This window comes from Silene latifolia, chromosome X (genome assembly GCF_048544455.1).
Source record: "Silene latifolia isolate original U9 population chromosome X, ASM4854445v1, whole genome shotgun sequence".
Lineage (NCBI taxonomy): Eukaryota > Viridiplantae > Streptophyta > Magnoliopsida > Caryophyllales > Caryophyllaceae > Silene > Silene latifolia.
In genome coordinates this window covers 11046812-11118900 of record NC_133537.1, presented here as the reverse complement: position 1 = coordinate 11118900, position 72089 = coordinate 11046812, and the positions used below count along the sequence as shown (strand labels likewise).

General features: G+C 42.3%; 3 protein-coding genes across 3 annotated transcripts; all 3 read left to right on the top strand.

Moving 5' to 3' along the window:
- The first annotated feature begins 26152 nt into the window (after positions 1 to 26152).
- Positions 26153 to 27349, top strand: LOC141622843 (uncharacterized protein At1g08160-like). The gene has a single exon (XM_074438861.1). The coding sequence runs from the start codon at positions 26354 to 26356 to the stop codon at positions 27107 to 27109; it is 756 nt and encodes a 251-aa protein (XP_074294962.1). The 5' UTR covers positions 26153 to 26353; the 3' UTR covers positions 27110 to 27349.
- A 4122-nt stretch (positions 27350 to 31471) lies between these two features.
- Positions 31472 to 37754, top strand: LOC141622842 (5'-3' exoribonuclease 3-like). Its single transcript, XM_074438860.1, has 22 exons — positions 31472 to 31773; positions 32061 to 32166; positions 32619 to 32695; positions 32787 to 32978; positions 33079 to 33198; positions 33330 to 33392; positions 33540 to 33713; positions 33806 to 33976; positions 34172 to 34249; positions 34397 to 34543; positions 34651 to 34782; positions 34856 to 34951; positions 35042 to 35137; positions 35230 to 35300; positions 35394 to 35522; positions 35707 to 35783; positions 35867 to 35982; positions 36055 to 36116; positions 36209 to 36298; positions 36383 to 36458; positions 36546 to 36616; positions 36739 to 37754. The coding sequence occupies exons 1-22, from the start codon at positions 31624 to 31626 to the stop codon at positions 37556 to 37558; spliced, it is 3114 nt and encodes a 1037-aa protein (XP_074294961.1). The 5' UTR covers positions 31472 to 31623; the 3' UTR covers positions 37559 to 37754.
- Positions 37755 to 40429: 2675 nt separating this feature from the next.
- LOC141616867 (uncharacterized) lies at positions 40430 to 50345 on the top strand. The gene is made up of 6 exons (XM_074434027.1): positions 40430 to 40560; positions 40620 to 41439; positions 44559 to 44705; positions 45128 to 45574; positions 45800 to 46442; positions 50038 to 50345. Exons 1-6 carry the CDS (start codon positions 40430 to 40432, stop codon positions 50343 to 50345), a joined length of 2496 nt encoding a protein of 831 aa, XP_074290128.1.
- Positions 50346 to 72089: the final 21744 nt, after the last annotated feature.

Genomic DNA, 72089 nt, shown 5'->3' with positions numbered 1-72089 from the left:
ATTACGAGGACAATGTGATCTAGGATTACCTTCTCAAAGCCTTGTTGTCCTCCATAATAAGGACCTGGGACTTCCTTTTCCTCGTGTCTCTTACAATACGAACAGATTAGCTTAACCTGAATGACAGACAACGTAGCTCCATCACATGACATGTTTAAATACAGAATATTCAATCAACAAATTTAACTCTTACTAACAAACTCGAATGAGAACGAAATTTCGACCTTTTTATCAGCATCAGGAGGTAAGGTTCCCTCTTTTCTTCCAATTTTCATCAGTTTAACTACCAAAGCAAACTGTAAATTCACTGATATCAGTATTGTTGGAGTTTTTGGTACAAATAACATAAAATGTAAATACACGATATTTTGTTATGGACTTAACCACAACCCAACCTTGTATTATTATTCTTCAACCTTAACAATAATATAATCAATCCTCGAACACTTAGCTACTAGCTAAGATTTCCAACTATGCTTAACTCGGGATATTAGGCATACACTCTCTTACTTATCCAACATGACTTATGACCTTTATTTATATAAGCTCCTAAGTCCTAACTCATCTAGTAACATTAAGAGTCATTACACCATATAAAAGCTAACTCCTAAAATTTACATCTTATAACATCTAGCATTTAACTATTACATAAATATTAGACATATAACATAAACTAACTTATGATTCTTAATACTAAATAGAATAACTTAAGTGCATCAATGTTGGGGTTACTTTCCCAACAAGTATAGTATAACATTCGGTCAGTGCCTCAATGGCTCCGAATGTGGCACAGCAAGGGGTGATCATATGTAAGCAACTTCAAAAAGAGACAGTTTCCAAATAACCCGTGATGAAAATCTACATTGCATTCAAATACTACTGGTTAAAAATAGACACCTTTATTGGAATTATACATGGCAAGAATAAGATCAAATTCTGTGAAATCGAAAGGATGAATTGGTCTTGATATCGAAGTAATCTCGATTCCACGTCTTTTTGCAGTAGACCTCATCCTTGAGTCTGTCGAATTACCCTTCAAAATCAACCAAAAAAACGAGAATGATAACGCTAAAGGTTAAAACTTACAATGCCTGTGTCACTCGTTCTATGAGAACATAGATTATTCGATTTATCTAAATCAAGCATAAAAACGACTGGCACAATATGTATTTGAGTGACATTATCATCATCCACAAAAAATCAATACAACATAATCAATTACTCCCTCCGTCCCATTAATTGTTCGCGAAAGTGGTAATTAAACCCCTTAACTTTGTTCAATTGTGAAATTAGGCCCCATAAGTTTTATTTGGAACAATTAAACCCCTTAACTTTCACAAAAAGTGAAATTCAACCCAATTTTTAAAATTTTCACAAAAATTCTAATTAAAATATTTTATACTACAATTAAAAAATTTATTAAATACTAAAATTTTACTAATTTGTCGATTTCTTTGCATCTTTTGTGGGTAATCAATCAAGTAAGTCTTCTTCTCCTCTTCCTTGTTTAATTGCAACTTTACAAAATTCTACATAATTTATTAATCATTGAAGAACACTTTTACATACATATTTAGTAAATTGTTTATAATTTATATAGTATTCTGATGGGGCATATTCTGCACCCGCTGACCGAGTCAACATATTGAGCAAGGTCAAAGACATCCACAGCAAGTCAACGTATTAGACAAATTTAACCGACGCAAAAGCGCCGTCGGCTGTCATTTGGTCCCTACTGGGCAACTAGCCACCGAGGCATATCCGCGTACTCACATCCAAGACCCCTCGGCATGGAGTCAACCAGCCACCCGGCTGCCATGGGTCCCTCGGCCGAGGGTAGAACAGTCTTTCCACCTGCTCTGCCACTTGGCCACTACGTGACAAAAGGTGAAAGTCTATAAATACTCCACTTCTCTCATTGAGAAAAGGATCCGAAAATAATCAATTAAACATACTAATCTGGTATAAACTCCCTTATCTCTCTACAATATACTTTGTGCCAAGTAACATACAACTTAATCCCTTTTAAGTTTATCGACTTGAGCGTCTGGAGTGAGTTCGCTCGGTACCAAGCCGAGCCCTCGCTTTTGTTCATTGTTTCAGGAGAGGCCGAAAGGAAGAGTCAAGCAAAGTCATCATTCTACAAGCTTACGTGGTAACAAACCCTGCTCCGGAATAACACCCGGAACAATTGGCGCCGTCTGTGGGAAAGGATACTAGAAGCTAGTCAAATCCCTTACAAAAAAAACAAAAACAAAACAAAACCCACCCAGCAAGCTAAGAACATGTCAAAACAACAAGAAGTAGTTGTGAGTGACGAAACCGCATTCTACCAAGATGACACATTCCCTAATTCTCGAGATCGGGCGGTCCCAACCTACGAGTGATCCAACCGCGTACGGATGCCAATACTACCGAAACACCGCCGTCACGCCACGCCACCACATGGGACATGTGGTCGATGCAAACAAATCCGAAGCTATTCCCGACCTGATGGGTAATACGCCGATCACCCCGCCGCAACAACGGTGATTTTAAAGACACCCGCAGGTGACCAGGGCCCATAAAGTGACCCCGAACAACTTGTCCGGGGCAATACAAGGAGCCATGCATACTAGGACGCCGGCGGAGCACGTGCTGCCAGTGGCAGACCAAAGTCCTTCTCCCACTCGCGGGAGGACAGCGTCGCCGCGGCAACAACGAGGCCCGCCCCGAAGAAATGAAGAAAGAAGTTCGACTACCCAAAGTCAGACAACGAGAAGCCCTTCCCGCCACGGGGAGAGAAGCCGGATAAGGATTGCGAGGAGCCGATCACCGCGTGTCATTCGACACATGGTCAGACAGCCCCTCAGTGCCTATGTCCTCGGAGTCTCCGTGCCGACCAAACTGAAGCTACCGTCCCTATCATACAAAGGGGAAAGTGACCCAACCGACCACGCCGAGGCTTTCGAGTCCTACATGTCGGTATGGGAGCAGCCTGATGAGGTATGGTGCCGAGTCTTCCCAACAACCCTGCATGAGATGGCCCAGAGTTGGTACAAGGGGCTGCCTAATGGTTCGGTATATCGCTACGCCGACCTAAGGGATAACTTCATAGCCCAAAGACGCCCGCAACAGAGAAGGGCCGGGAGACATCTGGATCTCCTCACTATCCGACAGGGGGAGGACGAGTCTCTACGGCTATGTGAAGAGGTTCGACGCAAAGCTCGCATCCGTGAGTCGAACACCGAATCGGCGGGCCGACACATTTACTCGCGTGCACTGTCAAAAATAACCAACTGGCCAACTAACTAATATAGCTAGGAAGTCGGGTCGAATCCACAGAGAGGTAGGAAATTGGGTCGCTAAAACTAGGCTCGTCTAAGTAACCAAAATTGGGGGTTATAAAATTGTGATTTCTAAACTAACAGAGTGAGGAAAAGAGAAATAAAAGGAGGAGTTGACAGATAAAAGAGGATAGCTAAGACGAGCGGTTCACCATAATTATCTGGTCGAGTAATCTAGGTCCCAAGTCAATACAACACGGTCCAAGGGGTAGCGAACGTCACCTTTCGGTCCTTAATTCACCCTAAAACGTAAACAACTTAACTCTCGCCCTCGCTGCAATATTCTATTGTTCGCTACTAGTCTCCCTCTTCCAACCTTTCGGTCCAGGTCAAGGTCCACCAAGGATAAAGGTCTAATTGCGTCGACTCAATTAGGCAATTACAGTTATTTGTAGCATTTAAACAACAAAGACGATGTCGGTATCAACCTAGTGGATCGATTACTCTCCCTTCAAATCATGGGTCCCCTATAGTCTTAGCATAGGGAATTAGCTACTCATAATTGTCAGATTAACAATAACAATAACCAAACAATTAAAACTAAACATGGTGAATAATCTAATTGATTGAACGATTATAAGGTAAAGAGAGAAAAGGAATTAAAAACAATAAATACGACAAAGAGATAATTAAACTGATAATACCGATTCCGAGTAGCAAGGTAGAGAGTAGAATTCCAAGAGAACAGTGATAAAGTAACCAAAGAAATGTACGTCGTAAAGGAGATAGGAGTAACGTAGTGTACTCCTCGCTTATACTTTGTAAAAACAAGACATCTTAAACCTAATCTATGGACTGATTACAAAAGCCCATAAAAGATTAGGCGGAAATAAACCAAAAACACACGAAATCCCCTCGATCGAGTAAGATGAATACTCGATCGACGTCCAAGTCACTCGCTCGAGCTAGACATCCCCTCGATCGAGCACCGCCGCCGAACCTCCTCGATCGACTCCATGAATTGGTCGATCGACCAATAGTGAGTGTAATAAGCATTCGATCGAGCACTAAAGGACTCGATCGAGCTACATAAGCGCGTCAGGACTTGAGCTTCTCCCTTTGCTCAGCTCATGCGTACTCCAGGTGTGAATCTCCTAAGCTCCGGCTCCATATTTCCCATGAATGCATACAATTGGGACAATTAAGGCTCGATTTAGCTCCTCCTTGGTCAATTCCTGCATATTACAATAAACGGGCCAAAGTAGAATATTCGGGGGTATTTGTAGCCAGATGCTATGTAAAAAGCACAGAAATGCGTGTAAAAATGAGGTGAAAACCTTATATAAAAGACACGCATCAAATCTCCCCAAACCAAACCTTTGCTTGTCCCCAAGCAAATATGAATGCAACTAAGGGTGAACAATAGAACGGGACCAACGCATCGCTACAATAATCCACCGAAACCAATTTAATGCAACAAAATGACAAAGTGGCAAATCAAAAGTGCAAACGAGTTAAATTAATGTTTCAAGCTTATCAACCGTCGACCTTGCAAGATTCAGAAGATGTCGGACTCTCACGGTCGCTCGTCACTCAAAATCGTGTACAAGGTGAGTATATATGCGAAAGATAGGAAGAGACAAGACACTCACCTAACTCGACCTATAAGAACATGCATGCAGTTAACATGAATAGAGTCTCTACAACCGTACATACGCATTCCAACCATACTAGTGACCAAGACACGTGCCGAGGACTTACATTTGGGTTAGTGAGGTAATGGGTAAGAAAGGGCCAAAATGAATTTGGATATGTGGGGTTAAAAGCTAGGCTAGTAACAACGGATCCAAATATAGATCGCATCCCACTTCGTACTCATAACAAAGAAGATAAAACGGTGCAAAATTATGCACTAAACTCACAAGACCAAAAGTCGTCAACTCCCCAGGGATATAAATAAGGCATGGGAGTGTGAAACAATGCAATTCTCATTCTTTTCTTCTTTCATTCTCTTTTTTTTCATTTGAATTTTTTCTGTCTCTTTTTTTTTTCGCTTTCCTTCCTTTTTTCTTTTTTTTTTCTTTTTTTTTTTTTTTTTTTTCAATTCAACACATTTTCTTTTCTTTCCTTCAATTCTTCCACCATCTTCTCAAATCGATGAAATAACCATATTGCAATAACACATTCCAAAAAAACTACTCGTTACTAGCTCAGCTAGGGTAGGAAATATTATAGGAAGTAGTTGTTAGGACAAAAAGGCAATTTGGCTATGTGAGGTTCATGGGTAGAATGAAACAAGGGGAACCGCCTCTCTAACACGTGTCACCATCCACGAGACCGAATGCATACAGTATTAAGAAGACTAGACTCATGCTTATGCAAATTGATGTTACATGTCTTAAAGAGAGTACTACTCACATCCTAAATGAAACCGGTCATGAATGTCACCAGTTGATAAGCTCTAACCTCGTAATGTAATGTAGCTTGCCGACAAAAAGAATCAAGTCTATTTGTTCAGGTAAGAGAGAAGCAAAAACTCGTAGATTATGCACATAGTCACGCCAACTGAATGTCAAGGGTATGCAGGGCTCAAGTAAGGGTTCAAAGTAGCGTCAGTGTTCAAACGTTCCGACTCAATTTAAACATGAAAATTTTGAAAATTTTTTGAATTTTATGATTGTTTGGCATTAATTAAAACAACAATGCATGCGGAAATAAATAAACGTGCAAAAAATGCAAGAAACATGCGGAGACACGATATGGATGCATACCTCCCCAAACCAAACCGTATAATGCCCTCATTGTACCAAAAATAGGGAAAGAAATGCAAACTGAAAGGAACAGGAGAAGTGGAGTTGGGAACTTACAAAACGTCATATAGCGGGACCTCCCAAACCGACCATGAACATGGGAGGTCAAAGAAAGTCAACAGATGGCCTTGTAGACGTAACAACAAATGGGCTGGAAGTCATAGCTACTCGATCGAGTACATAATCACTCGATCGAGTGTTTTGCAAGAAAATGAACTCGATCGAGTACATAATCACTCGATCGAGTAAGCACGGATAGGGATATGGTCGATCGAGGACATCACCCCTCGATCGAGTAGCAAAATCGATCGAAAAATGCTCGATCGAACACGTAACTCTTCGATCGAGCACTTTAGCCTGCAAAGAACGCAAAAACGCAAGGAAGGCACAAAAATTGTTCATAAAGCGTCGACGTTTAACGTAAAGCGAAAGAAAAACAAATAGTTCAACAAAAAGTACAAAAAGACTGTCCGGCCGCCTCCCGAGAGCGCTGGTTTAAGAAGTCCCGCACGACCTTTCGGTATCAAGTAACTGGCGCGTCGAGCTCGTCGAAGCGCAAGACTTCAACACGGTTGTCTGCTTCACTTGCCTCATAGTAATGCTTCACATATTGGCCATTCACCTTGAATCTATGACCCTCGGAATCTTCAAGCTCCACGGATCCAAATTTGGTAACGCCCGTCACCGTGTATGGACCACCCACTGGACTTCACTTGCCAGAAACTTGATCTCAATCGGGCATTAAACAAAGAACACCTTCCGCCCCACATGAAACTCCCGAGGTAGGATTCTCTTGTCATGCCATCTCTTCGTCTTTTCCTTGTAAATGCGCGAGTTATCATAGGCATTAAGCCTAAACTCCTCTAATTCATCTAGTTGCAAAAGACGATTCTGACCACACAACTTAGGATCATAATTAAGCTCACGAATTGCCCACCGTGCCTTACATTCCACCAACAATGTAAGTGACACGATTTCCCATAAACTAACCTATAAGGTGATGCACCAATTGGTGTCTTAAAGGCGGTTCTATAAGCCCATAATGTGTCATATAGCTTAAGACTCCTGTCTTTCCGTGATTTAGAAACTACCTTAGACAAGATCTCCTTCAGCTCGCGATTAGAGACCTCTACCTGACCACTAGTTTGGGGATGATACCCCAAACCACGCCGGTGTTGGACACCAACTCTAGACAGTATGGAAGTGAGTTTCTTTTCCTTAAAATGCATCCCCCCATCACTAATGACGACCCTAGGGACACCAAAGCGGGGGAATATGATCTTTTTGAACATTTTTATCACGGTCTTACCATCACAATGAGGTGAAGCAATTGCCTCAACCCATTTTGACACATAGTCTACAGCTACTAAAATGTACTCCGTTACCTTTATCGGACGGAACGGTCCTTGGAAATCAATGCCCCAGACATCGAAGACCTCAACCTCTAGGATGCCGTTTTGTGGCATCTCGTGTCTCTTCGAAATATTCCCCGATCGTTGGCATGCATCACAAGTCGAAACAAAAGACTTGGCGTCGCAAACAAAGAAGGCCAGAAAAAACCAGATCAAGTACCTTAGCCACGGTGCGCGATGGGCCGTGGTGACCACCATATGAAGAGGAGTGAGTGACCTTCCGAACTATTTTGGTCTCCCATTGCGGAATACACCGTCTGTAGAGACCGTCTGCACATTCCTTAAACAAGTAGGGTCATCCTGTATATCGCTTAGCGTTATACGAAAACGCTTCTTCCGCCGAGAAGAAAGGTCGGGCGGCGACTTGCCACCGACAACGGTTAGCTATATCCGCATACCAGGGTTCCTGGTCAACAATAGACGATATGTGAGCAATTAAAGAATCGTCGGAAAAGAATCATCAATAGGAGAGAATCTTCCCCTTCTTGTCGCATCGATCGCGACAAGTGGTCGCCTACAACGTTCTCGGCTCCTTTCTTATCCTTGATCTCGCAAATCAAACTCCCGGAGGAGGAGTATCCACCTCGAGTCGTGGTTTTGCCTCCTTCTTAGCGAGGAGGTGCCTCAAAGCCGCATGGTCAAAAAACAAGAACCCGACCCAACTAAATAAGTACGGAACTTCTCTAAGGCATAAACAACAGCTAAAAGCTCCTTCTCGGTGGTAGTGTACTTCACTTGAGCCTCGTCCGCAGTTCGGCTCGCATAGTAAATGGCATTCAAGGCTTTGTCTTTCCTCTGGCCTAGCACCGCTCCTAGTGCATAGTCACTCGCGTCGCACATGATCTCGAACGCAAGTCCCGGTTGGGAGGTCGTATGATCGGCGCGGAGACTAAGGCCCGCTTTAACTCGTTAAAAGCGAAAGACAAGCATCGATAAACACAAAAGGGGCATCTTTAAGCAACAAATGTGTAAGTGGTTTAGCAATTTTGGAGAAATCCTTGATGAACCTAGCGATAAAAGCCAGCGTGACCAAGGAAGCTCCTCACCCCCTTGACATTAACAGGAGGTGGTAATTGTTGAATCACTTCCACCTTTGCTTTGTCAACTTCTATTCCCCTATCAGAAACCAAGTGCCCTAAGACAACTCCCTCGTTGACCATAAAGTGGCACTTCTCCCGATTCAAAGACAAGATTAACCTCAATACAAACGAACACTTTCTCCAGTGTTAGACAGACGATTAGAAAAATCACTTCCATATACACTAAAGTCATCCATAAAAACTTCCATGATAGACTCAATATACTCTAAAAATATCCCCATCATACACCTTTGGAAGGTGGCAGGGGCATTGCATAAACCAAAAGGCATTCTACGATACGCAAAAACACCCTTAGGACAGGTAAATGTAGTCTTGGCCGATCGTGCTGGTGGATAGGGATCCGGAAGAACCACGAATACCCATCTAAATAGCAGAAAAATTTATGAGAGGCTAACCTTTCTACCATTTGATCAATAAAAGGAAGGGGGAAGTGGTCTTTCTTAGTGGCGGCATTCACTATTGCTGTAGTCTATGCACATCCGCCAACCCGTCACTACTCGGGTAGGTATTAATTGTTCTTCTCATTCTTAACTACATCGTCCCTCCTTTCTTCGGGACTACCCGACCGGGCTCACCCATCCGGAATTACCTACGAGAATAAATAATACCGCATCCAAAATGCCTTCATTACCTCGGCCATCACAACATCCTCGCATCTTCCTGGTTCACCGACGCCGACCCCGTCTGCGCAAGGTTTGTGATCATCCTCCAGCTCTATCCTCGTGCATACAAATATCAGGACTAATCCCCGTGATATCATCCAGTGAATAGCCCATTGCTTTCCTGTTTTTCTTAAGTACAACTAACAAAGAAGTCACCGATCATCACTAAGCTTAGCACTAACAATGACCGGATATCGCTTCTCGTATCGTCTAGAAAAGCATATTTAAGATGAGAAAGGAGAGGCTTACGTTCCGGTACCTTTACCTCAATGGAGCAAAGAGTGCTGATCATTTGTTCCACCTGCTCTCCTTCATGCTCATCCAAGTCATCAACAAGCAAATCCAATGCGTCGTCATCGTCCTCCTGGGCTATCTCGCACACTCATCAAAAGCATGAGAGCTTCCAGTGGGTCCTTCATAAAAGAACCCGACCGGAAGTCATAAATAGACTCATCAATGATATCGACCGAATAACAAGTGTCCTCTATCATTGGGTGGGCTAAAGTAGTGGGCAAACCGAATGTGATAGCGTCATCTCCTATCGCAAGGGTCGACGCCCTGTCGACATCAATCACGGCCCACTGTACGGAGAGAACGGTCTTCCTAAAATGATCCGGGTCCGGTGTCCTCGCTATATCCAAAACAATGAAATCTACCGGATGTAAAGCTTGCCTATTTTCACGGCACATCCTCCAAGACACCTAAAGGTCTCCTAACGATCTATCGGCCATCCTGTAGGGTAATGTTAGTCACTTTGAAGTGACTCGCTTTCAATTTCTTGCAGACGAGGAAGGGCATGACACTAACACTGGCACCTAAATCGCAAAGGGCCTTATCAATAATCAAATCACCTATGACACGTAATGGAAAAGTCGCCGGGTCTTTCATTTTTGGAGGGGCCTTATTTAACAACAGGTTACTAGACTCTTCCATAAATGAAATCGTCTCAAATTCGCTCAAATTCCTCTTACGCGTCACAATATCCTTCATAAACTTAGCGTAAGTGGGAACTTGAGTGATAAGTTCGAAAAAGGGACAGATTACAGGTTCTTCACGATGTCCACGAACTTACCATACTTGTTGCTCAATCCTCGCGTCCTTCAGACGACTTGGGAAGGGTACCCTGGTAGCGATAAGTGGTCCCGCGACCTTTTCTTTGCCCTTATCGATTCGTGACGTCTCCACAAAGGGAAGATGACACGGTGGCGGTATTAGGTAATAAACTAGGATTCTCGCCACTTACAAAGATCGGATCGAACATCTTTACCGGTCGATCGACCGCTTTCTTCTTGAATTCCATTCGATCGACCAACGACACTCGATCGAGTATCTTCCTCAGCATAATTACTCGATCGACCAACTAGGGGTCCTGTACTTCTCGATCGACCGTCATTGTTACTCGATCGAGTGATCGGATGGTTAGAACCGCTCGATCGAGCGATTGTGTTGCTCGATCGAGTGGTTACTTACATCAACAAACATCTCCTGCGAGAAACTCGTCTAGATCGTCATCCGAGTCATCATCACCGCCAAGACCTCACCCTCTCCATGAATAATGTCATTTTGAGAATTCATGGCATTGACGGATCGCAAATTGGAGGAGTCTTGGTTTGGTCTGCATCAGAGTGTTAACTGCGCGACTTGTTCTCTCAACTCCGATATAACAAAGATCGATTGCTCACGACTCGCTCAACATGATGGATTTCAATTCGGCAATTGCTTCTCTTGAAGAAGGGGAGACCGGTTGTGGTACGGGTTCGGAAGGGGCGAAATGCTCTTTATCTCGTCGTATAGGCGGGAGAAAGGAACTCCGCTTGAACTTCTTATATGCAAGGGCACGCTCTACACCTGCCGTGCATTCGTAAAGGTCATGTCCTTCTTCACCGCATCTTCCACATGGCTCTGTATGCTCTATAATCGTAGGCATCTTGACGAATAGACTATTAACCTGCAAAACTAATCAAAGCTTCGCGAAAATGAGATCAGTCTCAAGGAATGAATTCCTTGAGACGAGAGACAAACTTAATTAAAGCAACAAATATGCGCCACCTCCCCAAGAATGCGCCAAAATTTGACACTACTCACGTACTGTCAAAAATAACCAACTGGCCAACTAACTAATATAGCTAGGGAAGTCGGGTCGAATCCACAGAGAGGTAGGAAATTGGCTGCTAAAACTAGGCTCGTCTAAGTAACCAAAATTGGGGGTTATAAAATTGTGATTTCTAAACTAACAGAGTGAGGAAAAGAGAAATAAAAGGAGGAGTTGACAGATAAAAGAGGATAGCTAAGACGAGCGGTTCACCATAATTATCTGGTCGAGTAATCTAGGTCCCAGGTCAATACAACACGGTCCAAGGGGTAGCGAACGTCACCTTTCGGTCCTTAGTTCACCCTAAAACGTAAACAGCTTAACTCTCGCCCTCGCTGCAATATTCTATTGTTCGCTACTAGTCTCCCTCTTCCAACCTTTCGGTCCAGGTCAAGGTCCACCAAGGATAAAGGTCTAATTGCGTCGACTCAATTAGGCAATTACAGTTATTTGTAGCATTTAAACAACAAAGACGATGTCGGTATCAACCTAGTGGATCGATTACTCTCCCTTCAAATCATGGGTCCCCTATAGTCTTAGCATAGGGAATTAGCTACTCATAATTGTCAGATTAACAATAACAATAACCAAACAATTAAAACTAAACATGGTGAATAATCTAATTGATTGAACGATTATAAGGTAAAGAGAGAAAAGGAATTAAAAACAATAAATACGACAAAGAGATAATTAAACTGATAATACTGATTCCGAGTAGCAAGGTAGAGAGTAGAATTCCAAGAGAACAGTGATAAAGTAACCAAAGAAATGTACGTCGTAAAGGAGATAGGAGTAACGTAGTGTACTCCTCAGTCTTATACTGTAAAAACAAGACATCTTAAACCTAATCTATGGACTGATTACAAAAGCCCATAAAAGATTAGGCGGAAATAAACCAAAAACACACGAAATCCCCTCGATCGAGTAAGATGAATACTCGATCGACGTCCAAGTCACTCGCTCGAGCTAGGACATCCCCTCGATCGAGCACTGCCTGCTGAACCTCCTCGATCGACTCCATGAACTGGTCGATCGACCAATAGTGAGTGTAATAAGCATTCGATCGAGCACTAAAGGACTCGATCGAGCTACATAAGCGCGTCAGGACTTGAGCTTCTCCCTTTGCTCAGCTCATGCGTACTCCAGGTGTGAATCTCCTAAGCTCCGGCTCCATATTTCCCATGAATGCATACAATTGGGACAATTAAGGCTCGATTTAGCTCCTCCTTGGTCAATTCCTGCATATTACAATAAACGGGCCAAAGTAGAATATTCGGGGGTATTTGTAGCCAGATGCTATGTAAAAAGCACAGAAATGCGTGTAAAAATGAGGTGAAAACCTTATATAAAAGACACGCATCAGCGGCCTTCGCACTGATGAAAGGCCTCCCGAAAGGCGAGCTCAAAAATGAGCTGATCAAGTGCGAGGTCCTCAACCTGGACTCCGCCAGAAAGATGGCGGACCAAGCCGTAAAGGTGGAGGATTACCACAAGACCTGGGTAGGCCACGGTGAAGTGGGCACCGGGAAAGGAGGAGCCCGGAGAATATCGATGAAGGTCACCGTGACATGAATAGGTCACGGCTGAAAGATCTAACAGAAATGAGCTCGGCGGGCGCCGGGGGGAGTTTGGGACCATACACCCAGAAGAGGTATCACGGTCTCACCCCCCTGGTCAAATCACCGGCCGAGGTCTATGCCCTGAGCAAGAATGAAGGGCAGAAGTGGGCAAGACCCCCCAAGACGAGGGCGGAAGGCGACGCAAACCAATTTTGCGATTACCACGCCAACCCGCCATAAGACCGACGATTTATCGGATCGAAGAACGCCATCGAGGAGCCGATCCTAAGGGGGCCTCGGCAAGTACGTAGTCGGGGCCCCGAAACGAGCTCCGACGGGGCGAACAGAAATCGTATTCCATAGGATGGGAGTGATCCAGGTGGTTATCGGAGGAAACGAGAACGGAGGATCGGCTAATGGGCACAAACGGTACCTAAATGAGCTTTACCAAGCCATCAACTTTGTGCCCACCACAAAGAATCCCCGCTTCCACCGTCCCCGATATAACCATCGGAAAGAAAGACTACGAAGGAGTCGTAGCCCCGCACAAATGACCCGCCGGTAGTCCACCTGGACATATCCAACCACTTGGTTAAGAGGTGCCTAATTGATACAGGCGCCTACACGAACATCATGTTCAAGGAATGCTTCCTCAACCTCGGTCTAAAGATTGAGGACCCGAGTCCCCGCACCAACCCACCGTACGGACTTCTCGGGGGGCCGTACCCCCAGGGTCAATCAGTTGCACGGTGATGTTCGGCGAGGCGGATGCGGCCAAGAACGTTTTATCCGAGTTCGTGGTCATTGATGGTTCGTCCGCCTACAATGTTCGATAGGTCGGGTTACTTTGAGCGAGGCCGATCTTTGTAATGTCCATCCTGGCCCGACATTGATGTATGTCTCGGACCGGGAGGCAAAAACCTCGTCTCAAAGGACGAGAGAGACGAAATTATCAATGTCCAAATATCCGCCAGGGGTGTAACATGCAATCCCTCAAAGTGGCGAAGAAATCAGAGAAGGGGAAGAACCCATCCTTACGACAGGAGGGTGATCCGATGAGCACTAACAACGTCAGCATGGTCGAGGGAGCCGAGACCGAGCAAGTGGAGATTGACCCAGGACGCACCGAATCGCTTGTCGGTGTCGGCCGGAGCCAAAGTTCGAGCCGACCTCCTGACCTGCCGAGAAAGAACAAAGACGTCTTCGCGTACTCGGCGCCGAGATGTCGGCGTGAGCCGAGAGGTGATCGTTCACAAGCCGAACGTACTCGCAACGCCGCCCGTCAAGCGAGAAGATGAGGAACTCCTCGGCCGAAAAGGATGACGCCATCAAGGCCGAGGTAGATAAACTATTAGAGGCGGGCTTTATCATGCCTTTTACTTACCCTGAGTAGCTAGCAAATGTTGTAATGGTGAAGAAGTCATCAGGGGGGTGGAGGATATGTGTTGATTTTACAAATCTTAATAAAACATGCCCTAAAGATTGCTATCCCTTGCCTCGAATAGATAGCTTAATTGACGCAACGGCAGGCTACACCATGCTGAGCCTACTAGACGCCTTCTCAGGATACCATCAGGTATTCATGGCCGAAGAGGACATCCCTAAGTGCGCATCATCACCATACACGGCACATACATGTATAAAATGATGCCGTTCGGTTTGAAAAACGCTGGCGCAACTTACACTAGGCTGGTGGACAAAGTGTTTCAAGATCAAAAAGGGCGAAACATCGAGGCTTACGTCGACGATGCTATTGTAAAAAGCAAGTCTGACAGCGAGCACTTGGCCGACTTGAGCGAAACATTTTGTTCACTAAGGAAATACAAGATGAAACTTAACCCAATGAAATGCAACTTCGGTGTCCCGGGCGGGTAAGTTCCTCGGCGTGCTTGTCGGCGCCGGGGGAATTGATGCCAATCCGGAAAAGTCCAAGCAATCGGACCCACGGAGCCGAGGAATCGAAAAGAGGTTATGATGTTGACCGGGAGGATGGCGGCTCTCGCCCGTTTTATCTCTCGGTCATCCGACAAAAGCACCCCATTCTTCAAAGTGTTGAAGGGGAATAAAGACTTCACTGGGGAGGAACAGAGCACAACTTTCGTGCAAACCGAAAGCTCATCTTCAAACTCTCCCGACCCCTGTCCGGCCGATCTTTGGGGAGACGCTATACCTATACATAGCAATTACCTCGGCCACGGTCGATCCGTAATCATCGAGAGAAGAAGACAAGCAAAGAACACCCAATCTATTTTGTCATTCACACACTGTTGCCCGCCGAAAGAAATTACCCACCGATTGAAAAAGCGACCTTTGCCTTTCTTTGCGTCGTTGCCGCAAGGAAATCAAACCTTACTTCGACGCGCATTCTGTGACGGTCTTAACCGACCAACCATTGGAGAAAACATTGGAAAAATTTGAACAATCCGGAGCTCATCAAATGGGCGAGAGCTATCCGGCCGGATTCAATACAAAGCCGAGGCCCTCGATAAAGGGGCGAGCACTTGCGGACTTCCCCGGCCGAGTGCATATACCAAGAAGAATCCCACCGGCGTATGGGAAGTATATACCGACGGGTCATCTACTACAAAAAATGAAATTTCAGAGCCGGATCCTTATCATCGGCCCAAACGGGGACGAGTTTGAGTATGCCTTGAAATTTACCTTCTCGGCCTCAAACAACGAATCCTAATACGAGGCGGTGATAATCGGAGTCGAGCTAGCTAGAGTCGCAAGGGCGGAACACATTGTGTTGAAGACAGACTCACTATTGGTGACTAACCAAATCAGAGGAGAGTATGAGGCTCGAGACGATGGGATGGTAAGATACCTAGAAAGAGTAAAAGCCGACACGCAAAATTAAAATCTTTCCAAATCCAATGCATCCCCGTGTCCGAGAACAACCGAGCCGACGCTCTCTCAAAATCGCCGATTCAACCATCAAGAATGTCACCAACTGTCTTTGTGGATATCGTGAATGCTAAAATCATCACCGAGACCGTCGGCATGGTGGGCGACATAGAAGCCGAGACGACGTGGATGACTCCGATAATGAAATACAAACTAACAAAAGAGTTACTGGAGGACCACAAAGATCTCTCGGAAGATAAAGAGGATCGCCGCAAGATACTTGGTGTTCGAAGGAGAACTATACGAAAGGTCCGTGATAAGACCACTTTTGAAATGTGCCGGCCGAGCCGACGCGGAGCTCATACTGACGGAGATTCACGAAGGCATCTGTCAACATCACATGGGGGCAAGAACGCTAGCCCACAAAGCTCTCCGAGCCGGCTACTTCTGGCCTACCATGCTTGAAGATTCCAGAACTAAGACCAAGAAGTGCAAGAATTGTCAGATGCATGCTCCGGTGATACATGCACCTTCCCGAGACTTGCAGCCCGATTTAGCCCCTACCATTTGCACAGTGGGGGATGGATTTATTAGGGCCATTTCCGACGGCCTCCGGAGGAAGGAAGTACCTGATCGTCGTCGTTGACTACTTCACCAAATGGGTCGAAGCTGTCGCAGTACCTGCCAAGACCACGGCGGCCGTAAGAAAGGTGATTTGGGAGAACGTCATAACTCGTTTTGGGTTACCCCAAGTCATGGTATTTGACCACGGCCGAGAGTTTTGGAGTAACATGGTGATGAATTGGCTGGAAAAGCTCGGTATCAAATTCGCATACTCCTCCGTCTGCCACCCTCAGAGCAACGGGCAAGCGGAGGCAGCTAATAAAACAATCCTAAACGGGCTGAAAAAGAAGGTTGAAGATCTAAAGGGAAGGTGGGCTGATGAACTACCTAGCGTCCTGTGGTCCCTTAGAACCACGGAGAAACAAACAACGGGATACAGTCCATTCCACCTTGTCTATGGGTCTGAAGCCGTCCTACCAATTGAAGCATCGGTGCCGACATTCAGAACGCAAACCTTTAACCCAGTCGAAAATGAGGAAGGCCTGAAAGCCTCCCTAGACCTGGTCGAAGAAAGTCGAGACACGGCACGGTTTAACTTAGCCGTTTACCAAAACAGAATGAGAAGAGCCTACAACCGAAGGGTCCACAAAAGGGACTTAAGAGTAGGAGATCTAGTCCTAAGAAAGTCGGCCGCCACCAACAAAGGAAACATCCATGGTAAAATGACGGCCAACCGGGAAGGACCCTACAAAGTGGTTGAAGAAATGAGGCCGGTACATACCGGGCCGACAGACATGGAGGGTGTGCCTCTAATGAGCCACTGGAACACCGACAACCTTAGAAAATACTTCGTATAGCGGCGGAGGTGTCCGAGACCGTTGTGGGCATCCCAACGCATGATTATATCTAATGAAAAGTGTTCGAAGTTTTCCATCAAAATGAAGAATCCCCCTCCATAGTCCTACCAAAGTGGACGCCGCGGCCAAAGCCAGGCAGTCACTCCCGAAGTATAAAAGCGTATAAGCACTGTTGAGACGCAAAATCGATCGCCCCGCCAATCCGGGGTGGCGGAGGAAGCGATCAATATGTCTATAGATACGGAAAGCAGTCAAAACGTAAACTCGGTTGCCTCGGCCAAAGCCGGGAGTGACGAGGGAAACGCGACTTGCCCACAGCAGTTTTTACTCACCACAACGACCAACATGCTTAGGAACGTATAAGTACGGTTGAGAAACGCAAATCGGACGCCTCGGCCAGGCCGAGAGTGAAAGAGGAAGCGATCAACACGTCTACAGATACTGAACGCTTTGTCGCGCCAGAATTCCCGATTGCCTCGGCCAGACCGAGAGTGACGGGGACACAACGACCGATACGCTAACATGTTCACAACGGCGGTTGGGAAGCGCAAATATGACGCCTCGGCTAGGGCCGAGAGTGAAGGAGGAAGCGACCGACACGCCAACATGTTTAAAGACGTTTAAGTACAATTGAGATGTGCATCTTAACTGCCTCGGCCAGGCCGAAGGTAAAAACAAAAAGCACTCAATATGTTAAAAACGCAAGGAGACAACTCAGACGAAAATGAGATAAAGACCTCGGCCAAGCCAAAGGCAAAATAAACAAACTCTTATTAAAAATATTCACCGGTAATACAAGAAAGAAGTCGACGGCCGTCCCCATAAGGATAGCCTAAACACTACCTACCAAAGTTCAACAACAAAAAAAGGAAAGGTACAAAGAAAAGGTTACGTACATGAGAATTGAAAGCGCCAAAAAGATGGCGGGAGGAAAGGCTCAATAGTTGGCCCCCGAACAAACGAAACCGTCCGAAGGGCCGGTGAATCGGTGACGACCGCCCCTCTCCCTATGCCTGTTTACGCTCGCCATCGGCCAGAAGAATGCGCATCACCATCGATGGGCGACCCGTGGCCGACTTGGCGCCTTCACCGCCTTTGCCCTCTCGCCTTCCTCCCCGCCGCCTTCACCTTTTCAAAGATGGGCCGCCTTCTTCGCACCTCCTCGGCGGCTTTCTTCGCCTCGCCTCCTCCGCACCTTTTCCTCCGCAGCAGCCCGCCTTATCATCAAGCGCTAGTCAAATTTTTGCCACGGAAGGAGCCGTCGGAAAGAGCTCTCTGATTACTTCCCGGTAGCTTCTTCGACCGGTCCCGTGTATTGGGCGCACATGTTAGGGATGACATCGCTTTGGAGCGTCTCAATGTCCATCTCCCTGGGGCGAGGGTAGCCCTTGTATTCTGTGCGCCTTCGACCGAGCCAAATACGAGACTTCCATTCTTCCCTCTTCTCAACAAAGAAAAGTCGAAAGCGACTGAAGCTTGTCCCGCTCCTCTCGCAGCTTAGCGGCGTCAGCCTCCGCAGCCTCAACCTTGGCCTGTCGGCTAAGACCGCCTTCTCAAGATCCTCCCGAGCTTTCGCTCGGCGAGGAAATCATTTTCGGCGGCCTGGAAGTCCTTCTTCGCCTTCTCGGCCTCTTGCTTAGAAGCATCAAGCTCAAGCCTAAGCCGTTCAAGCACGAAGGCGACTTGACCATGACCTTTTCTTGCTCCATAATGTGAGCACCGCCACGTCGCCACTTCGCCAAAGATCTTCCTAATCGGGCGGGGAAGGCTTCGGGGAGGAGGAGAGACGACGGCGGCATTCTTATCACCCATCCGCACAGCCGCTTCTCTAATCGCCATTCGTAGGGACCGGAGACGCGGCGGTTGATCTACAAAAAATTCGGACAAAGCATCCATGTCAACATTCATTGACATGCCGAGAGCCCGTCATCGAACGCCTAATGAACCGGCTAACTGAGCCACGGGTTAGATCCGCACCGGCTTGGCCTTCTTGGTTGGAGGACCCATTTCTTTACCTGGTCTCATTAGCGATGGCAATGCGGCGCAAGCAGACGCCTCTTTTTTCTCTTACGTAAAAGAGGAGATTCCTCTCGCAACGACCTCCTCTTTGACATCAACAACGACCACCACCTTCTTCTTTTGGACCGCAGGGATTGAAGGTTGAATCAAGTTGACGCCGCGCCGCCGTAGACGTTGCTCTTGGTTTTCGGCGCGGACGTTACGGCGATCTTCCTCGAGCGCCCCGCATCCAAAACCTTCAACTGCGATCCATGAGTTCGTTTGGGGCGGCCTCGCGATCACGTGTCGCGGCCTTAGGATGCAACTCAACAACTCTCCCGTTCTTGTCAAGTCCCAACCTCTCGAGGACGTCACCGACGATTCCCGGCCAAAGCGGTCTGCAAAGGAAACGAAGCAAGAGTTAAGTAAAAGAAATAAATCAAAGTTCAAAAACATAAACATTAAAAGCAGAGATGGGCCTCACACCGACCCCACTCACCCTGTTCGAGGGCCGGTATGAGGCGACGCGTGCGAGCGGCTCATCCTCGAAGAATGATCTCGCGTCGGGGCATCCATCCCTTCGGCGTCCCATCCTTCTCAGCCTCAAACAGCTTCATTGCCCGCCTTTCGTCCTCATTGAGATAGACCTTCAAGGCGTCCATCTTAAGCTTATTCCGGAGACATATTTCTCACGCCTCCCCCAACTCTCACAACGCAAATTGACACGGTCTTTGGAAGGACCGGGGCGATGGATAATCCTCCCAACCTCGACGTATACCCACCGCCCCTTCCAAATCCTTGCAAGAAGTAAGCTTGAGACGGTGATATAACCCGGCTCGATACTATACTATACCACCCCGTGCCACCCACGACATTCAGAAGGTGGTGAAGCCAGCGAAAGAGGTTCACCGTTGGGACCTCCCCTTTGAAAAGACACAACCATACAAAACCAACAATCGTCCTGATGGCCAACGGATGCAGTTGGGCCACGGCGACGTTCATGGCTTTAATAATGGCAACAACGTATTCATTCGGAGAGAAAACCGAGCCCATACTCCGGTGTCTGATGTATACGCCGATACAACCCGGGGGAGGGCAACAGACGGCCTGGCCCTCCTTAGGAATAACAATCTTATACTCCCTGCCGAAGGAGAAATGATGTTAAAAAAGTTCAGAACCAGAGCAACTGGCGAACTTGTTCGTCCAAGCACGATCAGGACCGATCTTACAGGCGTCGCCGTGATCCAAAAGATGCGGCCTCTCCTCATCAGAATGAACCCTTTCCTCATCATCACCATCATCATCAACATCATCACCATCATCCTCGAAATCCTCCAAATATTTTGGATCAATCTCAGGAGAAAGCGGCCTGGGACCCCCAACGGTTAACGGGGTGACAACCAGTGCCTCCTCCTCATCAGGGCGCGACGGGGAGCCCCCCGGCGCAGAAGCACTAGGTCCAGCATCAGCAGAAGACATGACAACAAATACTTAACAAATAAAAGTTGAAAAAATTTGGTTGTTTACCTTGGAAAAGTGTTACGCCGAGTAACGCTTTGAAGACTAGAGAGAAGTTTCGTCAAAGAAGGCTAGAAAGAAGAAATTTTTTTTTTTTTTGAGAAAGTGAATTTTTGGCGGCCAAAATCAGGGGCTAACTGCTCTATTTATAGGGCAAAGCCCATGAAGCGTCAACCAATCAACGCCGAGCCACGTGTCAAGCATGCAGCCATGGAATGTCAATCGACAAACAGTTACAAAACTTCTTCAACACGCTTCTTGACAGAATGCCAATCGACGTATCTTCTTCAACACGATCCTTGGTATCTACTTGCCAAACGGCCCATTGTTTAGCCAAGCTTGCAAAGACTACTGGGGCAATCAAAAGCACACGGCACTCACAACCTCGGTCTCGGCCAGCGACATTTTCTTTTCCACATTTGATGCCCTTTACACATCCATGTGGAGGGGGATACTGATGCGGCCCGAGCGGAACCAAGCCGAGGAAGAAGAAGCCGGGAAGAGATTTCAACTTGCGCATAATACGCTCAACACTCATCGAAGGTCCATACCACGGCATAGACTACACTGGGGCAAATTGATGGGGCATATTCGCACCCGCCGACCGAGTCAACATATTGAGCAAGGTCAAAGACATCCACAAAGAAGTCAACGTATTAGATGCCCTTAACCGACGCAGACACTGTCGGCTGTCATTGGGTCCCTACTGGCAACTAGCCACCGGGAGGCATATCCGCGTACTCACATCCAAGACCCCTCGGCATGGAGTCAACCAGCCAGGCGGCCGCCATGGGTCCCTCGGCCGAGGGTAGAACGTCTTTCCACCGCTTCGCACTTGGCTACTACGTGACAAAAGGTGAAAGTCTATAAATACTCCACTTCTCTCGTTGAGAAAAGGATCCGAAAATAATCAATTAAACATACTAATCTGGTATAAACTCTCTTATCTCTCTACAATATACTTTGTGCCAAGTAACATACAACTTAATCCTTTTTAAGTTTAATGACTTGAGCGTCGGAGTGAGTTCGCTCGGTACCAAGCCGAGCCCTCAGTTTGTTCATTGTTTCAGGAGAGGCCGAAAGGAAGAGTCAAGCAAAGTCATCATTCTACAAGCTTACGTGGTAACAAACCCTGCTCCGGAATAACACCCGGAACATATTCATACATATATAATAAATTATCTATATACTATAAAATTCAAATAAAACAATTCTCAATATTTAATACAAATATAAAAGTTTTAAAATCATAAAACAAAATATTTTATATTTGATGAATTGTATTAAAAGTGATTTTAATATAGGAATTTGGTGAAATTTAGAAAATGAGGTTGAATTTCACTTTTGGTGAAACTTAAGGGGCTTAATTGCTCCAATTGAAACTTATGGGGCCTAATTTCACAATTGAACAAAATTAAGGGGCTTAATTAACACTTTGCCGAAAGCGGTAATTAAGCCCCTTAACTTTGTTCAATTGTGAAATTAGGCCCCATAAGTTTCATTTGTTTACCTTTGATTAAAATACTACTCCCTCCAATTTCATTTATTGTTCCTCTTTCCTTTTCCATCCATTTTTCTTATTGTTCCCTCTTTCCTTTTTTGGACAACTTTGTGTGGTCCAAAATCAATTGATGTGGGGTCAAGTGTATTTTGTGGTCCAAATTGATTCCTTTATTTCTTATGCAAAAAAGAAAGGGAACAATAAATGAAATTGAAGGGAGTATTAGAAATAGAGAGGGGAGAATTCATAAAGAGGATTGTTATTGATAATTCGTTCGTGTTCTAACCATTACAATAACTCCGTATTGATAGTACTCCTAAAGATCTAAACATAATAATAATATCTCTTAATAATAGTAAACATGATAATATCGATATTATTCTGATTACGGTATATCACAATATACCGTAATCTCCTAACATCCCCCCTCAAACCCATGGTAATTTATTGAAATTTCTATGGGTTTGCCAAATATAAAAAAGAAGATTAATTCAAATTCTTCCGTCTTCGATCTTCGATCTTCGATCTTCAATCTTCAATCTTCTATCTTCAATCTTCAAGAGTAACGCCACTCTTTTCGAACTTGCTAAAAGAAAAAATATTATCGGTCGGGAACGCCATCATTTTTCGAACCCGTCGAATCGTCGATCAATATTGTCAAGAACGTCGCAATATTTCGAACTTGACCAAAGTTTCGTCAAATGGAAGAGAGAACGTCATTTTTTTTCGAACTCTTCAAAAAAAAATTCAAACAGGAAAATAACTCGTCGAATTCGGTAGAGATCGAAAACCGATCACACTCAAATGTCTTGACCTTCTGATCTCAAAAAACAAGAAAGTAGTCCAGAGACTACAACACACACAAATCAAGTGCACAATATCACACGTGCCATGAATTTCGAAGGATTTTTTTTTTAACATAAACGCAATTGTATATTATTGATAATTCGTAATTCATTGACAATCCCGCCGCTGAGCTTCCTAACTCATTAGCCCACCGGCAGGCAGCGGAATTTTGATTTTAGGCCTCAAGAGCGTGAGGCTCTGATACCATATTAGAAATAGAGAGGGGAAAATTCATAAAGAGTATTGTTATTGATAATTCGTTCGTGTTCCAACCATTACAATAACTCCGTATTGATAGTACTCCTAAAATCTAAACATAATAATAATATCTCTTAATAATAGTAAACATGATAATATCGATATTATTCTGATTACGGTATATCATAATATACCGTAATCTCCTAAAATAGGGTTGAATTTCACTTTTGGTGAAACTTAAGGGGCTTAATTGCTCCAATTGAAACTTATGGAGCCTAATTTCACAATTGAACAAAGTTAAGGAGCTTAATTAACACTTTCGCGATTATTTGTTTACCTTTGTTAAAATACTCGTACAAATAAATAAGAATAAAAAGGTAAACAAATGGCGAAAACGGAAGGAGCCATAACTAATAAAGATTCAATCTTTTCAATCACCCAAAAACAATTAAACAAGATTAGCAACACACTCCTTCATCTTAGTCATTTGTTTAACTATATTAAAATACCCGTCACACAAAACATAAACTGTAAACAAATGATTGTGATGAAGGGAGTATAGACACATGTTAAGAAAACCAAAATGGAAATAGTTAATGCTATTTTTATGGGTAAAAGGTAAAAGTGGTTATTTATTTCAATTTTCCATGACAATAGCATTAATTATTTCCATTTTTGGTTTTCTTAAGCTACCACATGATAGAAAAACTCATATAAAAAAACATAAACTTGAGTAAAAAAACCTCATGATAATTAATGATGCCAGCAGAATCAATAATGAAGTCAGAATCAAGTCCTCTTTTTTTGACTAAATCTGTGAAAACTCCTTCTGCAGCAGGACTTCTACATATGTTTCCTAAACAAACAAATAGAACAGAAAATGGTTTTGTTTCTGTTGATGAAGGTCTTGAGGAAGCCATTGATGATGAAGAAGAAATTGATGAAGGTTTAGGTATGGAATGTGATTTAATTGGGTAATTAAAAGATGGGAATGTAATTTGAGGAAAAGGGTTGTTTTGTGGAGGAATATAAAAGCGAAAGTTGGTTGAAGAATAGTACAGTGGAATGTTTACAGTTGACTTCATATTGAGTGCTCGTTTAGTCGTTTGTGGTAAATGGTCCGTCGGGGGAGTTTGGGTCGGTTATTTCGAGTCTGTTCACATTTTGTTTCTAATCAGGCTGGTCATTTTCGATTTTGGGTCAGACTCGAACAAGTCCTCAGGTCATTTAGGATTTGAGTGATTTTGGGTCCGGTCTTTCTTATGTATGGGTCCCATTTTCGGTAGGGTCAACGTTGGGTCAATCAACGTTCGAGTCGGATCATGTTGTATTTCAAGTCACTTTCGGTTCTCGGGTTAGCCTTATTAGGTAGGATCAGCTTAACCCGATCTTGTCAATTCACACTTAGTGTGATATACGTCAATTACAGATTTTTGGACTATTGGGGAGATCGTCTCAAAAGATAATCAATATTAAAGGTATGGGTTATTGGATTCAAGTGGAGTGGTCTATCACAATTAAGAAGTTCATAATCTTTGTTGGAGTGTTTGTTTTCCTTGTGTGGATAGTGCAGACTTTGTTGCTGGTAGTGGGTAAAGTAGGTAATCGGGTGTATTGGCACATGCTTCGTGTTGGCCCGTCCTGCCCAAGCCCGCCTCAGGCACGTATTGGTGGGCCTTCATGCTTGGCCCGACTAAGCTCCTCCTGTCATGGCTCGGCCCATGGCCAAGTTGGAGTCGTCCCGTGCCACTGTCGTGCTTGGGGTGTTTTTATGTGTTTTTGTTTTAATTATTTATTCCTAATTCATCGTGTCTGGCTCATCGTGCCAAAGCACTAATTCCCTCAATGTGGCGCTACCTAAGACTCGTCGTGTCGTGTCGGCTCGTATTGTTCACCGTACCCTAGAGCTGATCAAAAGCGGGCTTGGGCCGGACACGGGCAAGATCCAACAGCTAAAAGAGTGTCCAACGGGCCTTATTTTATAGCCTGAGCTCGCTAAGTGGGCCAGTTCCCACTGTCCGTACCCACACACTTCAAGATAGCGGGCCGGCCCGCGGGTTTGACTAAAATCAAATATAGAAATTAGTGTTTCTATTAAAACACGAGTTTGCTATCACTACATGCCATTAAAACTTAACAATTGCTTTTAAAAGCTTACCTTTATAAAGTATACTAATCTTCAAAAGATAAGTTTACTAGATTTTGGAAAAAAACACAAGTTTGACAATGTTCTCCTACAAACATCAAAAGTTCATTTTTGCCTTGGTCTTTGTGCGGCATTATTGGCGGTTACATACGCTCCCGTGTAAATACTTGAAAGGTACTATCTTTATACGACAATCCCGTTAGCATGTCCATTCTCGGCGAATCTTTATATATACGACAAGTGTAAATACCTACAATCTCCCACGGTCCCACCTATACGTAAGGCATAGGTATTCATTTGAGCTACCTAATTGGTTTAGACTTTAGAGTGTACAAATTGTAAATGAAACGAGCAAAGAACGGCGGAGGATTGAGGGTTTGAGGACTTTTATGAGGTTACTTTTAATAGTGGGCCTAGCGGGCCGTCCATGGACAATTTTGTTTAGTCCAAGCCCTGCTGGTTTATTCTAACCGGCCTAGTTTTGCTTACATTGTAACTGGTAGAACATTGTAAGTTATTCTCCTTCCGTTGTCCAAAAAAAAATAAAAAAAATCTTTCTTGTCCAAGCCAGCTATTTTAGCGGGTCGAACGGGCTGAACCAAACAGGTCAACCCGCACTTAATCAGCTCTACCGTACCGTGCCACGCTCGGGTCGCCATCGTGGCCAGGTCTGATTTGCCTGCTCTACTAGTTGGCCTCATCTGAAGATGTTCCAGCTCAATAATAAACTTGATCCTCGTTAGTCGTTATTCTCCCCCGGAACCACCTCGAAAGAAGAAAAGCAATCGTTGGCTTCTATATAAGAATGCAATTAAATAGAAATTGTCAATCAAATTACACCTGGTTTCCTTATACCCAAAGAAACGCGAAGTATATTCTTTCTCCTTACAAAAGTCGGTTACTTTGCACACGGTTTGCGTCTCCTTTTTAACTCATTTCTCTCCTCCCCCCTCCAACTCCCCCACAAACAACCACCCATGACAGATCCAACCCGACCCGAACCCGTGTCCGGCTACCCAGCCCAACCCACAAACGGCTATCCCCAACACCCACCACCACCACAACAACCCCAACAACCCAATTATTATTACCCAAACCCGAACCCGAATCAATACAACCAACAATACTACCCACCACCGCCGCCGCCGCCGCCGCGAACAATCTTCTACCGCCGAGTGATGTCAGCCCTAATTCTCACCTTCATCATCCTCGCCATCATCCTCTTCATCATCTACCTTATCCTCCGTCCACGTGTCCCTATCTTCACTATCACCTCCCTCTCTCTCTCCTCCCTCAACCTCACCACGTCACCCACCCCACCCTCTCTCTCCGCCACATGGACAGCAATCTTCCAGGTCACCAACCCAAACACAAAGCTCCACGTGTACTATGAAGCAATCGAGGCGCGTGTCTTCTACGACAGGTCTCTTCTTGCTCTTAATCAGCTTCCGCCTTTCGATCAACCGGTTCGCGATCAGACCGCTATTACTGCTCGCCTTACGGCCGCGTCGGCATATATTGAACCGGATTTGGGTCGGGATTTTAGTGATGACCGGTCTAAGGGAAATATTAAGTTTGATGTTCAGGTTTTTGCTTTAGTTCGGTTTAAGGCTGGTGGATGGAGAGCGAGGCGGCGTGGGCTTAGGGCGTTTTGTGATGGTTTGATTGTGAATGTTAATGGTTCGAGTGGCGGGTTGAGTGGCGGTCCGAGACGGTGTGCGGTTGGGATTTAGATGAGCTGATTTGATTGAGAATTTAGTATCGGAGGAGGTAATTATTACGGGAGTAACAGAGCTAGTTATTGGTTGAATTTGCGATGTTTGATTTATAATTCAGTATTTTTTTTATTTTTTTTTTTGTAAATGGAGACTGATTTTGTGTTTAATTGTGTATAGTTTATCGGCTAATTGTATGCGTTTACGTGTTTTTAATTGATTGTTAGTAGTTTTGAATTTGCAATTATTATTGTGTGCGACTGTCTTACAATGTTTAATCAATGAAATGACGGTTTCATACAGTAAGACGGTATTGTTATTCTGTAATTTGTGTTCAATTTGTTGATTTTGATTTTACTGATGGAGTAGAATCTAGCATGTTGAGATAAAATGCGCGGTTAATGGAATTCATTGCTTGGCAAGTATGCTTACTTTGTATGTATGTAAAATTTGTGATCCGGATTTTGGAAAATAGTCATAGAACCTAATTGAACAGTAGGAATATCAGGGGAGACGGTATATTGTTTAGGGGTTGGAACTCGTAAGGATAATGGAAATGTTGTCGTTGTTTTATGGAGGCGTAAGGCGTTCTTAAATCCTGATTGAGGCTCAATAGAGTTGGATATTATGTATTCGGCTAATTTGTTGATTTTCTTTTGATTGATATAGTAGAGAATGTAGCATGTTGAGATAGAATGTGTGGTTAATTGAACTACATTGCCCGGTAATCATGCTTAGTTGCTTACTAATAAGTTCAATAAGATTTGTGAGCGGGATTTTGTAAAAGGTTTGTAGTGTAGAATCTAATTGATCAGAGGGAATAATGTTGTTCAGGTATTGTTCAATGAAATTTGTGAGCGAGATTTTGATAAAACAGTCCTTAGTATAGAGCCTAGTTGTACAGAGGGAAAATATTAAGGGCGATGTTATCGTGAATAGGGTTGTTACTTGGAGATGTGGATAATGTCGTCATTGTTGTTGTATGGAGGAGAAGGAAGGCGAGTTCCAGGTTGTTTCGGACGGCTGATAGTGATGCTTGTTTGCTGATAAGTAAACTGCATTTAGAATTAGATAATGGCATTTTGCTTTCTCATTCTTTATGACGGGAATTAGCATTGTTGTATATTCAAGTCGTTCTCAACTTTCCAAAATCATTGTCATTCTTTCCCTTGCACAATCTGTTTTATCTAATTGTGTGTGAGCCGTGAGGGTGGCGGAGATGAATACGGTTAGTTTAAAGGCAAAGCCATTAAGCCATAGTCGTCTTCATATTAGATTGTAGATACGGAAGTGGAGAAACCAATAGTTGGCCTTGTGGGTGGTGAAGAATAGTGCAATAGGGCCAGTTTGTTTCGGACGGCTGATAATGATATTTGTTTACTATTTTTAGAGAGTTTGTGGAAAGGATGACGAACTAGGAAGTGAGTGTTTACTGATAATTGAACTGCATTCAGAATTAGCTAGTGCCATTTTCTTTCTCATTCTTTATGACAGTGGAATTAGCATTGTTGTATTCTCGAGTCATTCTCAACTTTTCGACATCATTGTCGTGCTTTTCTTTATACTCCGTTGTTTTATCTAATTGTGTGTGGGGTTGGAGATGATATACATAGTTAGCGATTAGTTTAGCCAAAAGCCGTTGAGCCATAGTTGTTTTCATATTACATTGTAGAAAGTAGAAACGGTAGTGGGAAATCAGTAGTTGTGGGTTCAGTTGTGGCCTTGTGGGCGAGGATGGGGATATTCCTTATTAATTATTATAATACTGTATGTTAGTTGTATGGTTTCTGATAAATTACAATTCTTCCTTATTTTCTACTATTATTATGTTTGAAGTCGATAGTTCATCCCGCCTACCAAGGTTTGAAGTTGATGAGAGTATTTTGTACTGACTGGCGACTACCTAGGTTACAGGAAGTTGGCGGATTTTTAAAGTACGCCTTTGCATATATGGCTACCTTGGTTTGCAACAAAAGTTTTCATGGAATGTAAGTCATCTTCCCTACCGTTAAACTGGTCATGGTTATGGAAAATTATGAGCTTAATTCATGTGTGAATGGCTTGTTGCCTGTAGCGTCTCTATTATTATCGGTTTTGTTTCCCTAAAAAAGACGTTTCTGTAAATTGGAAGTATATATACTGTATACTCTGTTCTGGTTGGCATATTGTGGGTGCTGAAGCTTGTTATTATTACTGCACTATAATTTGGTAAATTTCCGTGACGTAATTACTGAACATGGAGGTAGAAAGATGTTTGCTGTGAATTTGTTACTCTTTGTTAAGACTTAGGAATGCTACCAGAACGATGTAGAAGTACTGTCGTCGATTCACATAGCATAACTCTAGGGGGAAAATCGCATTACTTGTAGTTGTACGACCCTTCTTCATGAGTTTGATGGGTAGATCCGACATCTTGGTGATATGTGTAGTTTACTAGATTGGATCATAGACTTGTAAGTCGTAAATCTAATCCTGAACACTTGCTATATTGGATGATCCGAGCATGAAATAATCTGTTAATTTTGAGTTCGAGATAAATATTTAACGCTTTTAATTTCTCAATTTTGACAGAATTGATAAAATAAATAGATATTGAATTATTGATCCAGATTCTGAACGTAATTCAATTTAAACCGGTTAAATTTTGACTTGTTATATCATGTTATCATACTTCCGACCAATGAAAAAAATTGGTATCGATCATATTTCTTATTAATAATAAGGCGGAATCTGGATGACATTAAAAACGATCTATTGCATTTAAAAGTTGGTTCTTATTTTTAAGAACCGAGTTCTAAAATAAGAACCAAGTTTATAAATATTGGAAAATGTACAACCAATAAATATAGCTTTGTAAAATGTGTGAACCATTTAACATTATTCATTTTATAGTTTTTTTCATCTAAGAACTTTATATAAAGTTCTTCCATTGTGAAAAAAAATTCTTAGAAATTGGGGTTGGTGTATTATGACATGATATGTGAAGAAGTTTATATAAAGTTAAGTTCTCTACTATTGCTATTGCTCTTAGCAAGCTGATTAGGGTGAAGAAGTAAATTTATAGATTTTCACGAATTTTATATAAAATTCTACTATTGCTATTGCTCTTTACCTGTCTTATTGTACTGATACAGTCGTGGCGTACAAGACTTACCGTTGGAAAAAAAAAGGAAATAAAGGATATATATAACCGTTAAGATTTGTTCCATTTGTGTTAATGTGAATCCAGTTTTGACGCAGGTAAATTATCTGTCCTTCCCAATTCTAGATAGACATAATTACAGTTCTCCGTAATAAAGTGTAAACTATGTTTCTTAGAAAATTGTGTATTTGGCTCTTCGGAAAACTCCCGACGTATAATTGCAGCTTCACCGCCTCTTTCCAACTCTCCAAAGTCCAAACACACAACTATCAACTCCATAGTTAGTCACGTTAAGTATGACGTTTTTTACCGTCTTAAACGAGAATTTGTGTATACAAAATATATTGTATAGATTTATTATGGTTAATTAGCACCCCGTAATATAGTAATTAATATTAATATTAATAATTAATCATTACAGTTAATTAGTACTTCGTAATACTGTACTTGATTAGTTGAGGGGTTCTCTCGTTATTAAAAAATCGAGATTTTATATTTTGTCATACAATGAATAACGTAGAGTACTTTTTTATTTTTACACAAATGTTACTCTTCCAATTTAGTAAAATCTTTAAGCTAAAGCTAAAGTGTATCAAAAAACGAATCAATTAGATTGATGAAATACTCTATAAGAAATCCCCTAAGTTCGAATGTTACCGTTTTGTGAAATAACCTTCTATTATTTTACGTAACAAACATATGAAATCACCTTCCGTTATTTACATAAAAACATATATATATGTACCAAATTATATTACTCCGTTCAATCGTGGGTTTCGCGATATTTAATTATAAAATTGTATTATTCGTCACAAATTATGTATGAGACGGTCTCATACACAAGACGACTTTTTGGGTAAAAAAAAAAACATTTATTAATTGCTATTAATAAATAATAAGTGTTTTTTATATAAAGTAACCATGACACGGATGAAATCGTCTTATACAATAATTACCGATTAGTGATTACTCGTGCACAATGTCTATTTTTTTTTTGTCTAAACCATCCGGTAATCCGAACCACATTGGACCGACTAATCCAGATTTCGGGGCGTGTCCAAGGATTACGGTATTTAAACCCCTCCCAATCGCAGTTGTGGGGATCGATCCGACACTCTCCCTACCAAGTCGCAGCCTTACGCTTATCATCAAGCGCCAACCAACGATTGGTTCGTACACAATGTCTATGAGTCTATCTACTCCACTAATTCGTAGTTTACGATATGACTATTAAGTTAACCAATCAACACTTCCTACTTTATATTCCAAATGGTTTACTTTATTCCCACTTTACTTCATCCCCTCCTCTTCTAAAAGAATAGTTATCTTCTTGTTAAAACTGTCAAACATACAACAAAGTTCAAACAGTAAAAAAAAAACAGTAGAAAAAATGGGAGTTCCAGCGTTTTACAGTTGGTTAATCGGGAAGTACCCTAACGTTAAAGCAAGTTTTAAGGAAGAAACAAATGATTTGGAATTTGATCATCTTTATTTGGATATGAATGGCATCATACATCCTTGTTTTCATCCTGATTCCCTTGTTCGTAACTTCTTTTTACTCATCTTATTCATATTCATATTTTTTAAATTTCCGTAGGGATCGATTATTTTAACGGATTCTACATATTACATGTAAGAGGGTCGTATCGACTATTGAGACTGGATACCATCTGAATGAAGACACACTCTCAATTTTTTTTTAAATGATCATTATTGATTATATTTCCCTATGCCCCTTAAATGGTGTACGAGAGAGGAGTTATACCTATTTATTATTTTGTATTTTAATTTTTATTATTTACTTGTTGACTTGTATATGATGGACAGATGTTTCCTCCTACGACGTTTGAAGAAGTATTTGAAAATATATACGTGTATATCGACCGTCTTTTTAGTATCGTTAGGCCACGCAAGTTACTGTATCTTGCCATTGGTAAGCGCTTCTCCATCTATCTCAAATAGTCAAATATACTTGTGTAAAACCGTCTTCCATATTTTATAAAACGTTTTTTTTGTTAAGTGATGACTGATGAGTACCTCCTTTTTAACATTTATCGTCATGTTTATGTAGTATAGGTAAAGTATCCATGTTGCACAATAATATTAATGTAAAATCGTCTTACATGTAGACGTAGAGGCAGAACCTGTTAGAACATGGAAATGAGCATGAGCTTTACCCGAACGACATGGAGTAGTTTTCAATACTTTCAATTAATAGTTATCTTTGTTTCAAATGAATTATGGATCGAGTATTGGGGCTGAACTTGTAATATGAGTAGATAACATTGGCAAAATATTAATTTTTTGAAAATAATTACTCGTATTTATTTATTTATCAACTTAAAATTTTAATTAGAAATAATAATAATGTGGTACTATGTGCAGATGGAGTTGCTCCAAGAGCTAAACTTAACCAGCAAAGAAGTAGACGATTCAGGACGGCTAAGGATAATGAATTAGCCGTGAGACTTTGATAATCCTTATTGCAATAATATTTGGCAAAGAGAAGTAGTTTCAATTGTTTTGATGTGTATGCTTTAATGTAATATATAGGAGGAAGAAGAAAAAATTCTAAGAGCAAAATATGAAAGGATGGGAAAGAAGGTTCTTCCTGTACTAGAATCCCGAGTCTCGGATTCTAATGTTATCACACCTGGAACCGAGTTTATGTTCGAGTTATCGAATGCACTCAAGTCTTATATTGTTAAAAGGCTTGAAAACGATCCTGGATGGAAAGACATTAAGGTTAAGCTTGATTAATTACGTTTGTTTTAAGATGGATTATATTAACTTGTCATTGTGAGATCCGACTTTTTAAGAATTGGGTGATATTTTGTAATGGCAGGTAATTCTGTCTGATGCAACTGTTCCTGGTGAAGGTGAACATAAGATAATGTCGTTTATACGCAACTTGCGTTCTCTTCCTGAATACAACCCGAACACTAGGCATTGTTTATATGGACTGGTATATAAACTACTACGGAGTACTACATTTTTTTTTCAGATTCCGAATTTTGTGTCTCTTGTACGAATTTTTTCCTAACATATTATGTTATGGAACTGTGACACGATTGTTGTGGTTGTTTATTTTGGCAGGACGCTGATTTGATCATGCTTGCGTTAGCAACACATGAAATCCATTTTTCAATATTAAGAGAGGTGATTTTTTTCTTGCAAAGCTGTTGTGACTTTTACGTGTGATACCCTTGCAGACGAATTCATGTTCGACAATTTATGGCACAGATTACATAATGTGTACTGTGATTACATTTGTACCATTAACAATGTACTACTATATTATTGCAGTATGTAGGGAATGTGCCAGATCAAAAGCCTGATTCTGAATCATCCCTTGTAAGCATTATTAAGATAGCCGAGGCTGTGGTGTATGCTAGCGACAAATCAACCGAACAGGGCAAGAAATGGTTCGACATTCAGGATAAAAGTCGGTCTATGGCAATCTTACCACAGAATTTTGAAGTATGTCAGCATTATTACTTAGTGAAATATCTCATGAACATATAGTTGTACATTTTTTTTCGTGGAAACTCCAATCAATCTTTTGTTCACAGTTTGTCCATGTCTGGATTTTGAGGGAATATCTAGAGTTCGACATGCAGATTACTGATCCGCCGGAAAAGTTTGTGTTTGATATTGAGCGGATTGTTGATGACTTCATCTTCTTGTGTTTGTTTGTGGGGAATGATTTCTTACCTCATATGCCAACTTTGGAGATAAGAGAGGTTAGTATTGAGAGATCACTATTTTTTTTGTGCACGTTGTTTTTACTCTCGTTGCGTGGAGAGCATTGTGCTCTTCTTCTCATCACAATTTTTGTCATGGGATATTTAATTATTTACTCCACCTTTCTGCGACACAGTTTTCGCTGTTAGTTTCTGAAGAATTTTAGATGAACTTTATTGCTTTCTGTAAAACAGAATGGAATAGGCTTGCTGATGCATGTGTACAAGAATGAGTTCAAGAATTTTGGTGGATATCTAGTCGATATGGAGCGTGTAAGTACCCAAAAGCGTCTTTTCTATTATGTTTCATTCAGTTTTTTATCTCTATTTTTTCTGGTGCAAATAGCCGCACTTTGTTATGAATGCTATCACTCAATGCTGTTCTGTGTAATTCATCTTCTTCTCATGTTAATGGACCAGGTGAACGAGGCACATGTTAGCTTTATTAAGCTGAAAAGGGTGGAGAAGTTCATTCTCTCTGTTGGTTCTTATGAAGAAAAGATTTTTAGGAAAAGAACCGCGTTGAGAGATAGTTGGCTAAGAAAGTTGTCTAACATAGAAAGATCTGTGAGTTGTTATTGTAATTTTTAAGTGAACGAATCAATTAGTACGTCTTATAGTCTTTCATTGGACCATTGAAATTTGAAACATGAAAACATGTTTGTTTTTCTTAGCGAAAGGATGAAGAAGACGAACAAAGCTCTGATGTCTGTATATCAGATGCCCAGTGTCCCAAAGTTTCTACAAGTGTTAGTCAACATTCAGCAATAGATTTGCGCGATAACCCAATTCCAGACATCGAGGAAGTAAGTAGTGTACTTCACTGCCTCTCGAGAAACATTCACTGTGTTGCAGATTTGATGTTCTATTGTATTGCAGATGGTTAAAAACACGAAGGAGTTAAAAGAAGAGCTTAAGAGTTCTATCCGTAATAACTCAGATATTTTCAAAGATGGTGTTATATGCTCTGATAAGGTGACTGTCAAAAACCCCGTCTCATGCGAGTTTTTTTGTAGCATGAAGTTGTGTATATGGCCTAAACTCGCAATTATGCAACTTTTTCAGGTGAAATTAGGTTTAGAAGGATGGAAAAAGAGATATTACAAAGAAAAGTTTTCAGTTGATGACCCCAAGGAAACCGAATTGTTGAGAAAAGAATTAGTATGCATCAGTTATTTCATATCGAGTAATCTCAAAACGCGTATATTTTTTGTCGTTTGCTTAGTATAATCATTCGGCTTTCTGATTTGTAGGTGGAGAAGTATACAGAAGGGCTGTGTTGGGTTCTGATGTACTACTTCTCTGGCATACCGTCGTGGAACTGGTAATCTAGTACAGTAAATGAAGTTTCGTCTCCACAAATTTGGACTACCGACTTTTACTCTTTTTTCTTACCCCCTGAATCTTGTATAATTAGGTATTATCCACACTATTATGGCCTGTTTGCTTCGGAACTGAAAGGTTTATCGCAAGTAAAAGTAAAATTCCACAAGGGTTCTCCATTCAAGCCATTTGATCAGTTGATGGCCGTGCTCCCACCCAAAAGGTTCCGCACAATTTTGTATATGAGGCGGTCTCACATGTGAAACTAACCCATTAACCATAGTATTTAAATGAAAGCAGCGTAATTTGGGTTGGTCTTACACGAGCTAACTAAAGCTTTTTGAATTTTCTTCTATTTTTTTTCTTAAAATCTTAATTGGTGTATGTCAAATGAATAAATTATGCAGTGCACATGCACTTCCAGAAGCATATCAGAACCTGATGATCAGTAGCGATTCGGAGATTGTCGAGTTTTATCCCAAGGGTAAGACATCTTTGAAAACACTGGTTTCTGATTTTGATATCCGGAATGCTTCACTAATCATTTTGGTTTGTTTCCTGCTCAAGACTTTGAAGTTGATATGGATGGCAAAAGGTTTACGTGGCAGGGAATTAGTAAGCTTCCTTTTATAGATCAGGAAAAGCTTCTAAACGCAACCCGTCAACTAGAGACTAAAATCACGGTATGACTTGACCCAACTTCTCCACTGATTGGAATTTGTTTTTGTGTTCTAATAAAAAGTTACTAATGGCAGATGAATGAAGCAAAACGAAATGTCGAGATGAGCGATTATTTGTTCTGGATGGGATCAAATAGGTTAAAATTGATCTTTGCTACTGAAGTACTGATCATAATATTGCAGGCAGCAAAATTTATTCCTTAAACTCCGCCTTTTTTTGTTTGCATAGTTGTGCGGAAATTACCTTGGACTACATTATTCCGAATTCAGAAAAGAAAGTGGAATTTGAAAATGTTGTGAACGCGCAAGATCCAATTATGTAAGCTTACATTTTTAATGATTGTCGCACTTTCAACCTCTGTATTTCAGAAAAAAAATGCATTCATTTGGATGTTTTCTGTAGGTGCTGTAACTTTAAGTTGCCTGTGGCAAATGTGTTACCACCTCGCTTCTTAGAAGGTGTTCAACTCCCCGAAAAGGTACATAAACATGGAGTAGGTGTATCAAATTGTCATTTGTCGTAATCTAATTAGTGTTAGTTGCTATAACTGTCGGTTCATATGCAGACTGTATCCGAGAATGACATTGAGGAGATACCGATCTGGCATGAGTGGACGGGAAGGCAGCCTGGCACTAGGTATGGGAACAATTTGCTTACTCGTTTTCTTCTATATGTACAATTTTTCGTATGAGACGGTCTTGGGATTGAAACATTATAAATTGATGTTGTCTCATGATCACTTTATTGCCTATATATAGAACTCAAGTGCAACAATGCTCTAAGAAAGTTGGAACTGATGAAGCGATGATGCACAAACATGCTGGAACCGGTTGGTCTGGTGCTGGTAGAGGGAATGGAAATAGCAACATTTCCGAGCCTTACAGTAATCGCCCTCAAAATCAGCAAAGTTACAGTGGTTATGGTCAATCATCGAGGTTTGGTGCCAGTAGAGGGAGCGGAAACAATTTGAACATTTCTGAGCCTTACAGTAATCGCCCTCAAAATCAGCAAAGTTACAGTGGTTATGGTCAATCATCGAGGTCTGGCGCCAGTAAAGGGAGTGGAAACAATTTCAACATTTCTGCGCCTTATGGTAATCGCCCTCAAAACCAGCAAAGTTACAGTGGTTATGGTAAATCACCGTGGTCTGGGAATGGAAATAATTTCAACATTTCCGAGCCTTACAGTAATCGCTCTCAAAACCAGGAAAGTCAAATAGGTTATGGCCAATCTTCTAATGCTACTGCTTCTCGAGGATGGTTCAAACAGCATCCTTTATCAGTACCGGATTCTAACAGAAGCACAATGTCGACTACTTGTGCCTCAAATGTGAATACAAGATTGGGAAGCCTGAGAATATCGCCTCCTGAAGCAAATTACAGGGGCGGCGGTCAAACTGGTAGCATCTGGCCCTCAAGAAATGTGCCGAATAGTCATCAAAATCCCACTTGGCAAAGTCAACGTCCCACGTGGCGTCCTTCAAATGCAAATCCCGGTTGTACGAGTGTAGGAAGAGGTCGAGGACGAGGGTATGATAGGCATAACTCAGATAGTGAGCGAGATCCTCGCCGTTGGTAGTTAATGATAGCAGTTTTTTTTTTTTGGTTGTACCTATTTTGTGGACCGACAGGCCGGGTAAAGGGCAATGTCTGTAGTTTGCGAATGCCCTTGCAATTTTGGTTTTTTTCGGGGCTGGGTGATGCACAGCTGAACGAGTATATGGGAACTAGAACTAGTAAACCATCCTAAGAAATTGCTAATGTTTTTGGTTTTTTATTAAGAGCTTTGTTGTAATTTTTAAGCTTTTCTAATGTTCTCATATATCTAATACCGCTCTGTGATTATATGAATATTTTATTTATATATTAATTTGTTTGGTTGAAAATATAATATTGTGAAAAAATTATTAACAATAAAGGTAAATACTTGAATTTCATGTCTTAGTAATTATTAGCTTTTATAATGACGGTCAAATTTTTTTCCGTTAAAAGAACAAATGATGAGAGACACTTTGAAAAGAAGGAAGCAGTACTAAACTACTAACTAATTGAATTTTGGTTATTTACAATAAGTAGCTGTAAACGCGTTTTAAAGTTAAGTGAAACTTAAATTGAATGTTTTAAAAGATAAAATAAAATAAGGAGAAGAAAATGTTACAGGTTTGATGGTAATAAGATCGTAACATGGCAGCATGCCTGTATAAATATGTAGTAGTAATTAGACAATTAAAAAAATTGTGGATTGGTAATACTAAGCCATACTTTGGCTTGGGGCTTCACTAATAGGCCCACCGGCTCCACCGGAAAATCCGTATGAACTTGGTTCTTTAGCTGGTCCAGGTCCGGAAGCAGCACCAAAAAACCCAAAGGAACTCGGTCCATCGGGGAGCCCTTGGGCAACTACTCCGGTTGTATCACTGAACGACTCATCTCCATATCCGCGCTTAGACTCAAACCCAGACTTGGGCGCAGGCGTAGTTCCACCAGACGCGCAATGCTTTGACACTTGCTCAGCAAAAGCCGAATCTTGGAAAAAAACCGGTTTCCTACACGTTTCTTTTATACCACTAAGTACAGAACAACAAGCGGGCCTTATGCTAACTTTTTTAGTTGCGAAAGAGCTCGCTAAATCTTCTTTACACGAGTGTGTACCCTTTATAGCAAATGACACCAAACATTTCTTTTGCTCCTCGGTAAATTTCGGCATTTTTACTCCTCCCCGTCGTAAATTAACCCCATCTTGACTCTTGGGCAACGGAATTACTGGATTTGGGTAAATAACTCCTGGGCTTGGTGCTTCACCGGCAAAAATTGTTTCCAACATGAATATAAAACTAAGGAATAAAATTAATGAGGTTTTCATTTTTTAGGTTATGTATAATTTTTGATAAGGGTGTTTTAAAAATGTAGCGTTTTTTATGTTCGCAATGATATTTATAATAAATGAAGAGGTAGATTTAAAAAAATTGTGGTGAATTTTGAACAGACATGCATAATTGTCTCTCGCTTTTCCTATAATTTCACATGCCTCATCGTAAATTTCTCATTATTAACTTATTACCTAGTTAAATTCTATTGGCTTCTCCACCAATTTCTTTTGACATGTGTACAATAATAAACTGAAGCAACCCTAAAAATGAACTAATTTTGTTAACGTCATTTCGTTAATTTGTCTTAAGTTCTAGAAATTACAATGCACTCGATTTTATCATGAAAATATTTATCGTAAAACTACAAAATTAATTCATAAGCAAAATGGATTAAAAATATTAGACTAGAGTTTTAAATTCAATAGTTGATACTTAGAAGTACTCTTTGACTTTCTGAAATAACTATGACTAATTTTAAATTTGATCATTTCGTTTTTTAAAGTTCATTGTACTGACCCAGTGACCCCTAGATTAACAAATCATATTCCTCTTTGGACTTTATTTTTTGATAAAAATGATCAATTTTGGATCGGTGTGTTAAATCTTGAAGTGAACATCATCCGAACTTTATTATATCGGATCATACTAAATAGGAAAATACTCCATGCGAAGGTTTAGCTAAATTTTCACTTACACACCTCACTCTCATAACTCTCATTGTATTATGAACCGTATCTTATACCCATACATGGATTCCTAGGGATGACAACGATCTAAGTCGCCTCGTAGAGCTATCATACTTAGCTTAGTCAAAGCTCGACTCAAAATATGTAAAATTGATTTCGAGTTGATTTTGAGTCGTGCTTCACTAATTCCGAGTTGATTCTGAGCTTAGTAGACTGAAAGATTGTTTAGGCTCACTTTATGTTATTATTATTTAATTTTAATATTTTTTATATATTTTTACTCCTAATTAAATGTAATTTTAAAATTTACTATTATATTTTTATTATATGTGTTAAGTATTTTATATTTACTCTTTCTTTTTTTTTTTGATTTTGAAAGTGAAGAAAAGTAAAGAAAAATAATTATTCAATCGAGCTCGAGTCGATTCCATGCTTTGTCCGTTTAAATTCAAAAAATAACAAGCTCAAGACCAAATTTACTGTTGCGGAAATATATTATTTCCATATTATTGTATATTGTATATTGTATATGGTATATATATTGGGCCGTAGGTTATTTAGTAAATATTAGGTTTCCTATTATCGTCAAGTTTGTAAACTATAAATACGTTGTATTGCTTAGTGAGAAGGTACACAAAAATATTCCCAAACATTGTTGTCAGGTTACGTTTTAACTTGGTAATCAGAGCAAGATTAGGTTTTCTTCTCTTTTCTACGCCATCAAATATGACTGGGACTGGAGACGGAAAGTCTGGTGGTGAGGGTCCAAAATCTGGTAGTAATTAATCTGGTCGTGGCTATCAGTCCTATGGTGAGCACGAGGAGAATAAGTCTATTCTTACCCCGTATTTTCTCCTTACCAATGACAAACCGGGAGACAAGATAATTCACGTTATGTTAAACGGTGATAACTATGACGAGTGGTCGGTCAAACTTCGTGGTGCCTTCAGTTCAAGAAAGAAGACAGGGTTCCTTGACGGGTTAATTAAGAGACCGGCAGAAGATTCGGAGGTTTTGGAAGATTGGTATATGGTCACTTCAATGGTTGTCGCGTGGATTTTCAACGTGATTGAACCGTCACTAGGTCACAAATCACGTATGTGGAAGAAGCGAAAATTCTGTGGGACGATATTGAACAGAGGTTTAGTGTCGGTAATGGACCCAAGACGCATAGGGTCAAATGCTCAATATTGGCTTGTAAACAAGGCGATAAGGAGTCAGTGTCTGATTATTATGGAAGGTTGAAGTGGTTGTGGGACGATTTTGACAAATATGATCGTAATCCAATTTGTGATTGTGGTGGATACAAGTGCAATATCAATCGGAAATTAGATAAGAAGCGAGATGAAGAAAAGGTACATGATTTTTTAATGGGGTTAGACTCGAAGTTTGCCACTGTCCGTTCTAGTCTTCAGCTGCAAGAACTTCTACCCACTCTTAATAGGGCTTATGCGACTATAATCCAAGAAGAAGGGGTACAAGGGGATATTGGTGCGGGTCCGTCTGGTGTGCGAAGTGAGAACCGGGCAGACCCAGATGGGTTTAGTGCACGAACAGGGCAACATTCAGGTAGTAGTAACAATAATATTGCCCGTAGTGAAACATGGCCGCAATTTCCGAATGATAGAGATGGTGATACACGGCCTCGATGCTCGGAATGTAATTGTTGGGGTCATACTCGAGATAAATGTTATGATGTTATTGGTCATCCGAATAAGCGAGGAGGATATCGTGGTGGTTATTCCAGTGGAGGCAACCGAGGTGGTGGTGGTCGAGACCGGGGAGGAGGCCGAGGAACTGATGCAGCGCACTTCAGTAGTGTGACTGAGGACGTGAGCGAAGCTAAGGAAGAATATGTAAGTGTTCCAAAGGGTCAGTGGGATGCTTACGTCAACAATGTCAAAGTACCTTATACCTCGGGTACTAGCATGCAATCGTATGCCTAGTAAGATGAATTAAAATCTATGGTTGTTAGATTCGGGTGTTACGCGCCATATGACGGGTAATTATCAATCTTTAAGTGCAATTAAGGACATTATACCGTGTAGGGTGACTCTTCCAAACGGAAAATCGTCTAAAGCAAAGACAGAGTTAATTTAGGTGAAAGTCTTGTTTAAAATAATGTTTTGTTTGTGCCCGAGTTTAATTGTAATCTGATCTCGGTCTATCAATTGAGTGTGGATTAAAATTTAAATTTTGATGTTCACTTTACTAATTCTTCATGTCTCATACTGTGATACCTCATGCTTTGAGTTAATTTTGTGATACATTTTCGTGTTTTAAGTTTATTTTGTGATACATTTTGATAAATATGATATGGTTTGATAATGATTAAGTAAGTTAATTGTGTTGCAATGATAATGAGTTGAAATGGCAGTCAGATGTGTTGATGGTTTCATGAGACTTTTGTAGCATTTTTGGGTGAATTTCGGGACGAAGTTCATTTTAAGGGGGGAAGACTGTTATACCCCGTAATTTGGTGGAATTTATATTTACAATTATTAGCATTCTTAATAAGTAATTTCAACATTTATAATTTATATTTATAATAAAGAGTAAAACGTAATAATATAATAAAAATAATGAATGAGTCGGGATTTGTTAATTGGACCGTGTGCTAGTTACACATGTAGCCTAATAAAGATAATAATAGTAGTATATGTATGTAATTTTAAATTAGTAATAATAAGAGTAATTTTATAATATTAATAATATGGTAAATTACATATTTCCTAATTAATTTCTTATAACCTTAACTTATCTATATAAATAGATGAAACTATAGACCTTATTAGTTATTATTTATAAAAATCTGAATAATTCATCAGGGAGGAGATGTTGAAGAAAGAAGAAGGAGAATTAGATTTAATTATTGTCTCAAGGTAAGACCGTCTTATAATTTAATGTATTGATTTTATAACCTTTATAACTCACTTTCTAGACCACCGTAAGTTTAGCCGTGACCGTGACCATGACCGTGGACCACCAGGGAATGACCTGACCCACCGTTGACCGACGAGAGAGGGGTGTTTGAAGGAGGTTTTCGTGGGTGGTTGGGTAAGTTTGCACCGTGGGTTTACATGGGCTTGAGCCCTTATTTGGGATGTGACTCACCTGGGTTTGGTAGGGATGGGCCAGGGTGGTTGGTTCGACCATGGTGGTGGCATTGGGGTGGTTAGAGGCGGTGTTTGGTACGGTGCTTGCCGGAATTCGACTTAGGGCAGAATTATGGTTTAAACACGATGGAACGTTAACCCATTTAATACTTGTGCCTTGACCTGGGTATGGTGGGATGAATGCTAGTGGTGTGTTCGACCTCTGGGGTGGTGTCGTGGTGGCTGGTGATGGAGGTTGGTGGCAGTAGTGGCTGGAAACACGTGAAACAGGGGATAGGGCGATTGGGTTGTTGCTGACGGGTTTGGGTGTTGCTAGGGTGTTGTTGATGGATCGGGTTTGTGCTGGTGGTTCGAGATGTGTCAAGGGTGTGATGGGTGGTAAAAAGGGGTGGTGGTGGTCGTGAGTGCTGTAAACCGTGAGTTGTATAACTTGCGTCGGCCTCGTATGTTGTTGTTGTTGCGGGGTTAGGGCAGACGTTTAGGAGGGGCTCGTGAGGAGGTTGGTCATGTTAGACTGGGCTGGTGGTGCCGTGAAAGGTGGGAGAGTGTGGCGGCTGACTAGGTGGTGGTTGGGTGGTGGTTAAGAGTCGGGATTTTGGGGTTGTTGTGGGTGTTGTCGTGGGTGTGGGTGTCCGTGTTTGGTGTGGGTTTTGTAAAAGTTGTTTTACACGTGACATTCTTGTTATTTCATTGGGTCATGTCTAATATTGACACGGGATTTTATGACGGGTTTATTTGCGTTGTTTTTAAGACGGGTTTTGCTTACTAATTTACGTAAAAATATAATTATTATAGTTAATGAATAATTATGATAATGAATTATAAATAAAGCATAAATAATTAATATTGGACAAATCATTATTTGTTTAGGTGACGGATTCGTGAAACGGATTTACTGAAAAATATTTTAGTTGATTGCGTAAATTGGAGTATTGCTGAAAAGGTAGGATAATCTACTCAACTGATTGTGTAATTGGTGTTACTTATCATATGGTTATGATATGAAGATATGGTTGATCGGTGATTGAGTTATAATGTTATTTAATTGTATGGTTTATACATGTTTTCGTGTTTAATTATGGGAATGTGTTTATGAGAATTGGACCGCCCCAGGCATATCTCTGGTGGATAATGTGAATGGTTATTGGACTGCCTCGGGCTTAGTCTCTGGTGGATCACGTAGGTAAATAATTGGAAGGCCCCGGCTTAGTTTCTGGTGGATAACGTGGACAGTTGAAATTGGAATGTGGCATTTTGACGGTTGTGAAATTATTATTGATTATTTATTATGAAGTATTTTATCCTACTCAACCTCGTGGTTGACAGTGTATTCGTGAACACAAGTGATGAACCGTAACTGGGGAGCAGACTTGCAGGTGCTTGAGACTAGCTGACTTGGGAGCATTAGGACGTGAGCTCGACTTGGACCATAGTTGTTGTCTAGACCACTTAGTTGGCTTATACAACTTTATTTATATAATTTCGTAGTAAATTGTAATATTAATGTTTAAATTTAATCGGTTGGCAATGTAATAAAACCGTTACTTTAGTTAAAGTTATTAAAGTACTTTGGTTTGTATTAATTTGTATCATTTACCTCGGGCAACCGTGATGGTAACAGTCCTATTTATTGAGAATTTCTTGCTAAAAGTTCCTAAATAAATGGAGGTGTCATACCGGACAGCGTGTCGAGGACGACGATTGGTACGAATGAACAGCACGGGCGGCTATATCTTCTTGAGGGAACGACGAGAAAAATTCATTATGCACGGCAAGGTGACGATGAGACTGAGCTGTGGCATCATCGGTTGGGTCATCCTTCAAGGAGAGTAATACAGTATTTACCTTTTGTTAGTAATAAGAATATTAAATCTATACTTCGTGATATTTGTTTCCGTGCTAAGCAGACTCGAGAAAAGTTTATTGATAGTGATAATAAAGCAATTCAGATTTTTGGGTTAATCCATTGTGATTTATGGGGCGACTATCGTACGCAGTCATCTTGTGGAAGTCGTTTTTTTACTGTGGTTGATGATTATTCGCAGGCGGTCTGGGTATATTTAATTAAAACAAAAAATTAAGTATCGCAAATTTTAAATAATTTTGTTGAAATGGCGCGTCGTCAATTTGGTAAGGATGTTAAAATTATTCGTACTTATAACGGAACTGAATTCACTTGCTTGAAAATATATTTTGCTAAGAAGGGCATTATACATCAGACCACTTATGTGGGTACTTCTCAACAAAATGGTAGAGTCGAGAGGAAACATTGTTATATATTAAACGTTGCTAGGGTGCTTCGTTTCAGTCCAGTTTGTCTATTAATTTTTGGGGTGAATGTTCTTTAGCTGCGGGTTATTTGATAAATCGAACACCTTCCGCTTTGCACCATGGTAAAACAACGTTTGAATTATTGTTTGGGAAAGCACCGGTTTACGATAATATTAGAGTTTTTGGATGTTTATGTTTTGTTAAGCATCCTCGTCGAGATGGTGACAAATTTGCATCTCGTAGTCGTCATGTTTTTGTGGGTTTTCCGTATGGAAAGAAAGGTTGGGAAGTATATGATATTGAAACCCACGAGTTCTTTGTCTCATGGGATGTTGTATTTGACGAGTCCGTGTTTCCTTTCCATGATTCGGATGATGGTGGTGGTGCGGTTTCTGGCTCTCTTGAGCCTCATACCGAGGATGTGGTTGCTAGTGACGATGAGATATTGTTTGGAGAGAAGATTATTGATGAGGTAGCAGGGGATGGTCCTTTGACGGATATAGAGGTTGGTGTCCAGGCAGGCACCCCGAGTGGTCGTCCTGAGGAGGGTGCGACTGTCAAGACAGTTCAGCCCACGGGTGGTACTGACACCGATGCTGGCCGAATTAATGTGGAATATGGAAGGGGTAAACGACCACTTGTGCATGCCATGGTCTCGATATGACAAAGATGAGTATGTTACAGTCTCTGCAAAAATTGTTCCCTCACATGCTCTCAAGAATAGCCTCACGTCTGATTCCTCGATTCCGTCGTCCTCAAGTACGCCTTATCCCTTAGCACATAGTGTGATTTATGAACAATTTTCATTTCCACATCGTTTTTTTTGTGTACTCTTGATAGTAATGTTGAATGTAGTACTTTCCATGAGGTTGTGAAGGATGTAAAATGGCGTGATGCGATGTATGCGGAGATTGACGCTCTTGTTCACAATAATACCTGGGATATTTTGGATTTGTCGGTTGTTAAGAAGATAATTGGGAATAAATGGGTATATAAGGTGAAACTCCAAGTTGATGGGTCTGTCGAGCGTTACAAAGCTCGGCTTGTAGTTCTCGGCAATCGTCAAGAAGCGGGGATAGATTATTATGAGACATTCGCGCCAACTGCCAAGATGGTCACGGTACGTATTTTCCTCGCTATTGTCGCGTCTCGAAACTGGGAGTTGCATCAAATGGATGTCCATAATGTTTTTTTGCATGGTGACTTAGAAGAGGAAGTATACATGAAGCTTCCTCAAGATTATTTTGTGGAAGGTCCCGGGAAAGTCTGTCGGTTGCGGAAGTCACTATATGGTCTGCGTCAAGCTCCACGTTGTTGGTTCGCCAAACTTTCCGCTGCACTTATTGCTTACGGGTTCGTTCAATGTCTCTCTGACTACTCTCTATTTTCTTATGCTAAAGACGGTGTTGAAGTTTATATTTTAGTGTATGTCGATAATTTACTTATTGGTGGTACCACAAATGAAGCTATTCGTCATGTAAAGTCATATTTGGGAAGCTGTTTTCACATGAAAGATTTAGGTGTTTTAAAATATTTCTTGGGAATAGAAGTGGCGTGGAGTGAGACGGGGATATTTATGTAACATTCCGTTTGATGTCTATGAGTGTCTTGATATTGGATTTGCTAGTGGATGATATATTACGGAGCTAGCAGCGTTTGTGGATGGTAGTTGGTAGTGTATGGAGTTAGTGTCGAGAGAGATATAATGGAGTTGATACGATATCGTGAGCCATGTTGTGGAGGTAGGAATAGTTGGTGGAGTTGGTGTTATGAGTTCATGTTTGGTAGGTTGGGGTTTTGTTTTGAGTTCTTAGTTGCGTTGTTGTGTCTTGATCGAGTTAGTATGTTTGTTTTTTAGTATGGGTTGAACTTCGGGGACGAAGTTCTTTTTAAGGAGGGAAGACTGTAATACTACGGTTTTATGAGTCTCTGGGTACTCTATCGAGTGGGTCTTACTCTGTTGAGTAAGGGTGTTTTGAGTTACGAAACAGTATTCTGTCTGTAGGGTACTCGATCGAGTAGCCTTGGTACTCGATCGAGTAAGTGGCGCTCGATCGAGTACGTTAGTTACTCGATCGAGTAAGTGTGTTTTACGGGTTTGTTCTGACGGGTTTTGTTACTAATGCGGGATTAATATAAAAAGGTTCTGTCACTTTTCTTAAACACTTTTATCATCCTAAACCTTTCTAGAGAAGATTGAAAGTAATGTTCTTCGCATTCATCGCATTAGTGGCAAATCCCAAGGCTTGGTTGGTCGGATCATCTTATTCTTTACACCGTTGTGATCGTCGTGTCAGGGGTAAGTTCCTTATATAGTTTATGTAGTGTTTCGTGGAGTTTCTTTAAAACCTTAATTGGGTAATTTGGGAGTTTTGGGGAGTATTGTTGTTGTAGATTGTGATTGTATGATTGTGTGTCTATAGGAGGTGATTTCATTGAAGAATGATTATGATTAGCTGATTGTCACGATCTTGGTTATGGCTTATTTCAGGTAGGGTTTCCCTACTCAGTATTAATTACATGATTGTGTGGTGATTGTTATTGTTATTGAGTAATTATCGTACTGGACTTGGTTGTTGGTAATTGTTGGTGTTGTGACGGTTGTTGTTTATTGTCGTTGACTGTTGTTGTATCTGTCTGTGTTCTTCGGGGTGCGTCTCTGGCTGAGTGGAGTCACTTGCGGGAGTGGCTTCACGCCCTTGATTCACCTTCTGTGGAACCCGCCACAGAAGGGATGTGCACATTAATGAACATGAGTTTATCGCTCGATGGAGATGAGCGGGGCTTAGGTGGGAACGGCTGCGGTCCCCCACTGGAGGCGAGGAGTATCTGTTGCGATGGGTACTCTGGCAGGGCTACACACTTTAGTGTGTAGTCAGTTACGAGGTGATTGGAGATGGAGACTGGGATTGTGTGTGAGCTGTTTGTATGATTGTTTCAGTGTGGCTTTGATTGTGTAATTAGTACTGACCCCGTTTAAATGTTTTAAAAACTGTGGTGATCCATTCGGGGGTGGTGAGCAGTTATTGAGCAGGTATGATATGACGCATACGGAATAGCTGGGATGAGTCATCACGTGGCAGTTAGAAGTCTTCCGCTGTGTCAGACGATGTTTTATAGTTTTGACAGTTTTATCAGTAGACCGTTTAGAACCTTGTATTTCAGTTTAACAGTTTTGGTTTTAATCATGTAATCACTTTAAACTATATTGTTATTTAAATTGTGTTTCTTCATTGTCATTTGATTACCATTGCCTCGGGTAACCGAGATGGTGACGTTCTTATACCTTAAGTGGTCCTGGTAAGACACTTGGAGTATGGGGTTGTCACAATTTATTTGTCAGCGTAAGTATTGTCTTGATATATTGTCGGAGACTGGTCTCATTGGAAGGAAGCCGGAGAATGTGCCTATTGTTCAAAATCATCGTCTAGCATTGGTCGATGATTTGGTTATGGCAAATGATAAGTCCAATTTATATACATTTTACCCCATATTTTAGCTCCAATTTACATGTCATTATGCACTAACTTTAGTGTTAATGAGCTAATATTTGCTTTCTAGTTGGATTAGCGTGTTCTATCATATTTTGTAGGTACTTAAGCTTTAAGGAGCTTAATTCCACTTATTTACAAGCACTAGGATACAAAGCTAAGTTGAAGGGAAGAATGGACCAACAATGAAGTAAAGCATAGACTTGCATGAGTAAATGTAGTGGATTAATTTGAAAAATGCACAACACAAATCAAGAAATGTCAAGCCCAATTACAAGTCCACAAAATGCTCAACTTTGGATGCTCAACTTTGGATGCTCATGGGATGCTAAATTGTGTGATTAACCAAAGGCTTAAAGATGGGATTAATGGCTCACATGGGATTCTCTAGGCAATTACTCAAGCAATTAAGAGAAAATATTTGGGATTGACTCCTTGTAATTGCTCTAAGTTTCACCCCTCATTTCCTATATAAAGGGTGTAGACTTCAACACCAATTTACACACCATCTTTCTACACACTTTTACATAGAAATTTTCTCTAAATTTAGTAGTTAGTTTAGGTTAGCTCTTAGTTTAGTTTAGTTTAGATTTACTTTATGTTATTTACATTACAAGTTATAAAACAAGTTACATTTACAAGTTATTTATATTACAAGTATTGTTCTTCCATTTCCATTTCCAATTGCAAGGTAATTTCTTATTCATATTTTCATTATGTTTGCTATTTTATTTATCAATAGTTTAATTTACATTTCTACCATGTTAGAGTAGTTGCATTTATCTAAGGAGTAAGGGGAGCCATGCATGTTTAAGTAATATGTAAATGTCAAAATGAGGATAAGTTAATATTGTCTAATTATTTCTATCACATGTTTGCACCTTAATGTTTAATCTTTGTTTAAAGGCCTTATTCATTGATTAAGTTTGTTCATTCGTTCTAAAAGTCGAGAGGCATGGAATTGAATTAGACTAAGCATGTGTAGTAGGACGACCTAGTCATGGACGAGAGTTTTTCTAGGACCCGGTCTATGGTTGACACTAATATCGTAAGGTGGGTGTCTTTAAGCCTAAACATTTATCGTAAAATCAACTTCCTAACTTGACATGAGCAATTACATAATTAGCATGTGTGACCCGACCTCCCTAAACATTTTATTTATTATAATTTTATCACTTTAACCCAATCAATCAATCGATAATCTACCAAGGTAAAATTCAATCCATAACGGTTAATTAATAACTTCCGTCTCCTTTGGGTTCGACCCCTAAGTACTACATTCATTTGTTGTCTAGGGTATAAATATTATCTTTGCATAGGTGTGCGATAACCTATCAGCAGATCCGGATAGGTATAGGCGTCTCATTGGTTGTTTTATTTATCTTACAATTACGCATCCCGACATGTCCTATCCGGTTCATATTTTGTCACAATTTATGCATCAGCCTCGTATATGGCTCATTGGCACACTGCTCTCCGGGTGGCTCGTTGTTTAAAGAAGGGACCGGCCAGGGTATTTTGTTTCGGTCCAATTCCGGATTAGACTTGACCGTGAATTGTGATTCCGAGTGGGCGAGTTGTCTGGTGTCCCGTCGTTCATTGTCCGCTTATTTGGTCTTCTTAGGTGGTTGTCCAGTCTCTTGGAAGATGAAGAAGCAGCCTACTGTGTCCGTGTCTTCCACTGAAGCTGAGTATCGGTCTATGGCAGTTGCTATGTGCGAAATCAAATGGGTTCGTGGTCTGTTGCGTTGCTTTGGTGTTACAGCCACTCGTCCAGCTGTCCTTCAGTGCGACAATAAGTCCGCTTTGTCTCTTGCACGGAATCCTGTTTTCCATGCCCATACGAAGCATATTGAGATAGATTGTCATGTGGTTCGTGATGCTATTCGGGATGGTATTCTATGTCCAATGTATGTCCATACGTCCGAGTAACTCGCTGATTTGTTGACTAAGGTTCTTGGTGTGCGCCAGTTTCACTTATTAATGTCTAAGTTGAGCGTGCTTGATCTCCACGCACCAACTTGAAGGGAAGGGGGGTGGGGGGGTTACGAAAGTATATTATTTTCGTATTATTGTATATTGTAATATGGTATATAGGTTTGGTGTCCGGCTCCGTCCGACCAATTTTAAGGAAATAAAATTACGTTAGACTTGTTAACTCATATGTTTACCATCTATATATATTTTTATAAAAGAAGCTTTTTTTTCGAGCGATTTTAAGCTGTCGTGGATACTCAAAAATCAGTTTAGGAAAGTTTTATAAATAATAATTTTTGATGTAAAGAATAAAGTGGAGAATTTTTAATTATTATAATAGTATATAGTATATATTTCCCAATTTATATTCAAGTCATGTTTTTATTTTTTACATGAAAACTTTTACATTTAATTTGACAAAAAAAAAACATAATAAAAATAATATAATTAGATTCGTGGTAAAAAAAATGTTATCATTAGAGTATAAATTTCATATAATTTGCACATGTTAAAATTGTGTATTTCATAGTATGCTATATGCCCAACATTGAAAAATAATGTGGGTGTGGTAAATATACTATGTATAAATAATAGAATCGTCTCACATCGAAAAATTAGCATAAATTTGGGTGATCTTATGATTATAAATAGGAGGCATCCTTATAACTTAGGTATCAACCCAAAATCTTTCGAGTCTCTTAAGTATTGTCTTAGAGAGCACCTAAGAGTTTGTATCGTTACCTCAAAAATATGATATATATTTTCTATATTATATTTAAGTGAAGTTTATAATTTTTATATAAAAGCTTATACCATTTGACAAAAAAGCTTCTTAAAAAAAATTATGAAAATTATATAATTAGATTCGTGGTAATAAAAAATGTTATCATTAGAGTATTGGTTTCATATCATTTGCACATATTTTAATTATGATAAAAAAAAAGGAAATAAAACGTACGAATATTAATAGATAGTATAGTATTTACTTATTATTAAATCGGGATGGATGTCAAAGTAGGTTCGAAAATTATGGTATATTTCTAAGTATATTATTCATTCACATTGAAAAATTATGGAGGTGTACGTTATGAATATACTGCACCCAAATAATTAAATTGTCCCAGTCTCACATCAGAAATTTATCATAAGGTGGGGTGATCTCATGATTATAAATAGGATTTGATGGGGCATATTCTGCACCCGCTGACCAAGTCAACATATTGAGCGAGGTCAAAGATATCCACAGCCAGTCAACGACTTTAAACAGTATATCCGGTACGGCCTATCGGCCAGTCACCCGTCTCTCGGCCTGCTAACTAACCGGCCGGGAGACACATCCGCGTACTCATATCCAAGACCCCTCGGCATGGAGTCAACTGGGCCCTTCGGCCTGCCATGGGTCCCTCGGCCGAGGGTAGATCAGTCTTTCCACCTGCTAGCCACTTGGCCACTTGGCCACTACGTGACAAAAGGTGAAAGTCTATAAATACTCCACCTCTCTCATTGAGAAGGAGATCCAGAATCTAACCTAAGAACCACTTAAATTGGTATTATCTCTCTCATCTCTCTACAATACACGTCATCAAGCAACATACTACTTAATCACGATAAGTTCACTGACTTGAGCGTCGGAGTGAGTACGCTTGGCACAAAGCCAAGCCCTCAGTTTGCTCGTTGTTGCAGGAGAAAGCCGAGGAGAGCAATCAAGGCTAGAAGAGGCATTATTCGACAAAGCTAGCGTGGTAAACAAACCTACTTCGGAATTCATACCCGGAACAATTGGCGCCGTCTGTGGGGAAAGATACTAGAAGCTAGTCATCCCCAAACAAAAAAAAAACCCACCCAAAAAGCTAAGAAGATGTCAAAAGAACAAGAGGTGTTCGTAACCGAAGAGCCCCTCCACCCAGATGATACCGTCCACAATTCGGTTGTGCGGCCCTCCACCACCAGCCGGATAATTCAACCGGAGTTCGGGATGCCAATAATGCCGATACGCCGCCGCCCGCCGACCAGGTCACCGTCATGGGGCGTGTGGTTGATGCAAAGAAAGCCGGCGCTCCCGGACTCGATTGTCGCCGCGCACGCTCACACCGTCACACCGACAAGAGCGGCGGGACCCGTCCAGGAAGCTAGGGCCCAAAAGGTGACTCCGAGAAACCTGAACGAAGCACTAAGAGAGGCCGAGCCTACCAAGACGCCGGGGAGCCCAGTGTCGGTGGTAGAACTAAGCCCTTCCCGCACTCGCGGAAGGACGATGTCGCCGCGACGCCCACGAGGCATGCCCCGAGGACGAGCGAAAGGAGTCCGACTCACCCGAGTCGAAGAAGGAGTCCGACTCACCAGAGTCGGAGAAGAAGCCCTTCCCGCCACGGGGAGAGGGGCCGGACTAAGGATGCGAGGAGCCGATCGCCGCGTGTCATTAGACACGTGGTCAGACAGCCCCTCAGTGCCTACGTCCTAGAGACCCCAGTGCCGCCAAAGCTAAAGCTACCGTCTATATCATACAAAGGAGAGGGCGACCCAACCGATCATGCCGAGGCTTTCGAGTCTCACATGTCGGTGTGGGAGCAACCCGACGAGGTCCGTGCCGAATTTTCCCAACGACCTTGGTTGGAATGGCGCAAAGCCGGTACAAGGGGCTACCCGATGGGTCGGTATACTCCTATTCCGACCTAAGAGACGCGTTTTTGGCCCAGTACTCTACCAATAAAAGGAGAGCCGTCGAGACATCGGATCTCCTGACCATCAGGCAGGAGGGAGGCGAGTCACTCCGAAGCTATGTGAAGAGGTTCGATGCCGTGGTTCAGCAGATTAGGAGCCGAACAGCGAACTAGCGGCCTTCGCACCGATGAAAGGCCTCCCAGGGGACTTGAAAACGAGCTCATCAAGTGCGGTGGCCTGAGCCTTGAGTCCGCCAGGAAATTGGCCGACCAGGCCATTAAGGTCGAAGACTATCACAAAATATGGATAGGCCACGGCGAGGCCGGCACTCGAAAGAAAGAGCCACCGGGAGGACAAGCCGGATGAAGGGCGCCGTGACAATAATAGGTCGCGGACCGACAGGCCCGCCAGAGCGAAACCCGGCGGACGGGGAGTTCAGTCCGTACTACCATAAGAAGTACAAAGATCACACCCCCGGTCGTATCGGCCGCCGAGGTCTTCTCCCGAGCGTAAACGAGGGGCGAAATGGGAAAGGCCCCCAAACCTAGGGGGACGGTGACACGAGCCTGCATCTTGAGTACCACGGCCACACCGTCACTTAACCAACGATCGCCGCATTTGAAGAATGCCATTGAAGAGCCGATCCGAAAGGGAGCCTCGGCAAGTATATTGCCGGAGGCCAAAAGACTAACACCGTGGCTCGGATAAAAAATCCGTCTTTGAACGAATAGGAACAATTCATGTTGTCATCGGGGAAACGAGAACGGCGGATCCGCTCGCGGACACAACGGCACTGAACGGATCAGTATCGGGCCGTCAACTTCGTGCCCACTACAGCGGCCCGCGCTTCCAACATCCCGAACATAACTATTGGGAAGGAGGACTACGAAGGAATCATCGCCCCGCATAGCGACCCACTCGTAGTCCACTTAGACATAGCCAACCACCTGGTCATGAGATGCCCGATTGACACGGGTGCTTACACGAACATCATGTTCGTGGAGTGCTTTCTAGGGCTCGGCCTGAAAATTGCGGACCTTAGCCCATGCACCAACCCATTGTACAGCTTCTCCGGGCAGCTTGGTCCCCCCCGGGTCTATCAAGTTACCGGTGATGTTCGGCCACCGACGCGCCAAGAATGTGATGTCCGAGTTCGTGGTCATCGACGGCTCATCCGCATATAACGTTCTCATCGGTCGTATCACCCTGAGTGAGGTCGATCTTTGTAATGTCCATCCGGCCCGACACCGATGTATGTCTCGGACCGCGGGGAGGTTCATAAACTCGTCTCAAAGAACGAAAAAGACGAGGTGGTCAACGTCCAAATATCGGCCAGAGGATGCAACATGCAATCCTTCAAGGTAGCAAAGAAAGAGGAAAAAGGGAAGAACCCATCCTTACGACAGGAGGACGAACCGATGAGCACCAACCACGTCGGCATGGTCGAAGGGGCGAGACCGAGCAGATAGAGATCGATCCAGACGCACCGTAAATCGCTTCGGTGTCGGCCCGGAACCAAAATTCGGGCCGATCTCCTAGACCTGCCGAGGAGGAACAAAGACGTCTTTGCGTACTCGGTGCCGAGATGCCAGTGTGAGCCGAGAGGTCATCGTTCACAAGGTGAACGTGCTCTCCAACGCCGCCCCGTCAAGCGTAAGATGAGAAACTCCTCGGCCGAGAAAGATGAGGCCATCAAGGCCGAGGTAGACAAACTATTAGAGGCGGGCTTTATCACGCCTTGTACTTACCCCGAGTGGCTAGCAAATGTTGTAATGGTGAGGAAGTCATCGGGGGGTGGAGGATGTGTGTGGATTTTACAAATCTTAATAAAGCATGTCCTAAAGATTGTTATCCCTTGCCTCGAATAGATAGCTTAATAGACGCAACGGCAGGCTACACAATGCCGAGCCTGCTCGACGCTTTTTCAGATACCATCGTATTCATGGCGGAGGAAGACATGCCTAAATGCGCATTCATCACCATACACGGCACCTACATGTACAAGATGATGCCGTTTGGTTTGAAAACGCCGCGCGACTTACACAAGACTGGTGGACAAAGTATTCCAAAATCAAAAAGGGCGAAACATTGAGGCTTACGTCGACGATGCTATTGTCAAGAGCAAGTCTGACGGCGAGCACCTAGCCGATTTACACGAGACATTTTGTTCACTAAGAAAATACAAGATGAAGCTTAACCCTACAAAATGCAACTTCGGTGTCCGGGCCGGCAAATTCCTCGGCGTGCTTGTTAGCGCCAGGGGAATTGATGCCAATCCGGAGAAGGTCCAAGCAATTCTAGACCTGCCGGAGCCGAGGAATCGCAAAGAGATTATGATACTGACCGGGAGGATGGCGGCCCTTGCCCGTTTTATCTCTCGGTCACCCCGACAAGAGCACCCCATTCTTCGAGTGCTAAAAGGGAATAAAGACTTCTGGGGGGAGGAACAGAGCACACGACCTTCGAACAACCGAAAGCCCATCTGCAAACTCTCCCAACCCCGTCCGCACCGACGCTGGGGAAACGCTATATCTATATCTAGCAAGAAACCTCGGCCACGGTCGATCTTAATCGTCGTCGAGAAGAAAACAAGCAAAGAAGACTCAATATACTTTATCACCATACACTGTTGCCGCCGAGAGAAAACTACCCGCCGATTGAAAAAGCAGCCTTTGCCGTGGTTGTTGCCGCAAGGAAGTTGAAACCCTACTTCGACGCACATCCCATGACGGTCTTAACCGACCACCGTTGGAGAAAGCACTGAAAAATTCGAACAATCAGAGGCGGACTTATCAAATGGGCGGTGGAGCTATCCGGCTTCGGCATTCAATACAAACCAAGGCCTTCGATAAAAGGGCGGCGCCGTGACTTCTTGGCCGAGTGCACGTATCAGGAAGAGTCATGTCCCGGCATGTGGGAGGTATATACCGATGGATCCTCCACAACGAACGGCTCAGGAGCCGGCATCCTTATCATCAGCCCAAGCGGGGACGAGTTCGAGTACGCTTTGAAGTTTGCCTTCTCAACCTCAAATAACGAATCCGAATATGAGGCAGTGATAACCGGAGTTGAGTTAGCCAGAGCCGCCGGGGCAGAACACATCACTTTGAAAACAGACTCTCTCTTGGTGACTAACCAATACGAAGGAGAGTACGAAGCTCGGGACGATGGGATGGTAAGATACCTGGAAAAGGTAAAAGCCGAGACCTCAAAATTGAAGTCATTCAAAATGCGACACATCCCAGTGTCCGAGAACAACCGGCCGACGCTCTCTCAAAACGGCCGTTCAACCATCGGAATATCACCAACCGTGCTAGTGGACATCAGGAACGCTAAGAGCATTGACGAAACCATCAGCGTGGTGTGCGACGTAGAAGCCGAGACGACATGGATGACGCCGATAAAGAGGTATAAACTGACACATGAGCTACCGGAGGACCGCAATCTCTCACAAAAGATAAAGAGGATCGCAGCAAGGTACTTGGTATTTGAAGGAGAGTTATACAGAGGTCCGTGACAAGGCCACTCCTCCGAAGTGTGTCGGTCCCCCGATGCGAGCTAATCTTGTGACAAATACACGAAGGCATCTGTGGTCATCACATGGGGGCAAGAACACTAGCCCACAAAGCTCTCCGAGCCGGCTACTTCGGCCCACCATGCTTGAAGATTCCGAAACAAAACAAAAAAATGCAACAACCGTCGGATGCATGCTCCGGTGATACATGCACCTTCCCGAGACCTGCGGTAAAATGGTGCTTAGTCCTCTTCCTTTTGCACAGTGGGGAATGGATCTACTAGGGCCATTTCCGACGGCATCCGGAGGAAGAAGGTTCCTAATCGTCGCCGTCGATTACTTCACCAAATGGGTTGAGGCATGCAAGATTTGCCAAGACCGCGACGGCCGTAAGAAAGGTGATCTGGGAAAACGTCATAACTCGTTTTGGGTTACCCCAAGTCATGGTGTTCGACCATGGCCGAGAGTTTTGGAGTGATACAATAATGAGTTGGTTGGAAGAACTTGGCATCAAATTTGCATACTCCTCCGTCCGCCACCCCCAGCAACGGGCAGGCGAGGCGGCGAAAATAAAAACAATCCTCAACGGCTTGAAGAAGACAATTGAAGACCTCAAGGAAGATGGGCCGATGAGCTACCTGCGTTACGTGGTCCCTTCGAACCACGGAGAAAGAGGCAACGGGGTATCCATTCCACTTAGTCTACGGGTCCGGCGCGTCCCGCGATTGAAGCAACGGTGCCAACATTCAGAACGGCTACTTTTAACCCGGATGAAAACGAGGAAGGCCTAAGAACCTCCCTGACCTGGTCGAAGGAAGCCGAAATGCAAAGACGCCTCAACTTAGCGATATATCAGAGCCGAATGAAAAGGGCCTACAACCGAAGGGTCCACAAAAGGGATCTAACGGTAGGTGATCTCGGTCCTAAGGAAGTCAGCCGCCACCAATAAAGGAAACATTCATGGTAAGTTGACGCCAACCGGAAGGTCCCTACAAGGTAGTTGAAGAAATGAGGCCGGTACATACCGGCTGACGGACATGGGGGATGTACCTCGATGAGCCATTGGAACACCGACAATCTCGGAAAATACTTTGTATAGCAAAATGGAGGTGCCCAAAACAATTGTTGGCACCCCAATGCATGTTCATATCTAAATAGGAGTCATCCCCATTTTCCATCAAAGTGTTAATCCCCTCCATAGTCATGTCGAGGAAAACACAACGGCGGTCACCCCAAAGAAGAAGGCATGCTAACGTATGTACACAAAGCAGACAGAGAGCCAAAACCTCGATCACCTCGGCCTTTAACGGGAGTGACGGGGGACGAGCCGATATGCTAACATATGTTCAACGGCGGTCAAAACGTAAACTCCGTTGCCCGTGAATCGACCGGAAGAGACGAGTGAAACGCAACCGCCCTCGGCAAATTAAGACCGAATCTAAAGACGTTAAACACAGTTGAGATACGCATTCTAACCGCCTCGGCTAAAGCCAAAGGTAAAAACGAAAAGCGCTCAATTAATTAACGAATCGCCTCGGCAAATTAAGACCGAATCTAAAGACGTTAAACACAGTTGAGATACGCATTCTAAATCGCCTCGGCTAAAGCCAAAGGTAAAAACGAAAAGCGCTCAATTAATTAACGAATCGCCTCGGCAAATTAAGACCGAATCTAAAGACGTTAAACACGGTTGAGATACGCATTCTAAATCGCCTCGGCTAAAGCCAAAGGTAAAAACGAAAGCGCTCAATTAATTAACGCAAGAAGACAAGTGAAGGAATAAATCAAAGGCCTCGGCCAAGCCAGAGGCGAAGCAAGCAAATTCTCATTAAGAAAAAGATAACGAAGTTACAAGAAGGAGAAATACGACGACGGCCGTCCCTTTGGGATAAGCCAAGATTCTACCTACCAAGGTTTTACAAAATACAAGGAAAAGTAAAGCAAAAGGTTACGACTTTGTTCTTTGAAGCGCCAAAAGGATGGCGGGGAGAAAAGGCTTAATAGTTGGCCCCGAATAGCTGAAGCTATCCGAGACGCCGGTGAGCCCGGTGACGACCGCCCGTCTCCCTATGCCCGTTGTTTGCTTGCCCTTGCCGCCATCGCAGATCATCCTTGGTGGGCGACTTAGATGCAATGGGGCGACCTTAGCATCCTCGGCTTTCTTGGCGGCCTTAGCATCCTCGGCTTTCTTGCGGCCTTAGCCTCCTCGGCCTTCTTGGCGGCCTTAGCCTCCTCGGCCTTCTTGGCGGCCTTAGCATCCTCGGCGGCCTTGGCCTTAATGGACTCTTCTCTCGCCGCCCTCGTCTTCTCGAAGGGCCGCCTTTTCCGCGGCCGCCTCTTCCTCCTTCTTGGCCCTCGCATCCTCGGCAGCCTTGACCGCCGCAGCCTTCTCGTTAGCCTCGAGCCTATCGTCGAACGACCCGTCAAATTTTGGCCACGGAAAGGAGCCATCCTGGATCTGACTCCCAATCACCTCCCTGAAGGTTTCTTCGGTCAGGTCCCTATATTGAGCACACATGCGGGGGATAATCTTCTTTTGAAGCATCTCAATATCCTTCTCCCTTTGGGCAAGGATAGCACCGGTACCCCTATGTGACTCCGCCCGGAGCCGCACGCCCTTTCGACTCCTCCCTTTGGGCGACAACGACGTCGTAGCCGCCCTTGTACCTATCCCGTTCCTCCCGCAACTTGGCGGCGGCGAGGTCGCACCTCTAACTTGGCCTTCTCGGCGACAAAGAGCTTCTCAACTTCCTCCACACGCGCTCGTGTAGCAAGGAGATCAAGCTTAGCCTTCCGCTACCCCTTTGCGGCCACAACATCAAGCTTCACTTTCTATCAACGGCCCCGTCTTGGTCGTGGCCTCCTCTTGCTCCCTAATGCGAAAGCCGGCCAGTTCGGACCACTTCCCAATCCTCTTGCCCAGCCTTGTGCCCTCCGCTATGAGCTGGTCGTTGGATATCGACGAGAATAGAGTCGGCGGTGGCATTTTTCCCCGCCGTCCGCACGAGACCTCTCCTCACCCGCCGCTCGAATTGGGACAGATCGCGCCGGTTGATCTACAAAAATTCAATCAAAGAGTCCACGTCAACGTTCACGGACATACCAGAGCCGGTCATCGGGTATATCTAATGAGCCTAAATCGAGCCGCAAGTTAGATCTCATGCGGAGGGCTTTCTTCTTGGCCGATTGACCCGTTCCTCGGCGCCATCGTTAGCATGAGTGTGGCGGCGAAGCATCGGCGGTAGGGGTAGGCCTCTTCCTCTTACGCCTAAGTGGAGATCCCTCAAGATCGGAATCCTCCCCGTCGACAATGTCGACGATTTCCACCTTCTTCTCGGACGACGGGAGTTGGAGGCGGAACTGAGGTTGACACCGTAGCCGCCGAAGACTTGGCTTTTCGGACCCGGCGCGGAATGGCGGCGGCTACCTCGGCCGAGCCTCCGCCTCGTCCAAGCTCTTGACTTTTGATCCATGAGGTCGAGGGCGACGGACGGCGGTCATGTACATCGACCTTCGATTCCTCTCCGCACGTTACCATCTTTGTCAAGTCCCATCTTTTTGAGGAATTGCTCGACGAAACTGAGCCAAAGTTCTCTGTAAAAGAAACAAAGTAAGAGTTAGACAAAGGAACAAGTCAAGGCACAAAAACAAGAACGCTAAAACAGAAATGGGCCTCACACCGACCCCACTCACCCCGTGCTAGGGCCGGTATGAGGCCGACGTGGCAAAGCGGCTCATCCATCTGGATGACTTGCGTCGGGGGCAACCAAACTTTCGGCGTCCCATCGTCTTCGACCTCGAAAAGCTTCAATGCCCGCGTCTCGTCCTCGTTGAGACAGACCTTTGCGGCGTCCATCTTATTCTTGCCCTTAGGGATCATCTTCTCACGCTCCCCCCTACTCTCGCACCGCAAGTTAACGTGGTGCTGAAAAGACCGAGGCAACGGATAATCATCTGGGACCTCGACATACACCCACCGTTCCTTCCAGCCCTTGCAAGAGGTGAGCTTAGGCACGGTGAGATAGCCTGGCTCGATCCTGGACGCTATACCACCCCGGCCACCTTGAACATTCATTCAAGAAAATGAATTCGGCGGAATAAGTTTACCGTTGGGATCACCCCCCGAAGAGACACACCACACGAAGCCGACTATAGTCCTAACGGCCAAAGGGTGAAGGCTGCGCCGCAACGTTCATCGCCTGAATTATGGTAGAGACGTAGATATTGAGAGGAAACCGGAGACCATACTCCAGGTGTCTCATATATACGCCGATGTGACCCGGGGGAGGGCAACAGACGGCCTGACCCTCTCCAGGGATAACAATGTTGTACCCCTGGCCAAAAAAGAAGTGATCTTGAAAAATTGAGCCGGAGCGCGGATGAACTTATCGATAAAACCACGATCGGCGCCGTGTACAGGCATCATAATGATGCAGGACTGTTGACCTCTCCCCACCGGAAGGATTCCTTTCCTCATCATCATCAACATCGTCATCATCCTCCCACTGCTCCAGGACTTTGCGGTCAACTTCAGGAGAAGGAGACCTAAGGCCCCCCGACCTTAACGGAACGGCGGCTACCGCCTCCTCCTCATCAAAACGCGCCGGAACCCCGGTGCACGATAAATCGGACCGGCGTCGTGAGAAGACATGGTTCACAACAATTACTTAAAACAAATTAAAAGATGATAAGTTTTTTTTGGTTTACCTTGAAGAAAAGTGCTACGCCGACGTAAAAATTCTGAAGATTGGAAGAGAAAGAAACACTTGAAGTTCTAGATCTAGAAAGAAGAAAAATTTTTTGGAATGAATGAAATTAGTAACCAATTTCACTTCAAAAATCTGGTATTTATAGGCCAAGGCCCACAAAGGAGGACCAATCAAAGCGCAGCCCATGAAGCGTCAGCCAATCAACGAAGAGACACATGTCAGGCATGCGTACACGGAATGTCAATCGACGCAACAGTTGAATGTCAATCAATGCAACAGTAACCAAGCGTCTTCAACACGCCCCTTCATATCCCTTTGCCTATTCATCTTCCTCAGCAAAATCCTAAAATATCCTCTTCTCCGCGGCAATATGATTAACCAAGCTAGGTAGCACCGGCCTGGGCAATCAGCACACCTAAGACTCTCAACCTTGGGTCCGCCGCCAGCAAGATCTTCTCTTCCACATTTGATGTCCAATACCCATCCATGTGGAGGGGGATATGGTACGGCCTGTCAAAGTAAGCCGAGGAAGAAGAAGCGGGCGAGAAAATTTTCACTTGTGCGAGAATATACGCTCAACATACATCGGGCCCATACCACGGCATAGACTACGGCTGGGGCAAATTGATGGGGCATATTCTCGCACCACCGACCAAGTCAACATATTGAGCGAGGTCAAAGATATCCACAGCCAGTCAACGACTTTAAACAGTATATCCGGTACGGCCTATCGGCCAGTCACCCGTCTCTCGGCCTGCTAACTAACCGGCCGGGAGACACATCCGCGTACTCATATCCAAGACCCCTCGGCATGGAGTCAACTGGGCCCTTCGGCCTGCCATGGGTCCCTCGGCCGAGGGTAGATCAGTCTTTCCACCTGCTAGCCACTTGGCCACTTGGCCACTACGTGACAAAAGGTGAAAGTCTATAAATACTCCACCTCTCTCATTGAGAAGGAGATCCAGAATCTAACCTAAGAACCACTTAAATTGGTATTATCTCTCTCATCTCTCTACAATACACGTCATCAAGCAACATACTACTTAATCACGATAAGTTCACTGACTTGAGCGTCGGAGTGAGTACGCTTGGCACAAAGCCAAGCCCTCAGTTTGCTCGTTGTTGCAGGAGAAAGCCGAGGAGAGCAATCAAGGCTAGAAGAGGCATTATTCGACAAAGCTAGCGTGGTAAACAAACCTACTTCGGAATTCATACCCGGAACAGGATTCAATCTTGAAACTTACTTATCAACCCAAAATATTTTGAATCTTTCAAGTATTATCTTAGAGAGTTCTTATATATTTTAAGTCTCTGAAGTATTGTCTTATATAGCTTTTATAAGAGTTTGTATTAACGACACGTCTCAGTTACAACAATAACATACAAATATTAACCACGTAAATAATTATAAAGGCGATTACAAATTAATGATATTATGATTACTTTAAGACAATCGATAGTATAAATAACTTCATTTTTGTCAAAATCACAACTTAAAATAGAATGGTGCTAAATATACGTAAATTGGTTATTAATTTGTCATAAATAATGATAATCTCTACACTAAGATAAAAAATTTAAAAAAATAATAAACTCAAGTGTTATATAAAAAAATCGTGAATACACAAACAAAACAATAATTAGCTTTTTACTTTGATAAATAGTAGAACTAAATCTTTTTAACTTTTAAATACAGGTAATTATTATGCCTCATAACATTTGAGTAAGACTAAAACACAATTTTTTTAACCATTTTCGAAATCGCACCAGAAAAAGATTACATTTATTTATACATTTTATTGATTCCTCCATTTCATATAAAAATTCGTGTTAGGGAAAAAATAAAAATATGTAATTAAAACAATTAGATTAGTAAAAATACTTATTCTATATTTCCAAAAATCAATAATTGCATAAACTAGATGGGTGATCCTATAATATAGTTAAAAAAAATATGAAAATAATATAATTAAATTCATGGTAAAAAATGTTAGAGTTTTTTTTGTCAAAAACTACCTTATATTTAGGGGTATTTGTAAAAAGACTACCTTACATTATTTTTTTTGTTTTCTCCTACCTTTGTTTTATTTATTCTTGGTCAATAACTACCTACACTAAGAATATAGACAAATTTGGTTAATTTTCTGGTTTAAATCTATCTTCCTTGACTCTCTTATGTTTTAATCTTGCTTAGGCACGATTTTGGGAAGTCGTAATGTAGCTTTGGTTAACTTTAGTAGATGTTCGTAGTTATTATTGAAATGGGAAAAACATAAATTATGCTTTAAGTGAAGTTAAATTGTGGGTTGGACGTGGTTGGTTATTGTTGTTCAATGTTAACAAAGTCATGTGAGATAAGTTAATGTTGCTAAATCAACCAAATTTCGCCATATTTTCAGCACTGGTAGTTTTTGACCAAAAAAAGAGAAAACAAAGGTAGTCTAAAGCAAGAAAAATAACATAAGGTAGTCTTTTTACAAATACCCTAAATATAAGGTAGTTTTTAACAAAAACCTGAAAATGTTATCATTAAAGTATAGGTTTCGTATTATTTACACATATTATTGATGCCCAAAGATCAAATGTTATCTCAACAATAGCGAAACTTATTTATTATTTGTTTTTCTCGCATAAATAATAAACGACAGATGTGTATGTATTTATCTTCTATTTTCATTGAAAAAAATATTGTAATCATATATAAACAAATAATTATATGTAAAAAATTAAAGTCTTATAATATTTTTTTTCATTATAACTTAGTTAATTACCTCGTGCAAAGCGCGGGCTTTCATCCTAGTTTATAATGAAATGTAAAATTTATCAACCAAATTATGAGACACATTTACTACTTACGCGGTTAATATTATTACTTTCACTACTCATGTAACACCCTCATTTATTTAGGAGCCTTTAGCTAGACATCCTAAGTAAATGAGAGCGTTATCATCTCGGTTTCCCGAGGTAGTGAATAACAAAGACCAACTCACCAAAGTACTTTAAATTAAAACTTAGCGATTACATGTTTATTACAACTTAACCAAACTAAACTTAATATAAATTAAGATACAACTCACAACGGAAATAAATAAAGTGATTGAATAATCTATGTGATCTAGACTTCTAGGTAGACTGGCCAAGTCATCACGCATCCCATAGCTTCGAAGTCAGCTAATCTTTAGTACCTGTCAAATCTGCTCCCCATTATGGTTCATCACATGTGTTCACGTATACACGGTCAACCACGAGGTTGAGTCGGAATAAATACTAACAACAATAACATACGAAAGGCAATCCAATTCAATTCACATTGCACAACTCCCTGACTAACGTGCTCCTTTCCATGACTTAGCACACCTCCCTTAAAAAAGTGCTCACATTACTTTGGTACCCATCCCTTAACAACGTACCACCATTATGTAATAGTACCCCTCCCTCACAACGTACATATTAACATCTCCCCAGAGTACAAACTCCCTCAACAACGTACATCTGACTGTCGCACAACTTTTCACAATTTCCACATTCACAATAAACGATAACAAACTAAATCACCTCATCACAATTACTAATATCAACCAACACAATGCAATATAATTCTCTCTTCCAACAAATACGATAATATCAACCAACACAATGCAGTATATTTCTCCCTTCCAACAGTTACGATACTATTAACCAACACAATAGACATATGATCAATTCCACATTAACATAAACCATTCATTAAACCAAATATTATCGAACAAGTATTGAGTAGGATTTATCCCTACTTGGCAAGCAATTCTAAATAAGCAGCTCAAGCGATCCAAATAATTAAAGTAATCCGAACCCGATTATAATTTCCTCACAAATCGTCACCTAATATAAATATTATAATTTTCCATCAATTATTAATTATTACTTTCCATTATTATTTACTATTTATAAATTAATTCATTATTCAAATTCATTATTTATTATTATTATTAAAGGATTACGATATTAAAATCCGATTCAATTACAAACCCGAGTCAAACCCAACTTAAAAACCCGACTTAAATAAATAAAACACAAACCCATAAAACAATACCCAAAATCCACGAACAACTACCCCCATTGCCCGTGTAAAACCCATCACCAACACCCACACATACACCTCCAAACAACCCGTTTTATTACACCCAAACCCGACACAACCACCTCTGCCACATGCCCCACCGTGAGCCTCATATGCCCACAACCCAGACACGGTCCTACCACCAGCAACAACTACACTACACGGCTGCCAAAGCAAGCCCTAACAACTAACATCAACAACACCAACACTGTTCGAACCTGTAATACTACGGTTTTATGAGTCTTAGGGTACTCTATCGAGAGGGGCTTACTCTGTCGAGTAAGTATGGTTTTTACGCAAAACAGTAGTCTGCCTGATGACTACTCGATCGAGTAAGCTTGGCACTCGATCGAGTAAGGGTCACTCGATCGAGTAAGTGACTTACTCGATCGAGTAAGTTGGTTAAGGGTGATTTGCGACGGGTTTGTTAATAATGCGGATTAATATATATTCTTTCGTCATCTTTTTCCTAAAACACTTTTGCAAACCTATATCACAAACAAGGAGAAGTTTCAAGTTACGTTGCTTAATCCCTTCACATTATTAGCAAATCCCGGAGCTATAAGTCTCGGTTTTAATCGTTCTTTATACCTTTGTGATCCTTGCGTCGTGGGTAAGTTCTACATATGATTTTTATATCGTTTGATTAATATTGGCTAAACCCTAATTGGGTGATTTGGGGGTTTTTGGTGGTTTATATGATTACGGTAGTAATAATATGTATGTATGTATATGAGGAGGGTTCGTTGAGGAGAGATTCTGATTTAGCTGCTTCATCGTCTGATTCCGTGTTTGCTTTCCAGGTAGGGTTTTCCCTACTCAGTATTAATTACATAAGTGTGGTTGGTGATTACTGTTGTTGTTGTATATCGTATTGGCATTGGATTCTGTTTTGGTGGTTGTTGATAGTGTAGTATAATTGTTGTTGTATAACTGTCTGTGATCTTCGGGGCGCATCCCTGGCTAAGTGGAGTCACTTGCGGGAGTGGATTCACGCCCTTGGTTTACCCTTTGTGAAACCCGCCACAGGAGGGAATGTGCACATTAAGGAAACTTGGGTTTATCGCCCAGTGGTGATAAGCGGGGATTTGGTGGGTACGGCTGCGGTCCTCCACTGGCGGTGTGGAGTACTTGTTGCGATGGGTACTCTATCAGGACTACACACTTTAGTGTGTAGTCAGTTGTGTAGAGATTGATTATGGAGACCAGAGAATTGTTGTGTTGTTGAGCTGTTTTGGTATTTGTTTCGTTGTGGCTTTGTTTTATGTAACTAGTACTGACCCCGTTAATTGTTTTAAAAACTGTGGTGATTCATTCGGGGATGGTGAACTGTTATTGAGCAGGTATGATATGACGCGTATGGGTTAGCTGAGATGAGTCATCACGTGGCAGTTAGAAGTCTTCCGCTGTGTTAGACGATGTTTTGTAGTTTGGATTGTTCTATCAGTAGACCGTTTTGAGTACTTTATATTTCAGTTTAACAGTTTCGGAGTTGACATGTAATCACTTTAAACCGTATTTACTTTTAAGTATGTTTCGTTATTGTCTTATGATTATCATTGCCTCGGGTAACCGAGATGGTGACGTTTTCATACCTTTAGCGGTCCTGGTAAGGCACTTGGAGTATGGGGGTGTCACAAAGTGGTATCAGAGCGACGATCCTGAAACCTAAAGCCAATGAACCTAATGAACATAGGGAGTCAAACTAAAATGAACCCGGGGTAGAGGTTGTAGGAGCTAATGCAAAGGCTTAGGAGATGTCCTAAAGTCACGAACTCGCCCTATAATTTTGAACCGGTCACATGGGGTACGTGTCCGGATCGTTATGTGTTATTTTCTTGTTTGCATATCTATATAATAACATGTGGTGTGAATCGGTGGATGCATGAATGTGGAGGATATGAGGCATGGAAAAAAAAAGTTATGATTATGTGATTTGTATGTTGGATGATTGAAGGCATGATGTTTGATTTATAACGCGGTATATTAGAAATACGGAAGTAAGTTGTTTTGCTTGAGTATATAAAGAGTTGCGTATATATATGTTGTTGTTGTCATTATGCTAGTAGTATAGAAAGTTGGGAAAGTAAGATGAATATGCGGGTAGTGTATACGAGTCTGCATGACTCGATCAAGTGGGGGGCACTCGATCGAGTAGGTGAGAGGCTCGATCGAGTGGGTCTGACTCGATCGAGTAGGTAGTTTTACGTTTTCTGGGCAGAAGCAAGTTTTTGGGCGCTCGATCGAGTAGGTGGTGGCACTCGATCGAGTGGGGTCAGCTCGACCGAGTGCGTTTTTGGGAGTTTTCTGATCAGGTTCTGGAGTCGAGGTACTCGATCGAGTAGGAGGGGCAACTTGATCGAGTGACCTCAACTTGATCGAGTAGGTTAAGGAGCTCGATCGAGTAGGTTCTATACAGGTTATATGCGTGTTTTGAGATGTGGGATGAGTGTTTATGTTTACCTTTCTCTTATATAGTTTCAAGATGCCGCCAAAGAGGAACTCTTTGTATGCTAGAGTAGAGAGTATGACTGTTAATGATATAGTGAAAATGTTGGAGCACCAGGATGCTCTCACAGATGCTTTGAAAAGAGTGGGAAAGGATAAGGATGTTGATCACTCCAAGATCAACATTCATATAGCTAGGTTTAACCCTAAGGATAAGGGGACAGAGGCGCCAATTCTGCTGGATAATTGGCATAGAGAGATGGAGAATATTCTCGAGTTAGTTCATTGTCTGGAGGAGTTGAAAGTGGAACAAGTTGTGTTCTACTTGAGGGAAGCGGGCGGTGAGTGGTGGGATAAGGTTAAAGTGAATGCTCGGGAGATGTATATGAAGCAGGGGCTACCTGCAATACCTTGGGATGAGTTCAGGAAAGCGATGACGCGTGAGTTTGTGCCAGAGCATGTGTGTATTAAGCTGAGGGAAGAGTTTGATGATTTTAAGATGACATCCGAGACGATGGTGGCTGAGTACTACCGCAAGTTTAATGAGAAGTCTAGGTATGATGAGGACATGGGGCTGAGTGAAGAGAATTTGGCATTGAGGTTTGAGAAGGGGTTGACCCACAAGATTATGGAGAAGTTACCGGTGGGAGTTCTTACAGATGTGAATGAGGTCTATGAGCGTGCTGGGAGGGCTGAGAGGTTAGTTGAAATGACCAAGGAGAGGGGCGCTGAGAGCGAGGGTGGTGGTCAGTCCAGCTATAAGAAGGGTGGCCATAGTCAGGTGAGAGCATATTCATCGGGCTCGGGGTTTAGTGATGGGGCTTATAACGGGCGTGGTCGTGGTAGTGGTGGCAGTAGTTGGGGTATGACTTGTTATAACTGTGGCGGTGTGGGCCATAAGAGACATGAGTGCACCAGTGCTGTGAGTGGGGGTTTTCAGAGACAGACGTAGGGGAGTTTCTCACAGGGTCCTATGCAGAGTTATGCTAATAACAGGCGGGCTGGGTCGTGGAACAACAGGGGAGGTCAGAGTAACAACGGTGGGGCTAACCGCAATGGCAGTAATTCATATCAGAGACCGGTGACGAACACCAACAACAACCAGGGGTCGGCAGCTAAGCAGGCTACCTCAGCTAGTACTGTCCAGGGAGGTGGGCAGAAGACCAGTGGAAAGCTATTTATGATGGATAAGAAAGCAGCTGAGGATGATGCTCATGTTATCACCGGTACATTTCTTGTTAATGGAGTTTTTACCTTTGTTTTGTTTGATTCGGGAGCATCACAGTCGTTTGTATCATCGAGTCATGTTAAACGGTTGGGTTTGAGTGAGTATGAGTCTGTAAGAGAGGAAGTTTTTATACCTTCAGAGGAGTCTGTATCTTGTGGGCGGTTGTATAGGGGTGTTTCTATGTTAGTTGGACAAGTTGATCTACCTGTAGACTTGTTAGAGTTTTCTTTAGATGGTTTTGAGAAGATAGTTGAGATGGATTGGTTGGGAAAGTACAAGACTAAGATAGATTACCATCAAAAGAGGGTTTCTTTGAGATGTCCTAAGGGGATTAGTGTGTCTTATCAAGGGTTTGTTGTCAAACCCAAAGTTAAGTTGATTGCAGCAGTGACCTTGAAGTCCTATCCGTGGAAGGGGTGCCCGTTGATCTTATGTCATGTGAGAGATCATAGGGTGGAGAGTCCGACAGTTGAGCAGATACCAGTGGCAGGAGAGTTTTCAGATGTCTTTCCAGAGGAGATTCTGGGGTTACCACCGAAGAGGGAGATAGATTTCAGTGTTGAACTGAAACCGGGAACGGGGCCAATCTCTAAGGCACCGTACCGTATGGTTCCTAAGGAGTTGGAAGAGCTAAGGAAGCAGCTGGATGATCTGATAGAGAAGGGATACATTAGACCTATTGTATCACCGTGGGGAGCACCGGTTTTGTTTGTGAAGAAGAAAGATGGGAGTTTGAGGTTGTGCATCGACTATAGGGAGCTGAACAGAGTGACGGTAAAGAACAAGTATCCTTTGCCAAGGATAGATGATTTGTTTGATCAGTTGAGCGGTGCAACAGTCTTTTCTAAGATTGATTTGAGGTCGGGTTACCATCAGGTGAAGATTAGAGAGGAGGACATACCAAAGACAGCTTTTACATCGAGGTATGGTCATTATGAGTATGTGGTGATTCCGTTTAGGTTGTCTAATGTACCTGCAGTGTTTATGGATTTGATGAACCGGGTCTTCACTCAGTTTTTGGATCGGTTTGTGGTCGTTTTTATAGATGATATCTTAGTCTTTTCTAAGACTCAGGAGGAGCATGAGGAGCATTTGAGGATAGTGTTACAGATTTACAGACCTTGCGAGAACATCAGTTGTATGTAAAGTTGTCCAAGTGTGAGTTCTGGTTATAAGAGGTTGCTTTTCTGGGGCATGTGATTTCAAATAAAGGGGTAGCTGTAGATCCTGCAAAGATTGAGGCAGTTACCAAGTGGGAAGCACCAAAGAATATGGCAGAGATCAGGAGTTTCTTGGGTTTAGCATGGTATTATCGACGGTTCGTTAAGGATTTCTCCAAGATAGCTAGACCTATGACAACCTTGATGAGGAAAGATAAGAGGTTTCGTTGGGATGAAAGTTGTGAGACGGCGTTCCAGACATTAAAGGAGCGTTTGACCACAGCTCCAATCTTAGCATTGCCTGAAGGGAGTGAGAACTTTGAGGTGTATACAGATGCTTCAAAGAATGGGTTGGGTTGTGTGTTGATGTAGAATGGGAAAGTGATTGCCTATGCTTCTAGGCAATTGAAGTCTTATGAGGAGAACTATCCTACACATGATCTGGAGTTGGGTGCAGTTTTGTTTGCTCTCAAGATTTGGAGGCATTATCTATATGGGGCGACCTTTAAGGTGTTTCAGATCACAAGAGTCTCAACACTACTACAGATACAGGCTATAACAACGGTTAAAAACCGTTGTTATATAAAAAAGCGGACGTTGTTAATGCGTCCGTTGTAAAAGGTTTTAACAACGGTTGGTTTTCTTAAGGAACCCGTTGTTAAAACTATTAACAACGGTTTTAACTATAAAAACCCGTTGTGGAAAGTATCACTCAATTTTGGGGGGAAAGTTATAACAACGGGTTGTAATATACAAAACCGTTGTTATAACTAAAGACAACGGTTTGTTTATAAATAACCGCTGTTGTTTGTTTTTTAAAAAAAAAATTAAATTAAATATTACTAGATGCATGCATAATTACGGCCCGTTATAATTGCGATGCATGCATTATTACTGTCATACCTGTGCATATGAATGGACAATATGGAATGAGAAGGGTTAGTAATAAGATTTAAAGCAGCAGAGAGAGATTTGATGATGATTATGGCACATCTTCCTAACATATATATTAATTAAAAAACAACTCAACCCACACATTGCTTAGTATAAATACATGCATTATCTCAACTAACATTCCATTATCTCACTATACATCTCCAAACCCTAACTGCTAAACCAAACTCCAAATAAACCCTAATTAATCTTTCAAACAAACAAAAAACTCCATCAACAAAATGAATGATATCATCCTTAAGACTCTTACTATGATCGAGAACAACAACAGATTTCATCCGCCTGGTTACTCCACATTGAGGAAAGTTTGAGAGCTACCTTGCGGATGCTCGGTCCCACATCTTGAAGGACGCCAAAAAAAGATGGCTTGACAGCGGCGGCGATTGCGGCTATATGACGATATAGCAATTGCTGAACGAAACCTCCAAATAGCTAAGGAGGAGAGGACGGATATCATAGAAGAGAATAAGACTTTCTATGAAAATATAAGAATTGCATTTTTATTAATGTAATTTTTTTTAATTTATGTATTTATATATATATATATATATATATATATATATATATATATATATATATATATATATATATATATATATATAGAGAGAGAGAGAGAGAGAGAGAGAGAGAGAGGCCGGATCCGGTGAGGCCGTTAATTATGGCGAGGCGGCCGGCCTCACCAAATTCCTTCAGTAAACTTGGGGTGGACTGATTCTTCCTAACTTGGGCGGACATATTTAATTTGGGCTGAAAATTTGGGATCATTGCTAACTTTTCATTTGATCCAAATATTTTCTCTATCTAAAATAAACAATCAACAGCCCAATACTTACCCCTCTCTCTCTATCAAAATATAACAACGAACACAACATCACGATATCTCGTTTTCCTAGAAAATTGTTCATAGATTTCGTCGATTTCCTGGA

Excerpts from the sequence above, each read along its gene's own strand:
- LOC141622843 (XM_074438861.1), top strand. The coding sequence starts at position 26,354 with ATGACAGATCCAACCCGACCCGAACCCGTGTCCGGCTACCCAGCCCAA.
- LOC141616867 (XM_074434027.1), top strand. The coding sequence starts at position 40,430 with ATGTTAAACGGTGATAACTATGACGAGTGGTCGGTCAAACTTCGTGGT. Across the intron at positions 40,561-40,619 it reads TCGGAGGTTTTGGAAGATTG|GTCACAAATCACGTATGTGG; the intron begins GTATATGGTCAC and ends AACCGTCACTAG. Across the intron at positions 44,706-45,127 it reads ATTATTCGCAGGCGGTCTGG|CATCCTCGTCGAGATGGTGA; the intron begins GTATATTTAATT and ends TGTTTTGTTAAG.
- LOC141622842 (XM_074438860.1), top strand. The coding sequence starts at position 31,624 with ATGGGAGTTCCAGCGTTTTACAGTTGGTTAATCGGGAAGTACCCTAAC. Across the intron at positions 31,774-32,060 it reads GTTTTCATCCTGATTCCCTT|ATGTTTCCTCCTACGACGTT; the intron begins GTTCGTAACTTC and ends TATGATGGACAG. Across the intron at positions 32,979-33,078 it reads CTGGATGGAAAGACATTAAG|GTAATTCTGTCTGATGCAAC; the intron begins GTTAAGCTTGAT and ends TTGTAATGGCAG.